At 44.7% G+C, this 72,089-nt stretch overlaps 2 protein-coding genes across 2 annotated transcripts in view; both read right to left on the bottom strand.

The window, feature by feature from the left end:
• The window catches only part of Mnt (MAX network transcriptional repressor), a 15,928-nt gene extending 5,373 nt beyond the window's left edge, over window positions 1-10,555 (bottom strand). Inside the window, exons 1-4 of the mRNA XM_027426775.2 lie at window positions 9,668-10,555; window positions 4,022-4,607; window positions 3,515-3,556; window positions 3,252-3,363 (exon numbers count right to left, since the gene is read on the bottom strand). Of these exons, the coding sequence (XP_027282576.1) occupies window positions 3,252-3,363; window positions 3,515-3,556; window positions 4,022-4,607; window positions 9,668-9,740 (813 nt within the window). The 5' untranslated portion in view covers window positions 9,741-10,555. The remainder of the gene's footprint in view (window positions 1-3,251; window positions 3,364-3,514; window positions 3,557-4,021; window positions 4,608-9,667) is intronic.
• Window positions 10,556-23,573: 13,018 nt separating this feature from the next.
• Mettl16 (methyltransferase like 16) lies at window positions 23,574-65,071 on the bottom strand. The gene is made up of 10 exons (XM_027426776.2): window positions 64,893-65,071; window positions 63,017-63,144; window positions 52,992-53,191; window positions 50,290-50,430; window positions 44,080-44,195; window positions 40,889-41,031; window positions 33,287-33,356; window positions 31,910-31,999; window positions 25,412-25,585; window positions 23,574-25,106 (listed from the first exon to the last, which is right to left on the bottom strand). Exons 2-10 carry the CDS (start codon window positions 63,142-63,144, stop codon window positions 24,507-24,509), a joined length of 1,662 nt encoding a protein of 553 aa, XP_027282577.1. The 5' UTR covers window positions 64,893-65,071; the 3' UTR covers window positions 23,574-24,506.
• Window positions 65,072-72,089: the final 7,018 nt, after the last annotated feature.

Genomic DNA, 72,089 nt, shown 5'->3' with positions numbered 1-72,089 from the left:
CTGGACCACGTGATAACTGTCTCACCACACATGGTCCCTGTCCAGTCTGTGAGGGATTATGAGGGCTGCTCTACAATCAGCTTCTAGCCTTGACAGTATCAGTGGCCAGGAGTATGCTTACTCTGGCCGCAAAGGATCTGTAAACCTGCCACTCTCCTATCGGGATGTCAGCCTCCACCCCATATCTCTCCTTTGTCAAAGGGAATCCAGCAGACCCACCCCTCCCATTTCTGTGACCCAGCAGCAGCTCGGCAGCTTCTGATGGGGTACAGCGACGCCTTCAACCCCCTTACCACTAGACCCCACTTCCCCACACTCCTCCAGTGGCACCAACCTTCAAACTATCGGTGCCTACAACACAGGGCCCAGAGCCATGCCATGCTGGCCTTGACATACGTGCCATTAATTTCATACCACAGTACCCCTCTACCACCCCGACTTCAATTTAACCTGCTTCTCCTCAGACTTCTGCTAGAAAACAGTAGGAAGGCCCTTGTCTTTACCCTAACACACAAACACACGTGGCACCTGTGTGTCCTCTCACCTGGCTCTGTCCCTGAGGGCTGCATATGACATCAGAGGAGGCCACATCAACCATGGGCCCTTGGTGACTCAGTCCTCACTTGAACCTTGGGGTTGTTGGCTGGAAGTGCCATCCTCACCTCTATCCACTGCTTGCAGGGAGGCTATATTTTGGGTCAGGGAGATAAAGCGTCAGGGGCCAAAACACACTCCCTTCCACACAGTTCAGCCCTGTAGAGCTAGAGACCCCTGTAGAGCTCCCCCAGAGTCAAAGGTTAGTCCACACTGCTTCATTTTGCTTTGTGGTGCTAGCAATTAAGGTCAAAGCTACAGTAATGCTAGACAAGTTCTCTTCTGAGCTGGAGTCCCCTGTCTACACGACTTTGCTTTACACCCATCCTACGTCAGGTGTCCATCTGGGTACATGTTCATTCTCGTCTCTGCCCACTTCACTGTGGCTTTCAAGTCCTTCAAGCAACTTTGGCCACCACCTGGGACCGACACCCTCCTGTAACACCCCCTGCCCTTAGACAAGACTAGGTTTTACTACACAAACCCAGCTGGTCTGGAACTCAGATCCACCTGCCTCTCCCTCCAGTCCTGAGATTAAAGGCAGGCAGCAACAGGACAGGCCTTCTTCCTACAGCCTTTCTCTTCTGGACACACTACCAAAGCCCTAAGTCTGGAAGGCCTCACTGCTCTCTCCAGAACCAACTTTCAACTCTCTCCTAGTGCCTGTTGCCTCTCTGCAAGACAAGTCACCCCTCTATCATCTTTTTATGTCTCCCTCCTGCTGAAGGAACAACCACTCTGTCCTCCACGTTGCCTTGTTCACCCAGACATATCTATCCTGCAGGCCTCTGCAAATGTCCTTTTGCCACCAATACTTTCCTAATGTCCCAAAAAGATCCTACTACCCCTCAAGGCAGTCATTGGATCCGCTGCAGGGCCCAATCTACCAGGACATAACCTACCCCTTTTTCTTTGGTCTCTGGTTTTCAGAAGCAAACCCATGACCAAAAACATTTGATGAAATAAATGAAAGGTGCCACACAGGGTTTCCAGAATTCTTTTGGTTTGGGGGGCCTTTTTTGTTTTTGTTTTCTGAGACAGGGTCTCTCCATGTAACAGCTCTGGCTGTCCTGGAACTCATTTTCTAGACCAAACTGGCCTGGAACTCACAACAATCGGTCCAGCTCTGCCTCTCAAGTGCACCACCCACCACCCTGCCCGGTTTCCAGAATCTTGTGACTTCTGTTTCTGTTACCAGCACCAAGCAAGCATTCTCATGGACAGCCTGGAGCCCCTCCCACTTCCTTGTCGGTTTAGGCCTGATCCTAGGGAGCTTCCTTGGGCTGCTTCTACCGCAGCTGAGATATTTTCAAATCCACACATTATGCAAAGCTCCGTTTCCCGAAGCACACATCTATAAAAAGGCACTTGCCTTGCTCCAGCTCCTACTTCGCTGTCACAATTCCTATTAATGTTTAGAGACCGCAAGATTTTTGCGTAAATGTCAATTCTTCTACCATCTCTATGGTACTATTTTTTTCTTAGCATCACCAAATGAGGAAACTGATACTCAAAAGAAAATGTCACCGCATAATGACAGAGTTGTGCTAAGAGACTGATTTGGTAAAGACAACCGATTTACGCCCAAACCTGAAGTCAGTAAGATTATCACGGAAATAAGCTACAGGACATTGCTCTGCCTCCGCCGGGCAGGGGCCCGCAAGCGAGGCCCCGCCCCTCCGGGGCACGCGCGCACCCACGCGGACCTGTCCGCTGCGTCACCGCGGACGGACGGCCCCGCCCCCAGCTGCCGGGAAGCTCTGGGAGGCGGGAGGAAAGGCGCGCGCATCGGCTGGCGGCTCGGAGGAGCGGCCTGGGGCCTCAAGCACCAGGTTCCGTCACCTCCCGGTTGTGACCCAGCTACAGAAGCCCTGGTGGAGCACGGGCACCCCTCCCACGGAAGCTGTGATGCAGCCTCGCTCCCGCGAGCATCACGGGTGGGTGGACGGAAACCCCGATGCTCGCCCTGCTCCCGCCCGCCCGCCCGCGCGAGCAAGCGCGCGCGCGCGCGCGTCGCTGGGAGCGCTACGTCCCTCCCAGTCCCCAACGGTTTGGTCTCCCGCGCCGCCCAGCCTGGCCGCTCCCATCCCCCCACCGCCTCCCGGGCACGCGGAACCCTACGCGGTTTCCAGGGCGACAACTTCGCATTGCTGCAGAGGGCCGCCAGTGCCCGCGGGGAGAGGAGACACCGTCAGCAGGGGCCCCTTCCCACCCTCGCGGGAAGGAAATAGTTAAGGCTCCATCACCCCAGCTGCCTCAGTGCCCCACCCCGACCGTAATCCTGTGCGCTGCCAGGTGAACACAGACACCACGTCCCTCCCGACCCATTTCCCCCCACTTGTGACCGTCCTTCCGGGTCTCGCCCGGGTACAGCAGGTAGGGAGGTGCTGGGCCCGCTTCGTGCCCTTGTTACCCGCGGGCTGAGCAGACGCGGGGCGTGGGGGAGGGGAAGACCGAAAAGTGCACTGCCTCCGCCGCCGCCCTCTCGCGCAGGCGCCCTCCTGCCCGCCCCTCCCGGGCTGGGAGCCCCGGTGACGTCAGCCAGGCCATGTGCTTAGCGCCCGCGTGGAGGCGGGCGGGGGAGCCTGCCGGCAGCAGGAGAAAACTGGCGCTGTGGCCGTCACGGCATCGCCCAGATCTGCCTCCCTCCCACATACCTGGATGTACCGCAGCGCTGTCCGCAGCACGCTCAGATTCGACGTCTTCTTGTCATCCACGTTGGGGATGTTGCGCTTCAGGGTCTCAAAACATTCCTTCAGATGGGCTCTCCTGGGGAAAGGGGGCCAAAGCTGGTCAGCCTGTGCACAGGAGCAGGAGGCAGGGACAAACACAACAGAAGCCTGAGGGGGAGGGGGACCAAGGGTGGGTGAGTCCGGGATGGGCGGGGCCCAGAGTCACACTCCCAAGCGTGCACACACACCTGTTTTTCTCCAGTTTGTTGTGGACTTCTCTGGTTCCGATCCTGAAACCCAGACAGAGAGGAGGCTCAGGGAGAAAGGTCCATATCCGGCCTTCCGGACCGTCTCCACCCATACTAACAACGACCAGGTGTCATAGGGGGTTTTTGCCCCTAACATTCTCTATAAATTGGAAATGTTGGCTCTGTGTTGGGCCCATCCACCCCTTGGGGTGGGCACCTCTATGCTTATAACCCGGGAACTCCCCATCCTACCACTGGTCCAACAAAGAAGGGATCCTAGAGGGGTTCTAGAATCTACTTTCTGCAAAAGCCTGGAAATGCCAGCTGTAATCTCCAGTGTTACTGCTTACAGAAAGCTAAGCACAATTAGAATTGCCTCTCATAATAAAGCACTAGCCTACTAAGTGGCATGGGACATTCCCCAAAGGGCTAACTGGCAAGGGTACCTTCTCTTCCACTCCCAGCCCACGATGGACAATTAGTCTCCCATCCTACCAGCCCACTTACCCCCCAGGCCTCTTCTTTTGTTCACTGGATTTGGCTTCTTCTGCTGGTGCCAACTTCAGGGTCCCAAGCGTGGGTGGGGGTGGTTGCTGGGGAGCCAGCTGAGGCTGGACTCCAGGGTGTGGTGCAATGGTCAGGATGGGTGTAGGGAGGGGCTGCAAAGGCTTGGGGCTGCCGGTGGGTGCAGCTGTGGTCTTCGTATCAGGCAGCAGGGGAGTGGGGGTGGGCACCTGTGGTCTGGTGGGCAGGGGGACTGGCTCCTTAATGCTGAGTCCAGGGGTGCTGACCAGGGCTGGCTGACGAGGTGCCAGGGGTAAAGGCTGGGCTGCTGGGGGTAGAGGTGGGGGCGGTGGGAGAGACTGTGGGGAGTTAGTCACCACGGGAATAGGAATGACGGTCAGTGGAGTAGGGGTGGCAAGGGGTGGGGGTGGTGCTGGGGGTGGTGCCGGTGGTGACAAGGGTAGTGCTGGAGCCTCGATGCGGGGTTCCTCCACAGGCAGGGCATGGGCCAACCTGGCCAGGCTACTTGCCCTCTTCTGCTCCTGCTCTCTCTCACGTTCCCTCTCCAGGCGAAGGCGCTCCTGCTCCTCTATGCAGAGAGAGCACACAGGGGTCTTAGCAGAGCTCATGGTCCTGGGCCCCTATTTAACCTGTCCCAGTCAGGACTCGGTGACATCCTGCTCTTCCTGAGACACCAGACACAGCCAAACATGTCCAGCCAAGGCAGCACTGAACAGACAAAGCACAAGCCTGGTCCCTGTCCCAGGGGACCTCACATCCTGGGACAGTGAGTGGGACAAAAAAGGAATAGGGTAGGAGGCTGGGTTAGGGGAAGGGTGAGCAACAGCAGTGAGGGGGTAGGATGTGGCAGCAACCTGGAGCTGCACGAACTAGACAGGTAACCAACGGCAGTGTCCAGAGGGACACAGGACTCAGGTGTGCACAGGGATGGATGAGGTCTGAGCTGGCAATAGGCCAGACCACGGGAGAACGGAGAAGCCTGCCTTCCACGGAATTTACTGAGCGCCCTGTTAGAGAGCAGGCAGGACCTCTGTTTCACAAACAGTGAGCAGAGAGACAAGATGATTTGCTGAGTTACAGAGCCAGTCTGACACCTAGCCAGTCTGACATCCACACCCCCATCTATCCTCACAAAAGCCCCAGCTTCCAGGGCAAACACATCACCTTTACTTCATGAGAAAATGGCCTGGGACATCTTACTTCTAGGCGAAGTCCACGGCCCCAGCTTTCCTCAGAGAGCAATGAACACAATTGTCCCTTCTCCCAACAGGTTAGGAGCCATTTCTCTCGGTCCAGGCCATGTCCCTTATACAGTACAGTAAGTACCATTTACAACAGAACAGCACAGTTTAGAAAGAAGGAGACAGGCAGAAGGGAAGGCCAGGTAAGTAAAGGCAGCAGAGGTTGAGCAGGACCACTAGACTTGGGCAACCTTTTTGGTCATGTCCTTCAGCCTCTCTACTGAAAGCCCAGCAGAAAAGTGAGACGTACTCAAGAGCTAGTCGAAAATGGGATTGGCCCCCTATCCAGGAACCAGTCTTCTCTCAGGCCTCCAATTAGGTTCCCTAGCTATGGCTTTTGTACAGGGCTGGGCCACCATCTCCCAGGTAAGGGAAGGAGCCCAAGCCCTTCTGCTTGTGACATTCAAAACTGTTGACAACAGAGGGTGGATACACCCCAAACAGGATCATGTGATGTGGGGCTGGGGCTAAATCCTCCCTAGGAAGGAGGGGCATGGTAGCCCCTCAGGTCTTCATAGCTCAAAGACCCCCTGGTCTTCTGGCATGGAACACTGAGTGGAGCAGGCCCACCTCCAGCCCCACCAGGCAAGGAAGGAGCTGAGGAGGAAGTAGGGAGGAAGTGTTTGGAAGGAATCATAAACTTTCCCGGCAGCCACAGTTCAGGGCTGCCATCGGTTGGCCTCTTCCCATTTCTCCTGCCCTTCAGGAAGGGGAGGGCAGGGCTGCTCCAATGAGGAGGCCTTGCTCACCCAGGCGTCTCCCTGTCAGCACTGACTTAGGTTACTGCAGCTTGCCACAAACCACAGTGGCAAAGAAGCCTGTGGAGTTCCAACTTCAGAGCCCTTCTCTGGCTGGGCCTGGAACATCTCTGGCCCACAGACTTTCAACTCAGGGCCTAAGAACAGCTCCTTTGACTGGTCCAGTTTATTGTTTTTAAATCTCTACTTTGTGCTAGTGTACTCATAGGTCAGAGGACCACTCTCAGGGGCTGTTTCTCTTCTCCCACCACAGGTTCCTAGGATGGAACTCAGTACGGCTTTCTCTGACAGTGCTTGATGGCTAAGCCATCTCAGTGGCCTGGGGACAAGTGTTTAAGTAGCCATGGTCAGAGGGGCCCAAGGCCAGGTACTGAACTGGTAGCAAAGCCTGTGCTTTAAAACTCTCCTGGGAGACAGAAAACACTTTTACTCCCTTCTCTTCCAGAGCTACCACAAAGACTTGCTTCCCAGAGACCAGGAAGGGCTCAATGAATGAGGCTCACTCACATCCAGCATTGTCAGCTCTAACAGGACAGCACAGGCTGCCCCATGACCACACCAGTCCACCAGAGCTTCCCGAGCCTGCCCTTAGCTCTGCCTCATTTCCTACTCACAGGGTACCCTAACCAGTGCCCTGGAGGGCCAAGCACACCAATAGTTCCGGGGCCTCCGGTACAGACAGTCCGTGTTTAGGCCATTTTAATGAATGTTCTGGCCCAAAGTTGGAATCCTCCTCTCACACCTTCTCCAGGTTCCACCCAGACACTGACCCCAATGAAGTTTGCAAGACCCTCTAGATTCATGCTGCCTACAACCTTCCTAAGCTACTGTAGTCTCGTGTACAGGATTTCTCCCCTTCTACGTGCGACCAGAGCTTGCCACATTAAGGCAGGCCCTGAGCAGGACAGCCAGCTCCCTCCAATCAAGGTAGGGGACCATTTCAAGTCACCCCCACAAATGCTGGCAAAGAGCAGCTAAGTCTGCCTCTGGGCACCAGTACCACCTTGTCCTTTCTCTCCTCTCATGCTTACAGTGCACCACATCCTCAGGGTTGTCATGTGAACAAACTGGTCTAGGCCAGGCTTGACCTTGTAGACGGAAATGGAAAGGATAATAGAATTCCTGCTCAGAGTCGGTTATCTGAAGTAAATTCCTCAGAATATGAGTTCTAGTCGGCTGGTTGGTGTCAACCTGCTGGCCTTCCCTTCTGCCTGCCTCCTCCTTTCTAAACTGCTGTTCTGCTGTAAATGGTACTGTATGGGGGGGGGGTGCTGTTCTTAGCCTGTGGGAACCAAATCTGGCCTTCACTGAACTTGAGTTCTTGGGGCAGATTGGTCTTCCTAGTCTAAGACTCAATGATCCAACATCGAGCACCTGGTACCTGGAGACTGAACTGCTTCTCCCCAGAGCTTGATACTTGGGGGAAGAGAAGGGCTGTGTAATTTCGTAAGAGGGCTTTTCCTAAGTTCTTAAGCAGAACCAATTCCACCAGCCCCTCCCACCATCTTACTGGGCAGCTCTGGGCTTAATTGAGCAGGTGTGAACACAGGCAGTAGAGGTCTTCTCCCCTTTTCTCTGTATACACCTAGAAAGTTTAATGTGAAATAAGAGTTCCCTAGAGGCAACAGTAGGGTCAATCCTGTTCACCTCTAGCAGACTGCCTGGGACTCTATGGGGATATAATTGGTACTCTTGAACTGCACTGTGTTGATGGTAGCAGCGGGTGACTCGTTCTCTCCAAACTCTTTAGTTCTCCCCCTCCCCACATCCGCCGCTGAAACCACACACTTGTCATTCTGGTTAACCACCAACTCTGTCCATTGCTTGACCCTGCTTCTGGGCCCAAAACACAAAGAGGAGGGGCATGAGGGTGGATACCCCAGACCATCTGTTCTGCAAAAGCTAAGCACTGGGGTCTTACACGCCTCCAGTGACTCCTGACCTTGAGAGGCTGGGCGGCCTGACTAGGCCCTCGGACCTGCAGCTCCTCCGCCCCTTGCCGGCTACCACTACTCCCGCCCTACCGCGGAACCAGCTGCAGGCGTGCGCGCGCCTTTGCGCGCGAGCACACACAACACACACTACTACCTCCTGCATGACTCATCATTGAAGCAACAATAGGCAGAAAGAAAGGAAAGGAGGGCGAAAAACTCTCTCCACCACAACGTTACCGCCTGAAGGGGGGGGGGGCACGGACGGACAGGAATCCCTGAGAACCGCACACATATCACTTCAGGCCCTTGCAAGCGTCCGGAAAGCTGAGATCTTTTCCTTCACTCTCTATTTCAGCAGTACAGGAAGACTAGAGACCACCGCCAAAAGAGGTGGGGGTTAGGATCATAAAACCCTCGCCTATCCTCTCTGAGGGCGTGCCAAAGTTTGCCCTTTCACGCTGACTTATTCCAATGTGGCCGGGGTGTTGCCAGAAGGGTCTAGGTACGCCGTTAGTGGGTCAGTGAGGAGATGTTAGCTGTAGATGTCACCCTGAGATTCTGAGGGTTTCCCTCACTACAGAATCAAAAACAGGAGGACCCGGCAAGAGCCAAGGTGAACGTAGCTCCTCCTACCCAGGGCAAAGGCTCTCCCTAGGAGATGGCCAGCAACCAGAGCCGGAGCCCAACCCGACTCAAGGCCCCCCGCCAGCCCCGCCCAGGCCCCGCCCCCGGGCAAGCGCGAGGCAGCGAGGAGGGGCCGGGCCGCGCAGTCCCCAGCGGGAGTGTCCCCCGTGCACGTGGTCGGGGGCGGGACCTGTCTACGTCACCACTCGGTGTAACCAACGGGCTTGGGACGCAGGCACACGCAACATTCCAGCCAAGAGCGGGTTTGAAACGCGCAGACACGCCACATTCCACACCGGCTAAAGCAGGGCAAAGCAGGGGGGCCCAGGGGCTGCCCCCAGCGACCCGCGGGACACTCACATGCACCCAATCAGCGCAGTTTTCAGCCAAACCTAGACATGCGACCCAGCCCAGCTCTGGGAGGCGGGGTCAGGCGGGGCTGGCCAAGATCATAAGACACGCGATGTCATTTCATTCTGCAAAGGCCGCCTCCGCCCCAAGCAGCGCGTAGATCTGCCGGGAGCGCTCCCCGCACCCTCCTGCCAGGGACAGGGAATCCAGAGAACTGCTCCGCGTAGAGTATTCCCCACCCCCACCCAGTTACGCACACGCCCCCTCGTGTGCTGTACAAACACCCGTGTACACGTCCGTTCATCCGCTCTCCCCCGGCTCCCATCACACATCTTGGTGCACACACGCACGCACACGCGGGTCTGCCACCCCCACACATCAACATCCCTGTCCCCATCCTCCGGTTCACACATCCTCAATGGTACCGAGAGCCGCCCGCCCACACCTAAGGAGCCCCCCACTGAAGGTGTGCCGGGGCTGCCAGCAGCTAGGGTGGCACCCGCAGAAGCTGGGTCCCTCTTTGCATGTTAATGAATTCATTATTTTCACTGCTAGCATTACTCCTCCGAGACGGCAGATCTTGCGGGGAGCCCGTGCTCTGCCCGGCTTTTTAGGTCGCGCCGTAGAGGGGCCTGCCTGCTATTTCCAGTGGGTTTGGGGATCGGGGTCACTGGCCTCCCCTTTTGCCCAATGCCCCAGGGGCCCAGCCGAGCCGCTCACCACGTGCTCTCTGTTGTTGCTGCGCTTGCCATTCCAGGAAGCGGGCCGCCTCCAGTAGCGTCTCTATGCTCATCGCGCCGAGAGCAGCCGGGGGCGCGCCGGGGCTGAGGCTGCGGCCCGCGAGCCAAGCACAGGTCAGGCTGGCGGGCCGGCAGGAGGGAGGGATCACCTCCGGGGGGCGACAGGGCTGGGCGGCGCAGCGCACTCCTCAGGAAAGAACGGGGGAGCACGGGAAGAAAAATCAATGTCTCCCAAAATATTTGCAAAATAGGAATTTGCAAATTGAAACAATTTTGATGCAAAAAATAAAAAAAAGGCGGTACTGCCTTCTTCCTTCCTTCTTCCTCTTCCTCCCTTCCGATGCCTCCCGCCCCGCAGCCCCGGGAGTCCCGCCGACAAGAAAGGGCTTTGCAACAAGATGGCGAGGAGGCACCGACACACACAACAAGGGAAGGAGCCGCGCTGCCCCCGGCCGCCGCCCCCGCTACTACACCGGGGCCGCAGCCAAAGCCCGGACCGGAGCCCCCGCCCGTAGGGCCGCGGCGTCTCACTGAGGGCGGGGTCGCGCCATGGATAGCCCCGCCTACCGCGCGCGCACACGTGGCTTGGGTGGGGGAAGAGAAGATGGAACCGGGCTTCCGTGCTGCTTCCGCTTTCCCGCCTTGCCCCTCCCTGCTCCGCGGGCAGCCACAAGTTGAATGGGGGGTTGCGTGTTTGGGGCATCCACAGCGAGATGTGTCTTGCTGGGAGAAAGGACGGGAAATCCGAGGCTTCGGTTAGCTGAGACAGCGGTAGTACAAGTCAAGGAAACCTACGACCTGACCCTTAGATCTCCACGCCCCACGAAGACACGACCTAAATCCCGCAGCCGTCCTGTCTGTCGCAATTCCCCTGGGATCCGCCCCTGGGCGGAGCCGACAGCAGCAAGCAGCTTCAGTACTGACAGAGGGACGGGACCGCTGATCCTGTTCCGGATTTTGCCTCCGTTCCTCCCCCCGCAGTGCGTTCGCATCCTATTAGACTACATCACCAGGCCGTCCGCCAATGGGCGAGCAGGACAACACGGCATGGAGCAGCTCCACATGGACACCCCGCACAGCCAGCCTTCTGTTTAAAGGGCCAGTGTCTGCAGGGTCGTTTCAGCGGGTGCGAGTAGGGCCACCGGGTGAAGGTAGGGTGAGACACCGACAGGGGAATTCCGCAGTCCTGCTCAGGCCCATCCCCTGCCTTACATCACCCTCCCATTCAAAACCAAGTATTCCTTCTCTTTCCCTAAATTCTTTGTCCACTCGTGTCCGCTATGGGCGGAGACTGAAAATGTGCCATTCCAAAGGACACACTTCGTTGTGGTGCCGGGACAGCAGTGGTCAAAAGGCAAAACGTCCACAGCCCAGGCCAAGGAGGCGTAGCCTAAACCAGGAACAACAACGTGGAGGGCGGAAGCTGCGCGTTACCCGGGCTGCCCGCTGGGCGCGGGGCGGGGTCGCTGCTTTGGTCTAGAACCGCGCTCTCTCCTAGGCTCGCCAGCTAGCCTTTATCCTGGCTCCAGGACTTAGGACCGTCCCTGGGTATCATCAGAAAGATCTTCGAAGTCAGCTTGCCCAAATCCTTGCACTTTGCAGATAAGAAAACTGAGGCCCAAGAAAAGGGACGGTTCCAACTGCTTCTTGTTCCGTGAGCAGCTAAGTCTTCGAAGTCAGGTCTGAGGCCAGACTTCTCTCACCACCACCTCATCCCGCACTCCACGCCCCGCAAAAAGTGAAGGAGTATCAAACTACTGTGCAGAGAGAGGTCTGAGCACTTACATACTATTGATTAGGACAGCAGAAATGTCCTATACCGAAAAGCCAACCTTACTGTTTGGCTTCTTTGGAGGAAGCCACACCATCTCCATTAACATAGAAAAGCACTGGACTATTATGAGCACCGTGGAGCCAGCCCAATTCTATTGTTCCAGTGCTAGGCACAGACCTGTTAACGCCGCCTCAAATTCTTTGGTTAACCAGTGCAGGGGGAGTGGAGACATACCAGTGCTTTCAGGATCTTGGGCTCCATCGCACAACCCCGAAAGCAAACCTTTGAGACCTTAGAGGCAGGCCACTTAGACAACCCAACCCATCCACACTGCCCTTAAGTACCTACTTCAAAGGCTGCCACAACATCCAGGGGACCAAAACAAATGAGGCGCTCTTTTCCTTAAGGCTGTCCTAGAAATAGACACCCTGCACAGCTGAATGGAGCTATGGTGTTGGTTGTAGCATGTGGAGCTGAGCATGAAGCGCCCTTAAACGTCTGGTGCCACTAACTTCATAAAACTGGAGCAAAGCAAACCATGACAGGCCAGTCACCTTTCCAGAAGACTATAGGGGTGCTAGCTCTAACCCATTTCCCTTCCTGGTGTCAGCTACCTGCTTTGGATGTGGTTGGCCCTGACCTACACCTTCTACAGAAAATGGAGATGATACAGATGCAGGAAGGAGGTGGAAGGCCTGGGTGGTACTACCATTCTTGCATGGAGCCAACATCACAGCCTTCACTCAGACTGCCACTTGTCCTGCCTTCAACTGGCCCACAGCACAACCCTGAAGTCTTTTCTACAGGCCAAAGCCCAGTGCTTCTACTCTTTGGGAAGGACCAATTTTGTGACTAGAAGTCACATTTCTGAACAGAATGTTGAGGCACCTCTCTTCTCTCAGGGGAGATGAACCCAAAGTGGGGTGAATAGCTTTTCCCTTACCCCCAATACCCCATCTGCTCCAGAGCTTAGTGGAGATGCTTGCTATTTAAAACAAACAGCCTTACAGGCTTCACATGATCGTGTTTATTTGGGTCACATGGGGACAGCAGCCAGGGGATGTTAGGCCAAAGCAAGGATTTAGAAAGGCTTTTGTTGGGCCTGTTGTTGCCTTTAGGAGCCTAAAAATGGCCACCAGAATTTCTCATCAACCAATGTTTCTGGAAGTTCAGGAGTGGTGGGAGACACCTAAAGGAGGCATGGCAGAGAGAAATGAATGGGAGGGCTGTTTCAACGTTTCAGTTTCCTGTTGCAATGGGTGGAGCCAGGGTGTAAGTTGGCCAACACATTCACTCAAGGGAAAGTCTTTTTGACGTTTCAGCAAAAGTTTAGCAGGTTTGGAGATTGATGCTAGAGCCAGCCATCTCCTAATACTTATTCAAATCCTGTTATGGCTCCTAGGTGCTGAGGATGTCGGGGTCAGGAGGGCAGCAGGTCTTCCAGCACTATGCACTTTCTCAGATTTCCAGCTTCTTCCTCTTGTCTTGTGCACCTCAATATCTTATCCACACCCCATAGCGTACCCTCCTTCCCTGTCTATACTGGCTGACTTCGATCCATCCCAACTGAGTCACACATTCACAGCTCCAACTGCTATATGAATCACTTCCCTGACCACTTCCAAACAATGAGATGTGGGAAAGAGTATACAGACATTCACACTGCAGCCAGGAGATGCCCCAACCTTTATCTGGTATCTTTTACTAGTGGTTTTCCGTAACTTTTCACCAGTCATAATTAAAACAAAACCAAACAGAAACAGCCAGGCATACTTTAGATGGACATCAATAGCTATGCTCAGGGACACACCAGGTAACATTCATTGCACAAGCACATGCCAGACAACTGGCTAAGTATATTTATAGGCAAGGACAGGTGATCTTTGGTAAGCAGAGTGGAGCAGGAAGCGAGAAGGTGGCATTGACTACTACATTCACACTGGGCAAGGTTCATTTTGCTTTTCATACTGGATACAGAAAGAGATGATAACTCAACTACACCAGCCTAAGATTAAATCAGGCTCCCAGATCTTATTTCTCCAAAAACATAAAAAGAAACCAGTAGCTAGTAGGTGATGGTGGGCACTTTTAATCCCAGCACTTGGAAGGCAGAGGCAGGTGGATCTCTGAGTTTGAGGCCAGTCTGGTCTACAAAGGAAGTTCCAGGACAGCCAGGGATACTCAGAAAACCACCGTCTCAAAAAAAACAAAGAAAAAAAAAAAAAAAAAAAAGAGAGAGAGAGCAGTCAGGTATGGTGGCCCACACTTATAATCTTAATGCCTGGGCTTAAGCAGAGGGATGGTTTCCCAGTTTCCCAGCCTGCTTGGGCTACAGAATGAGGCTCTGTCTCCAAAACATCAAAGAAATCAAGTGCATTTAGGTTTGGGCTACACTGAACCCAAGTCTTTGTTCTTTTGTTTTATCACCATGACAGATGTACCCTGCAAGGGCACTTGACCACTCATCAATGAAGTGGGTTCCCCAGGAGACTGTACTTAGGTACAATTGAGTTCCTCCTTGTGCCTAAAGTACTTCCCCTCAGCATTGCCTCACTGGATGCCACAACTGAGTAGTTGTGATTACAGGGTCTAAGATACCAAGAAAAGGTGTCTTATCAAAGGTCACCAGGCTGTCATGTCTGATCCTCTTCTCTGTCTGTGCCTGTCAAATCTGGGCAAGTACCATCTGTATGGGGTCCAGAGTCCCTGCAAGTCTCCCGGAAGCCAGTGAACAGGGGAAGAAAGCACATATGCATGCACACAAACCATTGCTAAAAACAGATAATCATTAACTTTGCTTAGTGCTACTCCAAACATAGGTTTAGTTCATGAGTGAGAATGCCTTGGGGGAGCCTCTAACTGGGCCTGGGAAAGCAACAGGGAGAAAGGGTAGACCTTCATCTAGGTACCCACCCTGGGTGTGAACACTGAGTAATAAAGAAATACAGTTCACAAACAAGAAAGGAGGAGCCTCATACTAATTGTTTCTCCTCTGAGGCCAGGGGTTAGAAGAAGCTGATCCACTGGAAAGGCATAGGAGAAGCATGAGGACGTCAGACACTCCTTTGAAGGAAAAAGGATGTGGCTTCCTGGGCGTCAATTAATTCAGGTCAAGGGAGTGGGACTGGGCAGAGTTATGAGTAAAGAGAGGTGGAGCAGTGCAATGTGAGTCAAGAGCCAGCTGGATCACCCGAGGGGTGGAAATGTGTTGGGAGATACGGACTCATCTCAAGGCAGAGGGCTGGACTGCAGTCAGCGCCTGTGAAAGGTCTACCATCCAGTTTATACCTAACAGGCGAGCTGTTGGATGAGTCTCCACTGGGCAGGGATAGAGACAATCTTCAGAGCTTAGTGGCCACAAGCTATCTTGAGTTTCTACTTCCAGGCTAGGGGTAGGGTAAGGGTAAGAGAATCTAGTATACATCTCTATGGTCTCTGCCTTGCTCCCCACCCCCATTGGTGATCTTAGATGGGGCTTTATTTGCCATTTCTGAAGCCAATATAAAATAACTGCATCTTTGTTAAGCAGATCCTTAAAATGGATAGCTATAATTGCTAAGTGTTAAACGAAAAATGAAAATAAGAAACTATACTGAAAAAAAGGCAAGGCAAACATTTTCTACTCCAGAGCAATAGAATTTTCTACTCACAAAAGCAAATAAAACAAATATAAAGGTACAATGTAATGGATTTATCTCTAGAAATTCCTGTGAAAATAAAATCATTGAAGGGGAGAAAATGACAAATGGAAGGAAGTCTTATTATAGGACTTTTCAATAGTTAAACACAAACCCAAAATTTTAAAGCAATACATGCATGAAATAACAGCACACATATAGCTGAAGAGACCTTGTCAATCTCATAATGAAATTCAAAGAATGGAACTTTTTTTCTCCTATCCCGTTGATAAAGAATTTTTTTTTAAAAAAACATAGCCCACTGGGGCTGGAGAGGTAACTCATGAGCTATGTGTGTTCAGAAGCTCACTCCACCTCTGGCTTCCTAGGGCACCAACACTTACTTGCACAGACTCAGACAGAACGACCAACAAACACAACTAGAAATAAAATGAATTAAAAAAAAAAAGGAAAAAACAGCTTCCGGAACTATCAAAGATATGGCAATAAACACCTATTCACGGAAATGTACATTAGCCCAGGCTTTTTTGTGGGCAAACTGGGGAGGCATATTCTCTGCCTCGGTAACTCCAGGCAAATTTATCCTACAAAAAGAGAACTACATTAAAACTCTTAGGCCAAGACATCTGGTAAAATGTTATTTACAGTAGTGAGAACCCTGCTCAGAACAATTATCTAAGGATCAAACTAGTAACAACCGGCTTGGCAGTGTGCTCACGGAAGCAGGTCAGCGACACAGAACCAGCAGTAGCTGCCTTCAGGAAGGGTGGCCACTGGCAATTCTTATTTTCACAACTTCCCTGAAACAGATCATTAGCCTTCTCATCAGAAAGAAAAATAAATAAATCACAATATACTGCTAAATAAAAGTGTAATTGACATAGAACGTGACTGACCCCACAGTTATTTAAAATGCATATATATGCATACAAAGACAAGTTGCAAAATTATTTCATGACTAGTGGAATTGCAGGTTATTATTTTCTAAATTTGTGTAAGAAAATTTATTACAGTTGTTGAAAGGCTGGAAATGTGGCAGCATGTCAAGGTTCTGGGCAGGAGGGGCAATGTCCCTGGAAGGGACAGGTTGCCTTTGCTCTGTTCAGGAAAGCCACCCTTTCTCTGGGATAACATGGTGTTTGATCCCCCCTGAACCAAGCCCTGGGGTACCGTTTTCCACTTACTTTCTTCTGAAAACTCCCCTGTACAGGTTTTTTTGTTTTGTTTTTTTTCCATTTTGTTGCACGCCAACTAAATCCACTCTTTCCAAATCCTCACTCTGACACTCTTCAGAGATCAAGATGATCAGAGGAGCCATGAGGGCAGTGTTGCCAGGGCTGGTGAGACTGGTGTGAAATCAGGGACTTCTGGAACTGACAGGGTTATCGAAATAACTTCATGCTAGTCAGTGAAGAAGCATGCGCACGTGCACAAGTGCTCCAGTGTGATGGGAGAGCACACAGTCAAACTGACATGTGTGTGTGCTTACGCACACGTGTACAAGTGCTCCAGTGTGATGGGAGAACACACACACAGATCGACACACCATCGCAGATACTAGGGACGCTGATAATGCAAATTCAGAACCATCTAGATTAGGGCATGATGGGTGTGAGTTAACTCACAGAAGTGGATGGCAGTAGCCCGAATAAAGAGAAGTACACATATGACTTATGGATACAATCCTTGGGGTTTCCCCCTTAAGGAGTAGGAAGGGCCCCATTAAGAGGGCAGGCAGCAACCAAACTTCAGAAGCCAAGTGAACAAGACTAGGAAAGGTGGAGGCAGAAATAACTGTTAGTTGGTAGAGGTCCCAGACTGACGCTTTACTAATTTTGTTTCTTTTAATAGTGAGTTACCAGGATTCACAATTAAGTATGATTCAAATAAATCTAGACTTCTAGCTTCCCTCAGAACACCCAACAACATGGCACCACTCATCAGCAGAAGATGAACTTCTTGCTAGTGAGGGCTGGAGTGCACCCCTTTTTTGCTAGACTCCTGTCTCATGGAGGAATAAGTCTCCTTGTAGATGAAGTTCCAATCTCACAAAGCCCAGCCACACACCCACCGTCAGCCTATAAGGCAGGAATCCTGATACACCTGTGTTACCCCAGGCTGACTCTCCCTCTACCAGTAAGAAACACCAGCCTCAGCCACGGTCCCTTGAGGATCCTGCTCTTGAGCAAGATGTTCTTTTTGAAGAGTTGGCAGAACAGGCTGCCATCTCTTCTGGGGGTCCACTAGCTACAGCATCCAGACAAATCCCCAGCTGGGAATCGCTGGCTTTCCTTCCAAGGCCATACTCCCTTTTGAGGTTCAGCCCCTGTGGTTCCCAAACCTGGTTTCTCTGGCCTACCTGTTGAAGAGAACTTGATGATTCATTTCCCTAGACAATCCTACCTTCTCCAGAAAGCTTACAAAGCACACGGGTTTTATGCAGTTCCATAAGTGAAACATTTGGAACTGTAGTGTTTAAAACAGAACAAAACCTCCCTTCTATTATTATACAATTATGTACTGTCAAAGAGTCATTACCTAATTATCAGTTATTTCACATTGATTCTGGTCCAACGGGCTTTCACCAGACACTTCATTTTGTGGTTTCATTAACTACTTAATTATCTACATTCCTGCCAAATACAAGATTCTGTGAAAATTTGGTGGCATAAATTAAGAACTAACTACTAACTGTAAGTAACTTCACTTACTGAATCTCACTCACTGATCATAGGCAAGAAGTGCTGAACTATGAGGGTAAAACATGTTTGCACTGGCTTCCTGTGTCATGTAACTAAAGTCTCCTCCTGCAGAGGTGAAGCAAAAGGGCCTGAAAGTACATTTTTACCTTAAGTATATTTATTATTTGTCAGAGAATTTCTAGATTTGGCACTAGAGCACAGCCTTAGCTTCTTGGACCCAAGTTCAAATCCTGCCTCTGTACCTTTGCTCAGTGAATAACATCAGGGCTAGTCACCTACACTGTTGAAGCTTCCATTGCCTTCAGCTGCCAAATAACACCACATCACCTAACAGGGCTACTAAATGAGACAATTTCCGTGAAAGATAGACTGCCAATGGTCAGTTCCTAATGTATCCATAACACAGAAGTTGGCTTTCACTTTTGGACAACAGGGAGTACTCTACCTGCCCCTACAGATTTAATCTCAATTGATTCCAATGGCAGGAGACTTTCTGACCAAAACTCTAACCCTCTCCACAAGTTGCAAGTGTCACTTTCTGAACTCCCCCAGGTCTTGAGTCCTCTCACTGGAATGGTGCTGTCACGTCTCACCAGTAGAGCAGGCAGTCCCCAGCTCTCTCAAGGCCAGCACAGACAGACTGGTGTCCTACACAAGGAGTGGAATAGCATTGTAGTCCCAGGGATGATGAGCCTCCAGGCCTGTGCTCTCCCACTGTTCACTGCCCTGGGCTAACCTCTTCTAAGCACTGGTTCCAAGCCACTTCTGTCAAATGTAGCTGTTATATCTGCCCTCTACCTTCTTCCCTTGTTCTGTTTCCCTGTTTCTAAGGAGCACCCATGATCCTCTACCTCCTAAGGAGAGCTTAGAGGCCCCGAGATTCTGTTTGGACAGGCAGATAGGCTACATCTCAAAGAGGTACAAGGTCTTCATTCAGTCACAACATAGTTTCCCGGAGTAAAAGCACAGACTCACAAAGGCAGCATTAGCTGTTCTAACCAGCAATTAAAGAAATGAACCGCTGTTTTAGTCATTTGAGTGAGTCACAGCAGATCTTTCCAGAACAGAATAGGATCTGAGGCATGTCTAAGTTCTACTGCTATGGGTGCCCCTAGCCAGGCGTTTTAACCGTGCACTGGTACTCACACAAGGCATATGGGATGATTAGCATCGTTCAAACCATTAATGCCCTCCTTCAAGAGGTAAAAGCTGACTGTTCTATCAGTGACCAACAGGATTTTACTGAGGTGATTTGTCATTCAGCAAATGAAATCACCTGAACAGCAAGTTTCCTAAAAACAATGAAGCCACATCCCTTTCCTTAGGACACCCCTGGATAGCACCTCTGAGGCTGTCTTTACTCAATGAACAGTAACTGAAGTTTTGCAAACAGAGTAGAAGTGTCACTGCAGACCCTGACCTTGTACCATGAAGTAAACAGAGAGCAATTCTCCTTGTGCCTAGAGCCATACAGGGCTAGTCATAAGCATGTTCTACTCTATACAGAAACATCCTTAAAAAATAAGACCCAAACCAGGCGTTGGTGGCACACACCTTTAATCCCAGCACTCAGGAGGCAGAGGCAGGCGGATCTCTGTAAGTTCAAGGTCAGCCTGGTCTCCAGGGCGAGTGCCAGGATAGGCTCCAAAGCTAAACAGAGAAACCCTGTCTCGAAAAACCAATATATATATATATATATATATATATATATATATATATATATATAATAAAACAGAGAACCCTCACAATTCTTCACATGAATAACTCATCACATGCATGCTAGTCTGCCAAGATCAAATGTAAAGCAAGATGAAAATGTACTTCTCTAGGAGATTTCTCTTACCAGCCCTGGAACAGAAAGCTTTTGACAAGTCACTACTGTAGCATAAATGATAAAAACCCAGAGACAGGTATCAGGGTTTAAGCTGAAGATCAGAGAAGCAAAGCAGCCAGCCAATAGCTTTTACCTCTAACTCAGACTGGGGGGTGATCCTGGCTCCACGAATCCTAAGTGTGGCTGGAGGCCGAATGCCTAAGACTGAATACTGAATGTCTTGCTCGTATCTTATAGACCTCTCTAGCGCTGGGATTAAAGGCGTGAGCTCTGTTTCCCTTTTAGACTGATCACTCTCATGTAGCCCTGGGATCCATCTGCCTCTGTCTCCTGAGTCCTGGGATTAAACGTGTGCATTACCACTGCCCAGCTTCTGTGGCTGTAGCTAGCTATGCATTCTGATTTTCAGTGGCTTTATTGGATCATAAACAATATATCACCACATACTAACATCCCCTTCTCTGTGATCCTCATTAACTCCATCCCTCCCCCCAAATCTAAAGGACAGGCCCAAAATGAGTATGTTCTAGAGTAGACAGACGTGAAGAAAATAAAAGCTGGTCAGTTGAGACTATAAAAACTATAGCCAAGTGGTAGTGGCGCACACCTTTAATCCCAGCACTTGGGAGGCAGAGGGATCTCTTTGAGGACAGCTTGGCCTATGGAGAGAGTTCCAGGACAGTCAAGACTCCCTTGTGTGTGTGTGTGTGTGTGGGGGGGTGTATACAATGTATAGGTAGGTGATTTGGTGATTTTTACAAAAAACTTTAAGTGAAAATATACCATCATAGTTATCTTGAGTACAACTGAGTATTTCTAGAAATTCCACTGACACAATTTCATCCATTCCCACAATGAAGTTCAGGACTGTTATTGAAGGGGTTGAAGGGTGCCCCCGTGTGGCTCCAGAAGAAAGTGCTGCAAGTTTAAAAAGACCAAGGGGCTCCCATAGCCTCTCTTCCCCCTTCTCCCTGGCCATGAACTCAGTGTAGGTAAGACCAACTCTGAACTCAGCCTAGGACTTTTGACCCTCCTCCAACTTTCCACCTCCCAAATGCTGAGATTACAGTTGGGGTCACCATACCAACAGCATTCACTTCCTTGTCTTCAAAGTGGGGGGAGAGAGAGCCCAGGGACTGCAGCTCTGTTGGTACTGTGCCTGCCTTGTACTAACAGAGCCCTGGGTTCAACTTCTAGCACCACATAAAACCTGGCTTGGAGGCAATGTCTGCAACCCCAGAAACTGGGAAAGTGGAAACAGGAACCAGGAGTAAGTTCATTATCAACCTTGGTTACCTTGAAAGTTCAAGCCCAGCCTGAGCTTCATGAATGTCACTCTGCCTCAAAAAATCAATCAATCAAAGTAAGCCAGGCATTGGTGGCTCACGCCTTTAATCCCAGCACTCAGGAGGCAGAGGCAGGTGGATCTCTGTGAGTTTGAGTCCAGTCTGGTCGACAAAGCAAGTGCCAGGACAGGCTCAAAAGAAACCCAATCTCGAAAAACAAACAAAGGCCTTAGATGGCTTCTGCATGGGATTTTTACATCTTTTCCACACCTGGCTGTTTGATTATTCCTGTCAGCATCAGAAGCTTTGATTTCCACCAGGAAAAAGAGGTTCTATTTCCTAAATATACCAATAGGCCAGAATCCTTATGGTTAGCTAAAACTCCTCCTAAGAGCTGCCAACTTGGACCCAGAGTCCAGCAAAGCCCTAGTGTGAGAACATACGAGCACAGGTAGGGTGGAGGAACCAAATCAACAAAACCGAAGCAGATTCTAAACAAAAGCACCTTAGTTCACACTGGAAAACAAGTTCTGCTTCTGTTCTCATTTCAGCTATCAGGGAATCAGAAGCCTAGCAGGGACCAGAATAGAATTTAAGATAATACCACAGAGATTTCATTTCCTATCACTGCACCAACACCAACACAAACTTGACCTCCAGACACTTAAGCAGAATGCCACTCAATACTGTGACACGTGAGCAACCAATTTCTTTAAAAAGCTTCTCTTCAAGCACATAATATGTCCCTTTAAGATGTTTTCAATGTCATCTCATTAAACAACAGCAAAAGTATTCATAACTCTAGTTCTTCCAAAGACCATGGACACCACTCTTTTCAAACATTTTTTTTTTCTTTCTAGGATGATTATTTTAACACCTATACAATTTTCTCCATAACAAGTTTCAACCTTAGGGTTGAAACACATAGACACAGATACAACTTTTGTATCTCTAGTAATGTTCTGTAAGAATCTCTAGGAACTAGACTTAAACAAAAGTCAACACTGTCCTGAAGGGCATTTTGAATGGGCAGGCACAGTGTGTTAACACACACACACACACACACACACACACACACACACACACACACACACACCAACCAAACCAAACCATGAAAAAACCTTTAAGTTAAACAAAAAGTACAACAGAAAGTCAAACTTCCAACATAAATACAATCCAAATTAACCACACACACATTTGTACCACCTACATGAAGACTGGAATAAAATACAAAAATGCTAATGACAGCTGTTAGAAGGCTAACACCCTAAGTAACCAGTGTGTTTGTTCTGTATTGCTAATGATCAAATTGGTTGTCTTGCGTATGCTGGGGGAGTGTTCTACCTGGGAGACACATTTCTAGCCAATTCTGTTTCAAGATCATTGAACATCTGCTAATTTATGAGAAAAATATCAATTGTTTATTGAGTATCTGCCAGGTATTCTGGCATTTAACTGCCATTGAACGCAGAGATCCTAAGATTTCATTAAGAAAACTAGATTTGCGGACTGAGGATACAGCTCAGTTGGTAGAGCATTTGTCTAGCATGAAGGGAGTCTTGGGCTCAATTCATCATTACCACATACAATCAGGCTTGTAATCCCAGCACCCAAGATAAAGATACTAGAGGATCGGATATTAAATCCATCCTCAGACACACACCAAGTCTGAGGACACATAAGACCATGACTCAAAGAACAAGAACAGGGATTGGGGAGATGGCTCAGAGGTTAAAAGCATGTACTGTTTTTGCAGAGGACCCAAGTTTGGTTCCCAGCACCCCATCAGGTAGCTCCAGGGGATCTGATGCCTCTGTAGGTACCTGCCCTCAAGTACACATATCCCGACACAGACATAATTACTGGATGTAGGCGATCTAGGGCTCTGGATTTCGATCTGGGCAGTTTTCGACCCTGAACATTGGTTTCTTCATGCTGTCAAATGAATGAATGGATTGGAACAGTGCTTCTTTTCCTTAGTTGGTTTCTGATCGATATATCATAGAACAGATCTCCAGCGGAGGGGGTGGAGAGGAGAAAATATGCTCCCAGGAGTCTCTGAAGACTATGGCTAAAATGTTCAGTCTGCTCATATAGAACTCCAGGCTGCTAGTCAAGAACCCAGCACACAGACTGTTTCTGAGACATGAAAAGAACAAAAATGAGACTCTTCCAGAAGTATCTGCAAAACCTCGGCCTTCCCATTACAAATGTGTTTCAGAAACTGATACCCAAGCCTCAGATAAACAGACAGAGAGAAAAGCCACCGAAAAAGTAGGATTGGGCCAACAAATCAGCTGGCAACATAGAAGACTCCACTTTACACGGTAAGAATACCAGGAGCTGGAAGGTGGTGGCTCATGCCTTTAATCCCAGTGCTTGGGAGACAGAGGCAGGCAGATCAAGGCCAGCCTAGTCTACAGAGCAAGTCCCAGGACAGTTGGGTAAAACAGAGAAATGCTGCCTCGGAAAAAAAATACAAACAACCGCCCCCTCAAAAATCAATCCAGGGCCTTACCACTGACACACCATTATATCCTACCTAGTACACATAGAAACTTAGTTTCTCATTTGTCACATCAACCATTTCCCCAACTCAAATACAAGAAAATACTTCCCCAATTCCAGGATTCAAACAGGACCAATGTTTTCAATTCTGAAGTCTTATATTAAAAACAAAACATATTCCATTTCACATGTTAATAAAGCAGCACAACTGCTACACAATACTGCCAGTGGGCTGGAGGGGGATGGGTACATTTTGTTGTGCCTCAGCTCAGATTTTGCTTCCTCAATTCTGCTTCTGATACAGGTGACGTCAGAACAGCAGCAATTAAGGAATGTGTTGCTTCCCGTGTGTTTAAAGACTGGCCCTCTCCTTGAGGTCCTGGCCACCAGGCTAGCTCCTTTCTGAGGGCTGGCTCAATCAACTCTGGGTACCTGAGAAAGCAGGAGAACACTAATACCCTCTTCACCAAGCAACCCTTAGCAATAGACATGTTGTAGGCTGCACTGACCCAGACCAGACGACACAAACAGTACCTCTGGCCTCAGGGAATCAGTGCCAGGCTGAGATAAACTGCTGGAGTAGAATGTAAGTTCCTCCTAAGTTTATCTGCCGTTGCAATAGTTGTAATTCCTCCTGAGCCACTGCACTATACATACAACTCCAGATAACTTTAAGAGGGGAAGGATTAAAAATGGATTCATTTCTTTCCTTTTTCCTTCGTTTTATTTAACAAGTGTCTTTCTCTGTATCACAGGCTGACTTTAAACTCACACCAATCATCCTGCCTCAGCCTCCAAACATTGGGATTATAAGTGTTAGAGATCACATTCAACTAAATTTCTGCTTTGTAACATGATTCCACATGGTGTCACTAATGGACCAGTGGTGAAATTCTTCTGATTTCCCAAAAGGCTCCACCTCCAAAGCTATGTTATAGATTTTTTTTTTTTTTTGAATTGATGCTAGATGTTAAGGACTCAACCCAGGGTGCCTTCTGCATACTAAGCACACACAGTCATTGCACCATACCCCCAGCCATATACAGACGCTTTTCTAACTGTAGAAGAAATTAAGAATTAACTAGCAACAAGCCTCAAAATTTGGTTACGTATGTAGGTGCAGAGCTGGTTCATCAAATCCCTGTTCTGGCCCTCGACCCAATGCATTTCAACTAAGGCGCCATCTACTTCCTTCTTAATGTTGATCAGGCACTTAAACAGGTAACGTCCAGCGGCTCCATCCAGGCGGTCTCCCTTCTCAGAAGCCTCTCCGTCCTGGGCTCCATTGCTAGAGCCCTTACAACTTTCCATGACCTCCGTTCCTTCCCTTTCCTCACTCCTTTCATCTTCCATGGCTTCTGGAGTTTCCTCCTGGCAAAATGACTCCTGGCTGAGGCAATGGCCACCAACAGTGGCAGACTCGCCTTCTGGTACAGCAAGGCCACACAAGGCACTCTCCTGGGAGCATGGGACCACATCTTGGCTACCACTCAACTCTTTGGGCGTGGACTTTCTCTCCTCCAAGGCTAGGATAACATCCTCAGGTGCTCGGGGCACCTCCCTTAGTTGTCTCACTCGTTCTCTCCTCCTCCGCCTTAAATGAATCCAAGAGTTTTCTATTGCTGTCACGAAAATACTAACTTCTTCTTTTCCACACGGAATTCGTTTATGGTGGACCTAGGTGGAGGAAAAACCACAATTTTATAGGAAATCATCAGTCACTATCAAGCTCCTTCAATTAAAACAAAAACTCATGGGCTGGAGAGATGGCTCAGTGGCTAAGAGCACTGGCACCTCTTCCAGAGGTCCTGGGTTCAATTCCCTACACCCACATGGCAGCTCACACCTGTCTGAAAAACTCTAGTTCCAGGGGATCTAATACTTTCACACCAATCCACAAAAATTAAAGTTAAATAAATTATTTTTTTAAAAAATGAAGGTCATTATGGATTAGTACTTCATCAATATGCTTAGCCACACACCTTCAGATCAGTGAGAATTCTTTCTATCCACGTTGTCACAACTCCTATGCCTTCCACCGTCTCAGAGCCCAAAGATGAGGCTTTGAGGGATAATTCTTTCATAACAGACTCCAACACCACAAATGTAATGGGTTTCCTTGGCTTTTCTAATTTTCTTCGTTTACTTGGAGGTGACTGAAAGAAAAAAGAAAAAGTTGTTCCAACAATTAAATACAGTGTACTATAATGGACACAAATATGGACATTTGCAGGGTTTCTGCTCCCCACTCCAGACCTTTGTACATGTTCTTTCCAGTGCTGAAGACAGCTCTGGAGAAAGCTCCACCACTTCCTTCACTGAAGAAAACTGAGACAAAGGCTGTGTCATTATAGCTCAGAGTCACACCATTAGTAATACAAAATTGAGATTCAAACTTCAAAAACAAACTCTTTTAAGCGCTATTACCTTGCTCTACTCTAGCTACCATTACAGACACGCTCTAAGCACTAAACCACCTTTTCTATCTGCGGTGCCCCAAGCAGGCTCACAGTGAAATGCACACAGGCAGGGGATGATAAAGTTTATAAAGTGCTTGTCATACAATCCTGTGCACCTGATTCCAAGAATCCACATTAAAAACAAACAACAAACAACAACAACAAAAAAGCATAGTGGCATACTTGTAATCCCCCAATGGGGGACTATTCCTGGGGCTCACCAGCCAGTCAACCTCACTCAACTGGTGAGCCACAGGCCTATGAGAAGCCCTATCTCATAAAGCAAGGTGGCTGGCTGCTTAAGAACAACAGCTGAGGTAGTCTTCTGGCCTCCACTACTACTACCACTATTACTATTGTACAGTAAGGCTGATTAGAGATGTAGTTCAGTGGCAAAGCACATGCCTAACATAAAATCTAGTTTGAGTTTAAATATGCTAAATGGTCAGCAGTAGTGCAGTGGCAGTGGTGGCCCATGCCTTTAATCTCAGCACCTGAGAGGCAAAGGCAGCCAGATCTCAGAGGCTGAAGCCAGCCTAATCTACACAGCAAGTTTCAGGCCAGACAAGAATACAAAGGGAGACCATAACCAAACAAAACACTTGCTAAGACTTGAAATACAGCAGCTTACAAAAAAATCACAGGCCAGGAAGGATCAGGGCCAGAGAATCTCATGAGTAGAAGAAGTTGGGCCTAGACTATATAGTGCCTATCAACAGGGCATGATGGATACCAGTACCAATGAGAACACTACACTTGAAAGCTAGGGCCATGGGAATCCAATCACCATCAAACGTTCTACCCAGGACTCAGGCAGGTTACACTCCACCCACTAGAGGGACTAACGTTCCACCTAAAACACCAAAAGTAACACTACAGTAATTAAGTTATTTCTTTAAAGTTAAAACATTCTACATGGTACTCTTTAAAGAGATACATTTAGCTGGGCTGTGGCATCACAGGCCTTCAATCCCAGCATGTGAGAGGCAGAGGCAGAGTTCCAAGGCAGCCTTGTCTACAGAGTGAGTTTCAGGACAGCCAGGACTGTTACACAGAGAAACACTGTCATGAACAACAGAAAACAAACAAAAAAGAAACTGATAGTTAAATCCAACCCCATTGTTCCCTAGCACTAGGACAATTTTATGACTTATTACAGATACTAATACAGAAAAGCTATTTTCCACATCTGAAATGATTTTGTTGTTGCTGTCTGAGGCAGGAACTCACATAGCCCAGGCTGGCCTCCAAATTCTCAAGGCTAACCTGGAATCCTCAATTTTCCTGCCTACCATATTAGACAATACCAATCAAGTAAGGGCCCATGGAGTATATGCTTAAAAAAACAAAAACAAACAAACAAACAAAAAACACTCAAAAAATTTGTGGATACAGGCAACCACTATGAGAAAGAATTTTGGTGAGTGGGACAGTACAAAGACGCTGAGATAGAGACAAACTGCTTCTCTCACTTAAAAAAAAAAAAAAAGAAAAAAGGTTTACTCTTCTCTACTACTTAATATATTAACTTCCAATACAACAAATAGAAATTATTCTACATCTACTCTAGAAACACTGTATATATACTCTGTATTTTGTATCTATAGAAATTATTGCTATTGTTATTTTGTGATATGAGTGATGGAACCTAAGACTGTGCATGCTAGAAAAACACACTATCACTGAGCTACATGCCCAGAACTCAGATAGGAACTCTGATCAGAATGGTAGACTTCGGGAAACTCTAACTTTCCCAGATAAGATGTTGGGATGATTCCTAAACAAGATATTTCATTAAAGACTGCACATGGAGGTTATGGTGGCCAGGCTCAGGAAAAGACAAGAGACTGGATAAGCAGAATGAGTATCAAAATGCTTAACATTTAGGTTAGAAAACCAGACATGGGTTTGACTTCCTGCAGCCTCCAGGGGCTAGTGTTGCTGTTCATACAACTGTTTCCTGTTTGATGGGAAGGAAATGGTATGTGCATTCAAATAACAACAACAACTATATTCAGTACAAAGTTTCTAAAACCTATTGATGCCCTACTCACAGGGCTGTGGCTCAGTGTAAAGTCCTAAGCTATTCCTTTAAACATTCCACAAATCCTGCCTCAGGACAAACAGCCAAGGAAACAAACAGCTCAATCTTGGTCCCGAAGGTCATATCTGACTAGATTAGCCCCAATTACTTCTTTTTCTGAAATGTTCTTGTCCCTATCATTCATCTCAGCACTTATGCATGTACAATTTGTATATACATTGTTTCTGCTGTGGTTTCCTTTGCTACAAAAACACATAAGAACCTGAAGTTTCTGATTTCTTTGCTATTACCACAGCAAGGCTCAAAGCCCAGTCCCTAATCACCACATCTGTTTGGCAGCCTAATTTATATCTGGTAGAGTTCTGGTTCACGAACCATTTAGGCGTGTGCCTATGTGAGTTTATGTGCATCACATGCATGCTGGTGTCTAGGAGGTCAAAGGACATCAGATCGTTTGAAAATAGAATTTTAAGACAGTTGTGAGCCACCTCATGTGGGTGCTAGGAACCAAACCCAGGTCCTTGGAAAGAGCAATAGTGGTCTTAACTGCTGAGCCATCTCCCCAATCTCAATAAAGAGAATATTTTAGTACGAAAGAAAATCTAAACCCAACATGGTGATGAATGCCTTTAACGCTGTCACTCAGGAAGCGAGGTCAGCCTGATCAACACAGTGACCTTCAGGGCGGCCAAGGCCACATAGTGACACTCTCTGTCAATTGGGAGAGGGGGAGGGGAGAGAGGAGAGCGAAGAGGGGAGAGGGGAGAGAGAGAAAATCTAGGGCTGGAGAAATGATTTAGAAGTTAAAAGCAGGTACCCTTCTTTCTGAGGACTGGAGTTCAATCCCCTACCTCAGGAAGCTCATGGCTGCCTATAACTCCAGCTCCTGGGTATCTAACCCTCCAGGCCTTTGTGGACACATTCCCTTATGTAAAACACCCTCTCTCTCTCACACACACATAATTAAAAATAAAAATAAATCTTAAACAAATCTGTGGAATGTAGCCAGAAAACACACAACGCCCACAAATTTTTATTTTGAGCCCCTCCCCATCCAGCCCCCCAAAAGCCTTCTGTTAGTAAGCTAGACAGAGAAGCCCAGGCTAAGAGAAATCCCTTGAACAGTGGGGACTGCTTTTAAATAATTTTATTTTTAAGTCTATGTTTAGCCTGCATGTGTGGATGTGCCCCCTTGTGCATGCCTTGTGCCCACAGAGACCAAAAGAAGGTATGGGATTCCCTGGAATTAGACTTGCAGGTGGTTTCTGAGCGTTCCCATGGGTACTGGCAACCAAATTGGAAATCCTCTGAGAGAACAACAAGCAAGTGCAACCACTGAGCCATCTCTTCAGCCCTGAGGGTGCTCACACCAAGGCTACACAATTGACTAGAGCTATGTGTCATCCTCTACCCTTCAATCAACATCAACTCCCTAAAAGCAAAATGACATGAAGCACCACCTTGCAGACTGGGGAAAGGGTCTAAAAGTAACTTGTCAGCATCCTGGAGACCTTACGTACCCCATGTCCCAATCAGTCAGAAACTACGCCTCAAAATTTCTACCAACATTAGGGAGATTGTCTTTTTGTTGCTAAAATAAGTCCAGACAACAGCAGTGGGTTCAGTGTAGGCACTATAATTGTTTGAATTAGAATCTTCAGCTTTCAGCACCAACAGAAACAAGTCAGTAGGCCTGACATAATAAGCGAAAACCCAAGTTGCCATAGGAAAGTGCACATCCTGATAAATGGCAGGGTGGGGGTGGGAGTGGGGAAGTCGGTCAATATTTGTGCTTAACCAGCTCTATTCATTGTCTTCCTTTCCTTGACTGAAACAGCATTCTCCTCCTGCCAGGTCCCCACAAGGAGCAAGAAAGGATCATCAGATGAGCTTTCCAAAAAAAAAAAAAAAACCAAAAAAACGGTGACTGGGGGAGTCTAACTAGAAGGTAAGGGGAACCAAGGGGAAGGTCAATCCAAAATCTCCAGAGTAACCTGGATCTACCCACAGGGAAAGCAGTAGTTGATCAAGGGCACCAGTGCTAAGAAACTGTTGCTGGGTTACTACAAATCAAAAGCTGGGGGGGGCCTCCCCCACCCCAGCAGATTAAGTGCATCTAATGGAACACTGGGGAATGCTTTATTAGTAGCTTAGGGATAACTGCAGTGGTGGAGAGGGAAAAATACTCTGTAGCATGGAAGGAATCTCAGGCCCTTAGCAAGAGTCATTCCTTGATGGCTGGAAACTACACAGGGCTGTAAGATACCCTAAAAAGGAGAGAGGGAGGCTCAGAGACTCCTTTTCTACGTAAGCAGATTTTGAAAAAAATAAAAATAAACTGATTTGCACAGACACTCTCCTTTAACACTAGTATCTGTGATAACTCCCTCACCCGAGCAAAAGAGAATGTCTCTGGGCTGCTGTGGGGGTGTCAGAGCCCATTATCAACTTCCCAGCTGTGTCAAAAACTGTGGGCAGCAGGCTAAGACGACACTCTTGGAAGCAGGTGCTGCTCCAATTTCCCACAGCTGTTTGTGTCTGCACAGGGATAGCTAAGGGCACTGCTAATGATATTAACCATCTGCTATGTAGGGCCTAGTAGTCTAGAAAACAATAGGATAATATTTGCAGGAGTGAGCTACGGCAAGCAGAGGCATCTTTTTAACTAGTGGTCAAATTACCCACTAACCTCTGGGTACTCAATTGTACAGTCCAGAAGCAAGTCTAGGCTTCCATGGAAAGGACACAGTATAGGGGCAATTTCAATCCTTCAGTGCATCTAGTTGTGGAGGAAGAATTAGTTCAGCTTCAAATCTAGAACTGCCCTTTTTGGTTTTTTTTGGTTGTTTGAGATAGGGTTTCTCTGTGCCTGTGGAGGCTGTCCTGGAACTTGCTCTTGGAGACCAGACTAGTCTGGAACTCACAGAGATCCTCCTGCCTCTGCCTCCTAAGTGCTGAGATTAAAGGCATGCGCCACCACTGCAGTTCCAGCTCTTTTTTTTTAAAATACATTTTTATTTAAGGTTTATTTATTATGTATATAGTATTCTGCCTGCATGCCTGCAGGCCAGAAGAGGGCACCAGATCTCATTACAGATCTGGTTGTAAGCCACCATGTGGTCGCTGGGAATTGAACACAGGACCTCTGGAAGCACAGTCAGTGAGTGCTTCTAACCCCTGAGCTATCTCTCTAGCCCCAGTTCCAGCTCTTTTTGAGGCATTCTCCTGCCTCCACTTTCCATGTTCTGGGACTGGCACATGCTAACCACACCCATTTTCTAGTGGTCATCATAAAAGTCGAGCCAGAGCTTTTCCCTGAGACCTGCACAAGCCTGGTGGTGGTGGTGGTGGCGCACACCTTTGATCCCAGCACTAGGGAGGCAGAGATAGCTCAACAGTAAGAGCATTGTCAGCTCTCCCAGAGGTCCTGAGTTCAATTCCCAGCAACCACACAGTGGCTCACAGCCATCTATAGTGGGATCTGCTGTCCTCTTCTGGCCTGCAGGTGTACATGCCGATAGAGCACCACATACATAAAATAAATAAATCTTAATAAATTATTAAAAAAAAATAACCAGCACAATCCTTAGGTGTTACACACTCAAAAGGATACAGCCACAGAGCTAGGAGTATAATTTGGGGTACATTTGCCTATTGTGCAATGAGAAATCAGGACAGGAGAAAGAAAAGTAATCGTAACGACAATGGAACACAGGAGTGGGCAAGCAGAGAAACAGACTGAAGCAAGTCTCCTGGAAGTTACACTGCCTAGGTGTTCCTATAGGCTATGCTACCTACACTTCTAACTTCTAAACAATGATGGCATTGGATCTTGTTTACAAACACCTTCCATTTTGGCATAAACATTTGGAGAAAACTTGAGGAAAACAGGACAGTACAGATTTAGTTTATTTATGATCTGTGGAAACTTATCACTTGATAGGCATTTAAAGAAGCCAAATTAAGTCTTTACTTACTGGTACTGTGACATCATCATAAAAACTCCAAGCTAAGGCCCATCTCATTGTCCGGCCTTGACAGAACTCTGTGAAGGTGACTTTAGGAACCTGAAACAAGTAAACACAGTATCTCACATGGAAGTTTTGCTTGATATACAAGAAGGTCAAGGTTAGCTAGGGGTGACCTTGAATTACTGATCCTCCTGCCACCATGCCCACCTTCAAACTAAAGTCTTTCTGGTAATACTTCTAGCTGCTAACTCCCATTGTTGTTTTTTATTAGTTAACAAACAATATTTTCAAACAATAAGAAACAATAAGATATATACTGCTGTCTGATAATCAAAAAATAAATTATCTCTATACAGAATTTTTACCTCTCATAAAATATTAGAATTTATAGATGTCTCAAAGATCAAACTACAAACACGTAAAACATTTCTCTGGAGTCATGTGAAATGGTTTAAGTAGTTTTTCTTCATTTCTTTGACAGAGGACTTAGCTACCTGGGCCAAATTGGCCTCCAACTTGCAATCCTCTTGCTTCTACCCACCCAGGGGATAGAATTACAGATGTGGACAGCCCTAGCAGTGCTGGAGTTGAATGCAGAGCCTCAAGCATGCCATGCAAGCACTCACCACTCCTAAGCTTGTGTATATTGTTTTGAGCAGGGTCTCGTCTCACTATGTAGCCCCAGCTTACATGGAACCTGCTATGGAGACCAGGCTGGCCTCAAACTCAAACGACCTGCTTCTGTTTTCTGAGTGTGGGGATTAAAGTCATACATCACAACACTAGCCTTTGTTTACTTCTTTAAAGACAACAGCCAACCAAAGTATGGCCATAAGCAGCTATGTAATCTCCCTTTCATGCATCAGATTTCAAAAAAGAAAAAGGAACTACTTTGTAGTTTTAGTATCTTTAACAAGAAATATTGGGCTGGAGGGATAGCTCAGTAATTAGGAACAATTTTCACTGTTTTTTTTTTTTTTTTTTTTTTTTTGAGACAGGGTTTCTCTGTGTAACAGCCCTAGCTGTCTTGGAACTAGCTCTGTAGACCAGGCAGCCTGGCCTTGAACTCACAGATCTGTCTGCCTCTGCCTCCTAAGTGCTGGGATTAAAGGCATGCACCACCACCACAGGGCTACAATTTTCACTCCTGCAAAAGACACAGCTTGGTTCCCAGAACCCATAAACTACAACCATCCACAACTCCAGAAGAGGATCTGGCCTGAAGCTTCTGACCTTTGTGGGCACACACACACCTGCAGATAAAATATTAATACACACAACACAAATACATGCAAATATAAAATTTACCTGGTATAAAGAAAGCTGCCCTACTACAAACTACATCCTAAGAGGATACACATGAATGACAACATCAAAGCTTACCCCTTGGATTCTGAGCTCTTCCTTCAGTGGCGCCAGACTGCACTTCTTCCCCAGCATACAGCTGTACCACCTTGGAAAAACATCAGACAAATGAAGAGTAACTGTAAGCATCACTCATGAGAACAGCAATAAACAAATAATGAGTTAAGTTACAAGTAACAGTAACAAAAAACTGCATAAAGTAGACATGTACTGAATCACATTATTAAAAGAAAGAAAGAAAGAAAGAAAGAAAGAAAGAAAGAAAGAAAGAAAGAAGCCCCAAGGCAACCTAAAAAAAAAATCTTGGCTGGCAAAATGGACCAGTAAATGAATGCTAGAGTTCAATAACTGAAGCCCATGTTGGAAAGAAAACAGCTATTCTCTAACTTCCATACACTCACCATGTCAACACACACGTGCACACAAAGTAATTAAAAAAAAAAATTTAATTAAAAAAAAAAAAGAAAGAAAGAAATCTGCCAGGGAGCACTCAGGAGGCAGAGGTAGGAAGATGTCTGTGAGTTCAAGAACAACCTGGTCTATAAATTAAGTTCCAGGCCAGCCAGTGCTGCATAGTGACACCTAGTCATTACTTCAAATAATAAATAAATAAATAAGAAGAATAAGTACATAAATCAATAAACCACTTAGTTTTCTAATGCTTAAAATTATATGTTTGGAAAGAGATGGAAGACAAGCACCCACCTATCATACACAGAACGAAAGCCATTTAGTTTTAGGGCAGACATTAGTCAACAACATAAAGGTAGGGCCTGCAGAGATGGATTTAGAGCACTTGCTGGTCTTGTAGAGTACCCAGGTTCAAATCCCTAGCTCCCAAATGGTAGCTTATAACCACCCATAAATCCTAATTCCAATGGATCTGACTCCTTCAGTCATCCACAGGCACTGCACACACATGGTGTACATACATACAAACAAGAAAAAACTCAAAAATAAATACATCTTTGAAAATACTCTCAGCACCACATTAAGAAAACAAAGAATCCTGCCTGACCTTATGCTTTGAAGTGCTCCATGCCAGGCAGTGGTGACCCACGCCTTTAATCCCAGCACCCAGGAGGCAGAGGCACGTGCATCTCTGTGAGTTCAAGGCCAGCCTGGTCTACATAAAGACCTGCTCTGAAGGAGTGAAGAGAAAATGAGGTGAACTGGTTGAAGGTTAAAAGTGATGTAAATAGTTTCTTCTGATTATTCAAATTAACACTAATATAGCCTAAATATAGGGCTGTGATTCAGCCCATCACAGATTAGTTAACATGGGAACTACAAAGTGATGAAACTGTCTAAAAGAAAGAAGAATGAAAGAAAGTGCAGAAAGCAAGCCCTGGGGCTGTCAGAGTGCACTGCTCTAAGCGTCTTTCCAGCTTCAGGACAGGGACAGGAAGCCCAGACAGCACAGCAATCCTGAAGAGTTGATAGGACTGAGGTGAGAATGAGGAGACGATGAAACAGGATCTGCAGAGCAAACTAAGGAAAATAAAACTCAAAAAGAAAGGAAATAATTAAGGTTAGATTAAAAACAAAGAAACAATGAAAAAGACAAAATATCAGGCTTGAAAGAAGTAACAACATCACAGAACCTGCAAACATGGAAGGGGCCACAGAAAGGAGGAAGAGGGAGAGGAGTTGGGTGGGAAGACAGACTGAGACTCTAGGTTCAGGCTAGTCTCCAACTTTCTCTGTAGCCTAGGCTGACCTCGAACTTCTGAACTTCCTGCCTCCAGCTCCCTCCTCACCCCTAATGCTAGGATTATAAGCACTTACCACAGCCATAGCAACCGAAACAACTCTCACTATACAAACTCACAACTAGATGAAACAATTCCTTCAAAGACACAAACTATCACACTTACCCTAGAGGTATGAACTCAAAAGGTTCTTGTATTAAGAAACCAAAATCTGCCAGGTAGTGGTGGTACATCCCCTTAATCCCAGCATTCAGGAGGCAGAGGCAGGTGGATCTCTCTACAAAGTGACAGGACACTAAGGCTTTACAGAGAAACCCTGTTTTGAGATACCCCCCCCCCAAAAAAAATGATTTCAAAACTCCTCTCGATCCAAGTACTTCTGTTGTTAAGTACATTTAAAGATGTACTGGCTGGGTCTGGTAATGCAAACCTATAACCCCAGCACTTAGGAAGGGAACATCAGAGTCAAGTCAGTCTCAAACCCATAGATGGACTACCTGAGACTATCTCAAAAAAAGGAGACGGGGGCGGGGGTGAGGGTGGGGTTTCTTGCCTAGAATGCACAACACCCTGAACAAAAGGGTGCATACCTTTGTGAGGTAGAGGTAGAAGGCTCAGAAATTAAAAAGAATCCTACATTAAACGGTGATTTTAAAGGCTGGCCTGATGCATGAAAACCGTCTCAATGACAAATACAACCACCCCACCTTGTTTCTAGCTTCCTATGCTCATGTGACTAACTGATAAATGCTGGCTGCAATCTCAAGAGATACCCTGTGACAACTAATCAAAATGCAAGTAGAACAAAAAGGAACAAAGGAAGATCTAGTTACCCAAGAGACTGTGAACCCATTACAGTATTTTAATCATGAAAGTGGTAATCTACTCATTACAGCATTTCAAAATTCCTCTGAGATGCTAATTTCAAGAATTTTTTTTGAAATAATTTCTAGCCTGTAAGACTTGCAAGATTAATACAAATGACTCTCCTATACCCTTCACCCAGATTTACCAATTAACAAGTTCCCCCATGTTTTCTAAACTATTTGGAAGGTAGTCATGAAACTTCCTGAACCCTAATATTTTGGCACGGACACTTTACAATCAAGAATCTTCCTTTTAGCTGGGCGGTGGTAACACATGTCTTTAATCTCAGTATCCAGAAGACAGAGGCAGGTAGTTCTCTATGAGTTTGAGACCAGCCTGGTCTACAGAGCAAATTCCAGGACAGCTAGGGCTGTTACACAGAGAAATCCTGCCTGGAAAAACTAATAAATAAACAAATAAACAAAACAAAGAACGTTCCTTTTGGCAACAACACTGAACTATTACCAAAATTGGAGAAAATGTAACTTTCACACGGTATTATGATCTCTAATGGAATACAGTCCATACTTACTTTCACAACTATCCTAATTTCCCCTGGATATACACTCCAGTGTGGGGTTGTTCATTTCAGTTATCTGTCATGTCTCTTTAGTTTCCTCAGTCTGGAACTGTTCCTTGATCATCTTTTACCTTCATGTTAGGATGTGAGTTAGACTCTGAGAACCTATTTTTGTTGTGAAGGACACAGAGGTTCTCCTATGTCCTTCTAGAACAGGAGCTCATGGGGTGGGAGCAGTCCTCCTGGCTTCTCCACTTAAAATTTTCCACAGTCCCCTCTGAATGCAGAGATACTCTGAAACTATGCAAATACCCTGTGTTTTACTGTTTTTCAATGCTTGAGATCAAAGCCAGAGTACAAATATACTGCCCCCACACTGTATCACTGAGCTGCAGCCCAGCCAATATCCAGTTCTTCAAATTTCCCTCCGCTGATTTTTCCCACAAATCAATTATTACTATGACAACTACAAAATGATGCTCTTTCTAATGTCCCTAGTTTACGGACTTAAGTCATTAGAACTCTACTTTGTAAGAAACAATTTTTATTTGAATTGCCCCAAAGTAGGCTTGAACTAGGTCGAATGCCCTAATATATGTCATTTGGGACATGCATTCTCGAAAAACGAGGTATCATAGCCTCATGTTTATTCTGACCCAGCTCAGCAATCAATTATTTGAAAGATCACCAATTACATTGTCATTATAAAGACTGACCCATGGAAAATTCAACAATAACAAATTTGAGGAACTTTGTCTCATTTCAGTGGGAAAAGGTTAATTTAGAAATTTCTTTAAGCCAATTTTTAAATTTAAGTTATAATGCAGAAAAGCAAGTTACAAGGAGCGGCTTGGGGTGAAAATGGCTACGAGCCCAACACCTTACTGCCTATAAATAGACTGCTAGAACAAAGACCTCCAGTCACCAAGGCTGCAGCAGAACAGTCCGCTTCATCTCAAAACATTCATCATTTCAACTGACAAATCCTAAACTGTCATGGCTAAAAATACACTTTTACAATATCCCCCTGCAATCTCATGTAGCACAGGATGGTTACACAGTGCAATTGTGATCTATTTAGAAATGTAACTGCAGCATAGGCCAATGAGATAGTGGAAGTGTGAAATTACACTTTTAAATCAAAGAATCTGCCTTAAAGTGAAACCAAATTGTACAATTTTGCCCTTGAAGTTCCTCACCTAACCAAAATACAGCAGCAGTGAACTACACTGTTACTAAGCCTTGCGAGTTTCTGTGCAAAACATAAATAAATCAATTAAATTTTTAAAAGATCTCTTAGGTTCATGAGTGTTTTGAATGCATGTATGTTAATGCACGTCATGTGCATGCCTGATGCCTTCTGAGGTCAGAAGAGGCCGTTGGGACTCCTGAAATTGAAGTTACAGATGGTTATGAGCCACCAGGTGGGTGTTAGGAACTGATCCTGAATCCTCTAAAAGAGGGAAAAGTGCTTTAACCACTAAACCATTTCTCCAATCCAAGAAAAAAATAAAAACAGATAATGGTATGGATGATTGGAGATAGTTGGTTTTTCTTTTTTCTTCCTTCCTTTCGTTTTTGAGACAGAATCTCATGTAGCCAAGGCTGGCCTTGAACCCCTGATCCTCTTGTCTCTAATTCCCAAATGCTGGGATTACAAGGCATGTAACCAAACCTAGCTAAAATACTGGGGCTTTTTGTTTTTTGAGACAGGGTTTCTCTGTATTGCTTTGGAGGTTGTCCTGGAACTTGCTCTGTAGACCAGGCTGGCCTCAAACTCACACATATCTTCCTGCCCCCCCTCCCTTGGGATTAAAGGTGTGTGCCACCAACACTTGGTTTAAAAGACTGGTTTTTCATCTGAGCAAGGCATTGGTGGCACACGCCTTTAATCCCAGCATTCTGTAATCTTTAACTTTTCTGAGAGACAGACCTCAATAATCAAGCTATTTTCCTCTTTTTTGTTTGGTTTTTTAAGATTTATTTGTATATGTATTTATGTGAGTTGGGGGGGGTTCTTATCTACATATGAAGAAGCCAGAAGAGAGTACCAGGTGTCCCCTATCATATTCCACCTATTGCTTTGAAGCAGGCTCTCTCCCTGAACATGGGGGGGGGGGGGCAGCGGGAGGAGGCAGTATTTTCTTGCTAGGCTATAATCCCACAACCCACTGTGACTCTTCTGTCTCTCTGTGCCCCTCTTAGCTGGAGTTGCAGGTGTGGTCTAGATGTCCAGTTCGTTATGTGGGCTCTGGGACAAGAGCTCTGGCCCTCATTACTACACAGCTAAGTCCTCTTAATCGTTAAAACATCTATCTACAGACTCCTCAAACTGCTTTCCATAGCACTTATATAAGGTCACACCACCAAATCAGAATACTTGCTGATTTGGAATTTGCTAAACTAAGCATCATGTTTAAAGACAAAATCTGTCATATAGACCAGTCTGGCCTTGACCCACAACCCTCCTGCCTGCCTGCCTATGTAAGTGCTATGATATCAGGTATAGCTTTGTACCTGGCTAAATTAAGCAGCTTTAGACACAGATACAAAGGGAAAAAAATTATTTCCTACCTAGTAACTCCACCTCTGGATAAATAACCAACAGAATTTAAAACAGGATCTTGAAAAAGTATTTGTACACCCATACTCATACTGCCTCACTCAAGTGCCAAAGGATTTTTAAAAGTTACCATGAGATAATTGAATAAATAAAATGCGGGTTATACATATAATAGGATATTAAATCAGTTATGGTGATTCACACCTATAATCCTAGGAAGCAGAAACAGAAAGAATACCACATGTCAGGCCAGCCTGAGCTACACAGAAAGTACCAGTCGGGATCTATATCAAGACCTTGTCGCAAACAAACAGAACACAACAACAACAACAACAACAACAAAAAACCCAAAACAGAAAAATATTTGCTTTTTCACAAAAGGAAGAGAACTATAACACATGTTACAACATAGATGAAGCATGAAATATTCTAAATGAAGACAGACAATTACAAAATCACAACTAATGTATAGCTTCACATAGATTCAGTATTCATAGAAGTCAAATCCCAAAGTCAGAAGATAGTGGCTGCAAGACAGAAAAGTAACAGGGAGCTGTTTTAACAACTGCCACTTTGGAAAACCAAGGGTTCTGGCCCTGCATGGTGGCATGTGACTTTGACCACAGCATTTGGGTGGCAGAGGCAGCTGTATCTCTGTGAGTTTGACTGATGCTGGGCTGATCTACAGAATAAGTTCTAGGATACCCAGGGCTATATAGAGAGACCCTGTTTCAAAACAAACAAAATGAAAAACAAAAACAGTAAGAGGTCTGGAGAGTAGTTGCACAGCAATACGAATGTCCATAAAACTCTTTAACTATAGACTTTAAAATTTGTTAATCTGGCTGGGCGGTAGTGGCGCTCACCTTTAATCCCAGCGCTTGGGAGGCAGAGGCAGGCAGATCTCTGTGAGATCAAGACCAGCCTGGTCTACAACAGCCTGTTCCAGGACAGCTTCCAAAGCCATGGAGAAACCCTGTCTCAAAAAACCAAAAACCAAAAACCAAAACAAAACTTGTTAATCTGATGGTACAGTGTTTGACCACACTGGCTGCTCTTCCAGAGAACTAGGGTTTGATTCCCAGAACCCACATGAAGTCTCACAACCATTTATAACTCTACTCCAAGGGAATCCAACATCCTCTTCTAGCCCCCTCAGGCACCACACACTCACATGTTACACATACATACATGTGCAGGTAAAACACCCCTATACATTAAAAAAAAAAAGAGGATGAGATGTATCTTAGTGTTGTGTGTGCCTGTCAAGCTGAGGCCTTGAGTTCACTCTCTCCACATGCCCTCTTCCCTCAATAAACCTTCCAAAATATTGGGTAGTAAATTTTATTATGTTTTTCCCACACACAAAAATAAAGAAATGAATAAAAATAAACACTTTCTCATTTCACAAATCCTTGGACAAGGAGCTCCTTTCAGCATTTAACTCCCACATAATCCACCATATCAACAACATGTGGCAGGGTGCAAAGCGACAGGAGACAAGCCACTCTATCTGAGTGCCCGACACTGCTTAACGACAGGTGTGTTGTCCAAAATAATTAGCTTTTAAAACAGAACAGCCCTAACCCATCTCTGGAGATGGTTGGTAATCTGTTTCTCTTCATTAAATTCCTGACAGCTCAATGTCCTCACATCTGTCACTGTTTAGGAAACTGAGTCCAAGAACCTCAATTGCTTCAAGGACTAGGCAACAAATTGATTCTGGACCACGGTACAGATTTGAACCCATCTGTTTTCTAATCAAAAGCCATATTTGAGTCAGTTTTGTTCCATCACAAGACCATACTAATGGGAGCAATACAATCATCTGGGATTTACCTCCCTTTATCTGTGCGGTCTTTTGGATATTACCTAGTTATTTTTCAGTCCCAGTGTTTATTTTTCCTTAAAGTGACATAGTTTCTTTAGGATAACATAAAGCAAATATTTCTACCTACCTTAATCTTTTTTTAAGTTGTAAACTGTCATGGATTATCCTTTTGACAAATTCTAGTTCACCTCCTTCTGCCATGATTTCTGTGATGCCTCCTGTATTTACGGAACTAGGTGGAGGTCTTCGAGAATTCCGAGAGTTTACACCCTGAACAACAACAACAAAAGCCATGGTATTTGAATGCAATTTAGCTATTATTGTGCTACAGAGAAGATTTATAAGGTCACACAGCCAGCTGGGGCTGTAGTTTGGTGATAAAGCACTTGCCTAGCATGCACAAGGCCCTGGGGATTAAATATAAAAACATTTACCTTTCATATAGCCCAATCTGTTGCTTTTCCTTTATGCTTTGTCTTGATACCATGGCCAGGAAATCTACCCAAAGATTAAATTAATATTTACTTATGTTTTCTTCTAATACTTTTATGGTTCTGTTTTTCATATTTAAGTATTTAATCCATCCTTACCTCATTTCATATGAAAAAATTAACTTAAATGCATCAATGACATAAAATGTAAGATCTAAAACTATAAACTCCCAAGAAGAAAACATAAAAGTAAATTTTCATTAACTTGGATTAGCCAATGGTTTCTTAGATACAACACCAAAAAGCATAAGAACAACACAAAATACATAAATTGTATTATATCAAAACTAAAAGCAGCTTCACTGTAAAGGATACCATCAAAAACGGAAGACAAACCAGGTGGTGGTGGTGGTGGTGGTGCACGCCTTTAATCCCAGCACTCAGGAGGCAGAGGCAGGCAGATCACTGAGTTCAAGGCCAGCCTAGGCTACATAGAAAAACAAGCATACAAAAATAAATAAATTGAAGACAAATGACAGAACATGAAAAATGTTTGCAAATCATTGTAATTCAAGAGACTTGTATCTAGGATGTTTAAAGAAAACTTAATAGAAAGAAAATAACCTAATTTTAAAACGTACAAAGAGAAGGGTGGGGGCATAAGCTTAGTGGCACAATGGTTGCCCAGTATGTGCACGGCCCTAGTTTCAAAAGCCATTTTGTTGCAAAACAAACAAAAGTGGACAAAGAGTACAGGGTTACTAATCAGGTCAGTGTAGAGAGTTTAGCAAGAGCTGTGAATGTCTAATTAGAGACCCTCCACTTTGGAAGGGAGTAGGGAAGAGGTATCTGAATGGCATTATTCCATGAAGATGAGCACATGAAAAGATGCTCAGCACAGCTAGCCATCAGGGGGACACCACTCCACACCCATTAGGGTGGCATTCAAAAGCTGCAAATGTCAAGAAGTGCTGAGGGATCGCACACTGTGGCTGGAACATGAGCAGCTGTCAATGTAGAAAATTGTCTGGCAGGCCAGAGGGGCAACTTATTAACACCGGCCTCAAATTTAAGAAGACAGTAGACTAAGAAGACATTTAGGGGCTGAAAACGTGGTTCAGCAGGTAAGAATCATCAGCTGCTCTCAGTACTGTGTCATCAATTCTTCCTAAAGCTCTTATCTATATATTCTTTGAATGTAGAGAAACAACACTTTTAATAAATCTTATTACAGGGTATGGTTACCTTTCTTCAAAAACTTACAGAAAAGCTAAATTTTTAATTATTTCAAATGTACTTCACTTTATTTTCTAACTAGGAAATGTTAGTATTTCTAATAAATTTTTGCTCAAATTTTCTCCACTTTGTCAAAAAATTATTCTTGAGAATGCATTCATTTTTGAGCTGAGCATGACAGTGTACACCTTTAAGACCAGTATTTCAGAGGAAGAAGCTGCTGTGAGTTCCAGACCAGCCTACATGCTGAGACCCTGTCTACAATAACAACAACAATAACTTAAAATTTTATGTGCATGAGTGTTTGCATGCATATATATACTACTGGTCCCCAAGAAGTCCAGAAGGTGACAGATTCCCTGGAACTGAAGTTACAAATAGGTTGTGAGCTGCCTGTGGGTGCTAGGAACCAAACCAAGGTCCTCCAAAAGCACAGTAAGTGCTCTGAACTGCTAAGCCAACTCACAATGCCCTGTATTGAAATTTTTTGTTTGTTTTGAGACAAGGTTTCTCTGTGTAGCTCTGGTTGTCCTGGAACTCATTCTGTAGACCAGGCTGGCCTTGAACTCACAGAGATCCACCTGCCTCTGCTGGGATTTAAAGGTGTGCGCCACCACAGCCAGGCTGAATTTTTCAACACATTATGTTTTGGCTGTTATAGTGCTAATATTTGAAATTAGGGCCTTTCACATACTAAGCTAACACTATCACAGATATATTCCTAACCCTCTTTCTTAAATTTTGAGATAGGGTCTCACTAAATTGCTTCAGACAGTTTTAAATTTACTCCAAGTTCAGTCTAGTCTGAAACTTGGCAATCCTCTTTCCTCACTCTCCCATGTACTAGGAACTATACAGGCCTCCATACATCAGTTGGTTTTATCCAATTTTGTTCAATATCTAAAAGCAAATACATTTTTTTCACCATGTAGCCATTTATTTACTACCAAATGACCAAAAAGAAAAAAAAAAAAAAGGTGTTTTTTTTTCTTTCTTTTTTTCTTTTGTCCCTAGACTGATAAACTCAGTCCAGCAAAAACTGGAACCTACCTTGGCTCAATTTTAAAAATTCAAGGTATGAGATGGCTCATTGTTTGAGAACACTGGATGCTCTTCCAGAAGACTTGTACTCCAACTCCAATCCCAGCACCTACATGGTGGCTCACAACCATACGATCCTGGGACTAGCCTCTGAAGGCATGAGGCACACATGTGGTGCACAAACAAAAAAGAAAAAAACTCATACACATAAAATAAATAATAAACTAACATTTAAAAATGGTTTTAAGTTCAAGGTTTAGGGAAGAAAGTGCTCTCTCTTCACCCTCTCTTCTCCCCCTAAGTACTGTTTAACCACAACCAAACGAGCCTAAGAAAAGACAGCAGAGGGCCAGCCAGAGACAAGAGCAAGGAAGAAACAAAAGCTTCAGCCTTTATGATACTATGAACTCACTTATCAAACTCTTCCTAAAGTCTCAGCTACATAAATTACCTTTTTTAACTGTCAAGTCCATCTGTACTAGGTTCATAAATATCTCAAACCAAACAGCATTATAAATTATACTGACTCTAAAGAAAAACTGCCTTTTGCTTTTATCTCTGAAAATGAGGTAAAATTACTAGCTGTTCTATGATTTTAAAGGTGCTTTACCTGGGCTTCCAATTGATTAGCAAAAAAGGGAGGGTTGCACATGCAGAAGTCATAGATTATCTCAGACTCTTCTTTAAGCGCATCCATTAGGAGTGTCTTCTGTGGCACTTTTACCACTAGGGGAGAAAATACGGACTGTTAGTTACTATTTATTTTGTAATGACTTTAAAAATAAGTGCACAAAATACACAACTGAGGAAGAAAATGAAGACGGGCATGTGCATATAAATTCCTTCACACCACTCCCAGTAAGGGACAGAATTGCAGAAATGGAGAATTAAGCAGCACACTGATCCTATCAACATTCCCCTTTACAACAGGTGTTAACACTAGTAGGAAAAGTGCTATTTCTTTTATACAAAGAGGCATAGTAAAATGTGCTTAATAAAACAAAAAGTTTCTCCCCTGGAACAAACCCCACCCTTTTGAGAATTCCTACTTCTCTGTAATAAACTGATGTTCATATTGCTAAAACTAAATTAATTATAATTTTAAAATTGATAATAAGGAGCTGGAGGGTGGTTAACAACACTCTTCTCTTCCAGGACACATGTTCAGTTCCCTGCATCCACATGGTGGTTCATGATCACCCAGAACTCCAGTTCCAAAGGAGCCAACACCCTCTTCTGACATCTGAAGGCACCAGGTATGCATGTGGTACACAGACATACATGTAGGCATTAACACCTATTCACATAAAATAAATCTTCAGGGACAGGAGATAGAGCTCAGGTTAGGCGCACTGGGCTGCTCTTCCAGGTGTCCCCCCCCCCCAAAAAAAGAGTTCAATTCCCAGCAACCACATGGTGGGCTCACAACCATCTATCATGAGATCTGGTGCCCTCTTCTGGTGTGCAGGCAAATATGCAGACAGAACACTGTATATGTAATAACACTAAGTAAATAAATTTTAAAAATAAATAAATAATCTTCAAAAAATTTAAAGCTTTGTCATTATATAATGGTCAGAAAATGTAAATGATCACAAGGTGGAGTTGGGCTAGTTCTAGCAAATATCTACATACCAAAATAAAGGTAATTTAACAGGGAGTCATGGCAGGCAGAAGCAGGGTAGACAAATCAAGGACAGCCTGGATTATATATTGCAACCCTTTTTTTGTTTTGGTTTGGTTTTTGATTTTTAGGATTTTGTTGTTGGTGGTGGTGGTGGTGGGTTTTTGTTTGTTTGTTTGTTTTTTGAGACAGTCTCACTATGTAGACTAGCTGGCCTAGAACTCAGAGATCCCATTATCTCTGCCTCCCTAGTGCTGGAATTAAAGGATTACATTATCACCACCCAACTAATCCTATATATTTTAAAAATAGCAGCACAGTTTAATTAAGAATAGAATGGTGCTCCCCCATAAAAATATCAGTACCTGGGATTTGGGAGATGGTTCAGTCAGTAAAGTGCCTGCCACACAAACATTTGGACTTGAATTTAACCCTTAACACCCACATAAAAGTTGGGCCAAGGCAGTACGCCCCTGTAACTTCAAAGATAGGGAGACAGAGATAGAGGATCCCTGGGCTTGCAGGCCAGGCAGCCTAAATGAATGAATCATTGAGCTCCAGGTTCAGTGTAAGACTCTGTCTCAAAAAATATGATAAAGGAACTAGATAGATAGCTAAATGGTTAAGAGCATTAGCTGCTCTTCCAGAGAACCTGGTTTGTATTGTGATCACCCACATGGCAGCTAACACCACCAGTAAACTTCAGTCCCAGGGGAATCTGACACCTTCTGGCCCTAAAGGTACTGCACACATACTGTGATATACACAGAGACAAAGGAAGAGACAACATCTACACACATAAAAGATTTTTAAATTTTTTTAAATAATAAAGTAGAAAGTGATTGACGAATACCCTAATGCAGACTTTGAGAGGCTTCCAAAGACACATGTAACTGCTCACACACAATGAAATTAGAGACTAATTTGGCAGAAGGACAAGCTGCAGCCCGGATGTAAGCTAAGTAAATAAATAAATGTCAGTAAATTAATGCCCTTTTTTGTTATTCATGGTAGCTACAGTCTATGAAGTTGCCATGAACACTGAACTAGCAAATACAAACTCCTTTGGGAAGTACAGTACTAGAACAGTCTCTGAAAACTTGATATACACAACCTCATATTCAGGGTGTTTTAACTTGAACATAATTCACTTAATACACACTGCTGGTCAGGTGTGGTAGCACAAGCCCTTAATCCCAGCACTCAGGAGGCAGAGTAAGGCAGATATCTATGAGTTTGAAATTAGCCTGGTCTACAGAGTGATTTCCAGGCCAGCTAGGGCTATCCGGTGAAACACTGTCTCAAAAAAGGAGTGTAGGGCAGGGGTGGGAGGGAACGACTAGAAAAATAGCTCAGTAATTAAAAGCACTACTGTCTTTAACTCCAGTTTCAGGAAATCTGACCCCATCTTTTGGCCTCCTTGGGCACTAGGCATACATGTGGTGCAAAGACAGACATGTGGTTAAATAACCATATACAGACAACATTCTAAATAAAAATTTAAAAATATATATTGCTGACTCACCATAACTCATCTAAGTAAAATGTATTTTCTTTCTGGCACATACAAACACACTTCAGCACTGTTTAGGGGTAATTTGAAATAGTGAAGTCTCTAAGAAACAACATAAAAATGCACTTAACAGGGCTGGAGAGATGGCTCAGAGGTTAAGAGCACCGACTGCTCTTCAGAGGTCCTGAGTTCAATTCCCAGCAACCACATGGTGGCTCACAACCATCTACAATAAGATCTGGTGCCCTCTTCTGGTGTGCAGATATATATATATATATATGGAAGCAGAATGTTGTATACATAATAAATAAAATCTTTAAAAAAAAATGCACTTAACAAATGAAGCACTAGAAAGCAAAAGCGATACTTGTTCAAAACAAAAACACCATGAGGGCAGACTACAGCCCTGTTAACCCAGCTGGAAGCACAAACTGGGGACTCACCCATCCCTACAGTGAAAAGAGAGGACCCACTCCCAAAAGTAGTTCTTTGACCTCTTCACACATGCAGTTTCAGCTGTGTCCCCACCCTTCCTAACACACAAATGAACCATGAATGAAAAAATAAGACAAAAACAAACAAACACGACTTTCAAATTTTGGCTATTAACAAACTGAGCCTAAAGTTTAGGTAGCATTCATGGCTGCAATCCCTACTCAGAAGCCTGAGGCAGGACTGAGATAGAAATATGAGACAAGTGCTGTGCCAATGAAATAAATCCCCAGCCCTTTTTGAAATTTTTTATTTGGGGGCAGATTCTCACCGAGTGTACAGACTGGTCTTGAACTTGCTTTATAGACCAGGTGAACCTTCAGTTTTAGATTCTCTCAGTCTCCCGAGGAGCTAAGATAACCTGTGCTACCAAGTCTACCTTAAATTTACATTGTAAGTACTCCTCCTGATGTTCCTTTTGCAGCAAATGACCAAAGAGGCCAGGACTCTCCCTAGCTGCTCTGAGCAAAAGAACTTAGCACCAATCATCCCAACACTGTTCCACAGATGCATTAAGAAACTATAAAACTAGCGCTGGTCGTTGGTGGCGCACGCCTTTAATCCCAACACTCGGGAGGCAGAGGCAGGTGGATCTCTGTGAGTGAGTTTGAGACCAGCCTGGTCTACAAGAGCTAGTTCCAGGACAGCCTCCAAAGCCAAAGAGAAACCCTGTCTCGAAAAACAAAAAACAAAACAAAACAAAACAAAAACAATAAAAAGAAACTATAAAACTATCAGAAGAGGCAGTGGTGGCGCACACCTTTAATCCCAGCACTCAGAAAGCAGAAACAGGAGGCCAGTCTGGTCTACAAAGCTACACAGAGAAAATCTGTCTCAAAAAAAAAAAAAAACAAAACAAACAACAAAAAAAAAAACTATCATAAGTAGTTGCCTCAGCTCTGAAGGCACAGCCATAGACAGAGCTGTTGCTGTTTGAAAAAGTCATATGAAACTTGCCCAGTGTCATCACTAGCCTTGATGAAACCTAAACCAGAGGGTCTTTAGTACTCACAACCCCCTTTGCCTGAGATTTCTTTTGTTTTGTTGTTTTTTTTTTTAAAAAAATATTTATTTATTTATATGTATACAGTCTTCTGCCTGCATGCCAGCAGAGGACACCAGATTTCATTCAAGGTGGTTGTGAGCCTCCATGTGGTTGCTGGGAATTGAACTCAGGACCTCTGGAAGAACAGTCAGTGCTCTTAACTACTGAGCCATCTCTCCAGCCCCTGTTTTGTTGGTTTTTCAAGACAGGGATTCTTTCTCTGTGCAACAGCCCTGGCTTTCCTGGAACTAGCTCTATAGACCAGGCTGGCCTTGAACTCAAGAGATCCGCCTGCCTCTGCCTCCCAATTGCTGGGATTAAAGGTGTGAGCCACCATTGCCCAGCACCTGAGAAATTTTTATGTGATTCCAGGTATACAGGTCTATAAAACAAGTATGTAAGTAGACATGATAGTCCAAGTCCATAATTCTGGAGTTTCAGGTCATCTTCAGCCACACAATGAGTTTAAGGCCAGACTGGAATACAAAGACACCCTGTCTCAAAAAAGGGAAAAAAATTAAATGGTAGTGGAAGTGTAGCTCAGTTCGTAGAGATTGCTTAGCACGCAGTAAGCCCTAGTATCAATCCCCAATCCCAGCATTTGGAAAGTAGAGGCAAGATCAACAAGTTAAAGGTCATGCTAGGCTACACAGAGTTTAAGACCAGCCAGCCTACAAAAGCCCCTATATGAAATAAACAAGTCACAGGCACAAAAATCAAACAAGCATAAAGCAACTATTTGGCATAAATATAATTTTTCCATTCACTGATGGTGAAAAGAAATTTGCAGTAGAAATGGATATGCTATGCTTATTCATTTTTACATAAAAACCTTGGATGAGTATGTGATACTGTGGGTCCTAAAACATCTCCAATGCTTTTTAGAGGTGATCAATATTTTGATCTCATAACTATCAATCTGAGAATGCTCCTTTGCAAAAATACATGTTTAGGTGTATGTATGCACACCATGAACACGCCTGTTGCCCTCAGAAGCCAGACACATCAGATCCCCAGAAATTAAGAGTAACTACCATCTGAGTGCTAGAAAGAGTAAGCACTCTCAAGCCCTAAGCCATCTCTCCAGCCTCAACATAGCAAATGTTTTTGTTTTGTTTTGTTTGTTTTTAAAGACAAGGCTTCTTTGTGTAGTTCTGGCTGTCCTGGAACTCCCTCTGGAGACCAGGCTGGTCTCTGACTTAAGAGTTCCACCTGCCTCTGCCTCTGCCTCCTGAATGTTGGGGTTAAAAGTATGTGCCACCATTGCCCAGCATCAACATAACACATTTCAAGAATTATCCACTGGGGGAAGAAAAGAATTTACTTAACTAAATAAGAAGGTGTGATATTTTGAATGGGAATGGCCTCCCACACACACAAGAATTAAGAGATGTGGCCTTGGAGAAGGTGGGGTGTGCTTTGAGGTTTCAAAAGACTTAAACCAACCATTGCAGATGTTTTGGCTCCAGTACCATGCCTACCTGCCACCATGAAGGTTGTGAAGTCCAAGTCCAACCTTCTTCTTCTTCTTCTTTTTTTTTTTTTTTTTTGGTTTTTTCGAGGCAGAGTTTCTCTGTGGCTTTGGAGGCTGTCCTGGACCTAGTTCTTGTAGACCAGGCTGGTTTCACACCTGACTCTGCCTCCCAAGTGCTGGGATTAAAGAAGTGTACCACCACTGTCCGGCTAAGTCTAACCTTCTGAAACTGTACATCCAAATAAATTCTTCATTCCATAAGCTGCCTTGGTCATCATGTCATCACAGCAATAGAACAGGAACCAAGACAGAAGACAAATCCACAAAACAGAAATGAGGATCAACTATACTTATTATATTCCTTCTGAGTTAAATCTGGCATCAAAACCAATTACAACACACCAGATTATTTAAATTGTAGAGTCTATACATTTAAGAAAAGAAGACAAGCATGGTGGTACTCATCTTTAATCACAGCACTCAGTAGGAAGAGGTAGTAGGATCTCTGAGTTCGAGGTCAACCTGGTCTACAAAGTGATTTCCAGAGCAACCAGAGCTAAAGGGAGATACTCTATCTCAAAACAAAAAACCCACAGAAGGCAATAAGACATTTTAAATTAGAGAAGTTTTAATAAACAAAGCTTGAGGTACTGCTTATTCAGAAAAACCAACCTTTAATGAGATCAGATAGGTTATTCTGTTCCACATTTTTCTTGGCATAATTGAAGCACATATCATCCACTTCTGTTGCCAGGAAATACCAGCCATTTAAGGTTGCTCCAAGTAAGGGATAGATGCAGGACGCCCCAGTACCTATTAAATAAAAATACAAGCACACCCTACGTATGAGAGGTGAAGGTGAGAACACTAAAACCCTTTTCTTCCTAAGAATTCTTTCAAGTCTCCACAGTTTAACTACAAGTGAGGATATCCTGCGGCTCCTTGGCTTGCTCCTTTTCACTTGTGAGTCTTACCTTCTAAGCACAAACTTCCTGGAGGGCAGAAACCTTCCTGCCCTACTCTTATATGCTGTGTGTAAAATGAAGAGTGGACAACTGGAAGCCCAGGAAAACACAGTTTATTAACCTAAAGTGGCCAAAATATTATATAAAATTTTAATTTGCTTATAAAAGTCTTTATGTCCCATACAAAACTCAATTTCCTCAATGAAAAGTATTTGTAAAACACAACAGTAGCATCTTAAAAGAAACCAAAGTAAGCTGAGCATTGTGGCACACACCTGTATGGGGGATGTGAAGCAGAGGCAAGAGTTTGAGACTATCTCAAAGAAAAGGGAGGAAAACAAAGAGAATATGCAAATAAACACATAGTTCATTCTTGAAAAGCAGAGGAATGGTGTGTGTGTGTGTGTGTGTGTGTGTGTGTGTGTGTGTGTGTGTGTGTGTGTGTGTGTGTGTGTGTAATTCCCATGGCATCACATGATCTGGCTCCCTGTGGTTATACAGAATGTCAGTCATGTCAGTCATTGACCAGTCCTAGCACAGGCTCAATAGACATAATGAGAAACCAATGCTTCACAGAAAAGAAAAAAAAAAAAAAATCAGCTTCAGCTGCCAGTATTTGTTCATAAATTTACATATAGAGCCCCTAAGCCTGGACTTTTCTACTTCCTCCCCCAAATGCTGCTTTTACAACCACTGACAAGCCTTGATCAATTAGATGACATTGAATATCCCAAATGGAAGGAAAGCTAGATTTCCCCCAATGGCTACAGCCTGTTTTCCCCTGACCACAAACTGATTCCATTGTAGCTCTACAGGATCTAGAGGTGCTCCTAACCCAGAGAAGCCCACTCACCGATCACTTCCTCATAGCCTATTCTCAACAGACTGGGAAACAGATCAAATTAATGGCTGCAATCCTTAACCTCTTTGCCAGCCACAGTTACTGTCTTCCTGGCCCTGGAGCTGTCAGGCAAATACCTTCTTGGGGATTGAGGAGGTAGAAAAAGGGAAGAGGATACCCAGCTCCCCAAGAGTCAATTGTTTAGGCCTGGGCATTATGGAGAATTGGAAAACATTTAGAATGTTTTCACCTCTCAAGTGGGAAAAAAAAGGGGGGATCTTTTAAATTTTTTCTCAAAGGGGAAAAAAATGCAAGTAAAGATCTATCCCTTTACCCTCCTAAAATTGTCCTTCAATCCTCAAGACCAAACACTTGCATCCTAACATTTTGATATCCTCAGACACCAAACGACATTTTAAGTGGGTAATAATCTTTATAATGATAAATAAAAATGGAAAGAATAGTCATAAAATTAGATCAAACTGATGGAGTCTGGGGGAAGAATTTATATAGAACCCTAATTAGAAAGAATCCATTAACCTCGTGTATCCCCAAGTGCTACTTCAGAAGGTTTGGGGCATAATTGAAATGCAATTAGCACCAAATAGGCTAAAGTCCCTTTTTTCCACTTCCTCCCTACTTATGGACTCACTGCATGATCCAGACAAGTACTGGCCTGGAACTCCTGTCCTGCCACTGTCGCAACCCAGGTGGTGAGATCACAAATACCTGCCACCACACTTTCCAAGCCAAGCTTTTAGCTTCCCAGGACCCATCAGCCATCTTGTACCATGAACACAAAAGGCAAGAGCTTTAAGTGAACTCCATCAGGCCTCCAGTGCTTAGCTCACATGAAATACCTAGAATTTGAACGTTAAAAGAATACCTTTATCCAACAACTTCACTAGACCTTGGGAGTATAACTAGTTTGCAGTCTAGTAGCAAATAAAAATATTAGCCAAACATAACCAAGAAAGTAACTTTTCATAGGTTGCAAGGTCAGAGAAAGCTTTTACAGAAAAAGCAGGCTTGAGTTGACAAGTATAGTATAAATGGAGACAAACAGGATAAAGATGGGAGAAGTTTGAGGCACAGCAAATAACATAACAAATTCCTGAGGGTCTAAAAGACAGTGTGGAAAACAAAGAAAAAAGGCTCATGCCTCTAATCCCAGCACTCAGGAAGCAGAGGCAGGAGGATCTCTGAGTTTGAAGCCAACCTGGTCTATACAGCTAGTTCCAGGACAACCAGAGTGACACAGAGAAGCCCTGCTGAAAAAATAAATAAAATAATACTAAAGAATTGTTTAGTAACAGAGTAGGCAATCCCAACAAACAAAGACATTAAGGTAGAAATTTGAAAGCTAAGTAGACACACTTCTCTTACCCCCTTGCTCCTTAACTGACATGGGCATCCCTCCTGAAGAGAAACCAAAGACAGAAATGTCCATGTGCAGCAAATACAAGCTGCTTTCACAACAATTACTAGAAGAGCTTAGAAAGAGTCTGACAATGCAAAAACCTATGAAACTTACTTTTAGCCCCCAAAAGTAAGAAACCTAAACTTACCTATGTCAATTCCTCTTCGGAGAGTACTTTTGTCAGAAGCCTGGTGACCAATCAGATCTTCTACCCAATGAATATAGTTGAGTCTCAAGGGAACTGTGGGAATTAGTCTCTCTAAAGGAATATCAATAGAAAGTCCAAAGTCTTCTCTTAGGAGCGTACAAGTCAGAGCTCTGACTGCTTCAGGGTCTTTGAAATTAAGACTGAGGAGTAGAGAAAAAGACAGACTGATTAGCGTGGACCACTGTGCTGTACTGCTCCTTTGCCATATCAAGCAGGGACCCAATGTCTATTTGAATTTCCTAACATTCAACATTCGCACAATAGGGGACACACAGGGGTGCTTAACACCTGCAGAGTCTATGGATAGCAGTAGAGTTATCCACCAGAATTGCGGCATCCACACATGCAGCACAGCACGGCACAGCACAGGGGTAAAGAGTGCCTCTGTTTCAATTCCTCTCCTGCCATGTGACAGTCTCTGAAAGAACACAGCTCTTGATACTAAATGTATCAAGAGCTGGCAGGTTTTTTTTTACCATCACCAACATCACTGACCCTAACACAATTCTTTAACACCTCACTCAAATATTGGGGGGAGGGGGGAAGCCAGCATAAAAATGTAGCCAGGAGGTGGTGGCGCATGCCTTTAGTCCCAGCACTCAGGAGGCAGAGGCAGGCACATCTCTGTGCCTGGTCTACAGGGCTACACAGAGAAACGCTGTCTTGAACCCCCCCCCCAAAAAAACTCAGTAATTGCCAGGTGTGGTGGTACACACCTTTATAATCTCCCCACTTGGGAAGCAGAAGCAGGCAGTTCTGTTTGGTTTGAGGACAGCCTGGTCTACATACAGGGTTCCAGAGCACAGCCAGAGTACATAAAAATAAAATCAACCCCCCCCAAAAAAAACACTAATACTAAACGAAATATTGTATTTTACTCCTGTGGAACCAATCAAGTTTATTAAAAGGGTGGGCTAACCCCATCTTCTTCAGTGGCAGATTGTCACTGAAGAGAGGAACTAGTTTCTGTCATCAACTCAGAAACCTCGGTAGGGTTTCTCTGTGCAGCTTTTGAGCCTGTCCTAGAACTAGCTCTTGTAGACCAGGCTAGTCTCGAACTCACAGAGATCTGCCTGCCTCTGCCTCCCAAGTGCTAGGATTAAAAGCATGCACCACCACCGCCCAGCATAAAAGTCAGTCTTACACATTGAAGAAATCCATACTCAAGTAAGACACTAAATATTTTTATCCTATTCCAATACACTGGCTGACCTAATATCCCAACATACTAACCTAATATCCCAACATACTACATGTAAATCTTACATTTTCAAATGTAAAATTGTCAAAATTAAAAAAAATCTAATAACCTAGAAACACTTTCTAAAACAAAATTTGAAAGTGTTTTCTCAAGTGAGGAGCCATAACTTAATTGCTGCCCTACAACTTCTCAATGTTATTCTGCCATGTAGCTGTGAAAATCCAGGGAATTTACTAGGAACAGCTTTCAAAATAACAATTCAGGGAAAGAAATATGAACTAAACAAATGACACAAGGTGTTTATACCTGTGGACAGTAACAAATCATTCACAACTCAGCAGCCATTCAGGGACCATGTTCTGATGAAAGAGCATTTGCCAGATGGCCACCACTCTTCCAGGTTGGCCCTGAACCTAGAGTTCAAACCCCAGGGAATCCTCCTCCCTGCTTTTCAGGCAGGGGGATTATAGGAATACACCACTGCACCAGGCATTTAGGGAACAAACTGAGGTCACTATGGTGGTTTGAAAGGAAATGGCCCCCAAAGGGAGTGGCAATATTAGGAGCTTTGATGGAGTAAGTGTGGCCTTGTTTGAAGAAGTGTGTCACTGTGGGGGTGGGCTTTGAGGCTTCCTTTGCCCAAGCTTTGCTCAGACCACTTTCTGCTGCCTGTAAGATGTAGGACTCTCAGCTACTTCTCCAGCATCACGTTTGCCTGCATGCTACTGTATTCCACCATGAGGACAATGGACGGAACCTATGAACTGTTAAGTGAGCCCCAACTAAATGTTTTCCTTTATATCAGTTGCAATGGTCATGGTTTCTCTTCACAGCAATAGAAATCCTAACTAAAACAGTCATCATGCTTTCATAGCAAGTATTTTACTTACAGATCATCTTCCCAACTTTTCTCTTTTATACATGCAATAGTGCCATTACATTATCTAAGAATGATGCATATCTGTAATTTTTTTTCATTAAGTGGTCTAGAAGGTGTATTTAATCCCAGCAATCGGGAGACAGTGGCAGCCATCTCTGAGAGTTCAAGGCCAACCTGGTCTGTAGAGCCAGTTCTAGGACAGTCAGGAAGGGTTACAGCAAAACCCTGTCTCAAAAAAAACAAAAACAAAAACAAAAACAAATGCTAGGCACAACATAGTGGTGTGTGCCTTTAATCCCAGCACTCAGGAGGCAGAGACAAGCAGATATCTGTGAGTTTGAGGTCAGCCTGGTATACAATGTGAGTTCCAGGACAGACACTGACACACACACACACCAACACCAACACCACTACCATCACCAATAGTAACAATTAGAGAAAGAAATCAGGTGGGCAGCAGCAGTGCACACCTTTAATCCCAGAACTCGGGAGGCAGAAACAGGAGGATCTCTGTGAGTTCGAGGCCAGCCTGGTCTACAAAGTGAGTTCTACGACAGGATCCAAAGCTACACAGAGAAACTCTGTCTCGAGAAAAAGAAAGAGAGAGAGAGAGAGAGAGAGAGAGAGAGAGAGAGAGAGAGAGAGAGAGAGCGAGCGCATGAATTTGAGAGCAAGGGGTGCATAGGAGAGGGAAATGAGTCGAAATGAGATGTGATATAATTATACATAATTTCAAAAATTTTCAAGTTATTGAAAAGCGCCTCTCTGTCTCTCTATAAAAAAACACCCCCACTACAAATATGCAGGGTTAGGAATATAGCTCAGTGGTACAGTGTTTACCTAGTGTGCACAGGAACCCTGGGTTTGACCCTCAGTTGTACAAAAATAAAGTCTGTGGTCAGGCATGGAAGCATATATCTGCTATCTCAACAATTAAGAGGCAGAAGGAGAAAGATCTTTCCAAGTTCAGGGCCATCCATGTCTACACAGTGCATACCAAGCAGCCAGAGTACATATAGATCAAGACTATCTAAAACAAGACCCCTGGACACACAGACATACTCTCTCATTCTAATAACTATAGCACATGACTTATTAAAGAGGAACTATAGTCACCAAAAAAACATTGCATATGAAGCAGGGAGAAGACCAACGAAGGAAATAAACAGAAACCTATGAAAACTGATTCTTAGATTCTATTAACAAAACCGACTTTCATTTTTCAGTCCTAAGGCAGACATTTTAGTCCAAGTATTGGAAATCCTTTGTAGGGCAAAGTCTAGTCACCCAACTTCACTACTTAAACATCTAGGTCACATTAGCACCCTGGGACACTAAAAATCCTGAACACAGGCAAGATCTTTTTTATTCTCGTTTCTAGAAACTAAAATTAGCTCTCACATGAACATTAGCATTTCTTCATCCCATCGGTCCTTGTTTGTTTATTAACACAGGCAGCTTCACAAAACAACCTATTGTGAACAGACTTCTTACTTCCCCAGAATGACTACCACTCTGCTGCAAATAATACTTTATTTGAATCATCACTAGAGATGAGTTTTAGAATACACACTTCCACTGTTCAAGGATGACCTAACAATTATTCTAATACTGCAGAAGCTGAACCTCAAGTGTGTCAACAATCACCAAAGCCTGTCAGCCTTGTTGCAACACTGGCCCGTGTCACCGGCTCATCAATGAGATGCTAACCATACTAGTCACCGAGTACAACCAACCTTCAGTGTTGGTCTTTGATTAAAAAACACCAGTTAAAAATGTAACACTGTGTTTAAGATCAACGAACAGAGCTCACACAAACAGCAGGCTGTTGCTATGGAGTTGGGTACTATGAAAAAGCAAAACCTAAAATTAAATTATAATCGTCTGATACAAAGCAGTGACAGGCACAGGAAAGAACAGAGACTTAATCACACCCTGAATACTGGTCATCTCAGCCTTATCAGACTTTGTAACAGGGATATCTAAATCAGATGTTTATAATCATTATGTATACATTATCACTAACCTTTAAGATAGCCATGCAAAACTATATCCTTTTACCCCCTTTTAGATGAGGAGACTCAGTATCTATAAAACTAGAAAATTACCTAAAACCTTGGTTGTCAAGCGCCACCTTTAAGACTGCTACTTGGACCTGAAGAGATGGCTCAGCCACTAAGTGCACTTGCTGTTCTTCCAAAGGACCTGGGTTCAATTCTCAGCACCCACATGATAGATCACAACCACCTACAATCCCAGTTCCAAGGTACCCAACACCCTCTTCTGGCTTCCACAGAAACTGCATGCACAGGGTAAACAGACACAGGTAGGCAAAACACCTTACACATAATATAAATTAAATCTTTTCTTTAACAATGCCAGGTGGTGAAACCTTTAATCCCAGCACTCAGAGGTAGAGGTAGGTGGTTCCCTGTGAGTTCAATACCAATATGGTCTACAGAATGAGTTCTAGGACAGTCAAGGTTACAGAGAAACCCTGACTCCAAAACCCAAAATAAATTGACACTATTAAAATGAAGTGCCTGCACCAGGTGTGAAACCAGCCTGTAACCCAAGCACTCAGAAGACTGAGGTAGGAGGATCTCAGTGAATCTAAGGCCCTATGGGGCTAGAATGAGTTTCAGATCACTCTGAGCTACAGAGTGAGATCTTGCCTCAAGAAAATCAAATGCAAGTATGTAGCTCAATGGTAGAACACTGCCTAGAATGCAAGAGGCCCTAAGTTTGATCCCTAGGACTGCAAAAATAAATGAACTAATCAGTGAACAAGTAAGTGAATTAAAAAAAAAAACAAAAAAACAAAAAAAAACCAAAAACAAAAACAAAAACTCGAGTCTAAGAAGGAAGAGATCAGATTGGGCTGTACAGCAAGATCCTGCCTCCAAAGAGGGAGCAAGAGAGCAGGCAAGCAAACAAATTTGGGGAGTGGAGAAATGGCTCAATTAAGTGTGCACTGCTCTTCCAGAAGCTGATTCAGTCCCAGCATCCATACAGGTTGGTTAACAAGCACCTCTAACTCCACCTCCAAATCTGGTATCTTCTGGCCTCCTCAAGGATTACATTAATGTACACAAATCCACAGATACACACACATAACAAAAAATAAAATAATGGGGTGGTGGCCCATGCCTTTAATTCTAGCACTCAGGAGGCAAAGGCAGGCAGATCTCTGTGGTTTGAGGTCAGCCTGCTCTACAGAGCTAGTTCCAGGTCAGCCAAGGCTAAGCAAAGAAACCCTGTCCTGAAAAACCAAAATAAATAGAATCATGAAAAAAGAAAAGGAACATTTTATCAATACAGGGAATCATGAATTCTGACCTAATCAGGCAGGAAAGTAGTAGTCCTGCTAGAAGTAGCTAGGTCTCTAACACAGGAGAGCTGATCTTCCATCTGATATATATGTATCAGATCCCTTCTACATATGCCATGCTGTAGTCTGATAGAGCTATGCATGAAGCACAATAAACTTTGTGTTCTTTTTCCTGTAAAAATAAATATACAGTCCAGCAAGATAGCTCCGCAGAGAAAATTGTCTGTCACACAAGCCTGATGACCTCAGTTCAATCCTCCACAACTAATGATGGGAGTAGAGAAGCAACTAATGATGGGAGAGATGGCTCAGTAGTTCTCTTTTTCCAGAAGACCTGAGTTTGATTCCCAAAAAACAAACAAACAAAAAGTTAGTAGACATTAAAAAACAAACAAACAGGACATGACTTGGTCAGTCTGTTTAAAGTATGTATCCATCCACTCTCATTTTGTGCCACCCACCTTAGCCTGAGCTCCCCAACACAGGAAATAGGGTAAAAGCAACAGCCATACAAGCCTGGTGATCTGAACCAATCCCTGGATGCCACAGTGAGAAGATCAATCCCCAAAAGTTGTTCTCTGACCTCCACATATGCAACACAGCACACAAACACACATTCACATATAAATAAAGGAAAATGCTATCAATGGCCATGCCTTTTTTTTAGGCATATTTGCTTTCCTCTGTGAAAGTTTTTTTTAATTTTTTTTTTTTTACTATGCCCCAGGCATGAAACAGCTTTGGCCACCAAGTCAGGTATGAAGCTAGGATAAAAAAAGGACTGCCACCTGCTTTGCCCCTGGGTATAGAAGAAGATTACCACCAAAAAGTGTCTCTTTGCCCATTGCCAGGGGGAAATCCTTTATATCTATTATAAAATAGACACTTTGAAGGGCCCGCAAGATGGCTCAGTGCATAAAGCCAGGTGCTACCAAGCCTGACAATTTGAATTTGAACCCCAGAATCCACATGCTAGAAAGACAAGATTCCCACAAGTTCTCTGATCTCCACACATGCTGGGGCACATGACTACACTCACACACAGGCACACACACACAGATAAATATAATAAAAATGTTTAATTTATAAAAATTATTTTTGTTTTTTGTGTATGGATGTTTTGTATGCATGCATGCATGCATGACTGTTTACCACATGTGTACAGTGCCCTCAGAGCCCAGAAGAAGGCATCAGGTTATCTGGAATTGGAATCAGACTGTTGTTAGCCACCAAGTGACTGCTGGGAACCAAGCCTAAGTCCTCTGTAAGAGCAGTCAGTGCTCCTCACCACTAAATAATGTCTCCAGTGCCATAAATAAAATTAAAAACAAAAAGCTATCTTGGCAGGCTGGTCGTGGTGTCAGGCCAGCCTGGTCTGCATAGTGAGTTCCAGGACATCCAAAGCTAGAGAGAAACCACCTCAAAAATAAATTCAATTTAAAGTGTAAGATGAATGCACATATTTTTATGTGAGAATATAAAAACACTCAGTCAGTATCCCACATTACAATGACTTTTAAGAAGCTGCAGCCTAGCCAGGCATTGGTGGTGTACACCTTTAATCCCAGCACTCAGGAGGCAGAGGCAGGCAGATCTCTGTGAATTCAAAGCCAGCCTGGTCTACAGAGAGAGATTCAGGACACCCTCCAAAGCAATACAGAGAAACCCTGTCTCAAAAAACCAAAAAAAGGCTGGGCCTTTAATCCCAGCACTCGGGAGACAGAGGCAGGTGGATCTCTGTGAGTTTGAGATCAGCCTGGTGTACAAGAGCTAGTTCCAGGACAGCCTCCAAAGCCACAGAGAAACCCTGTCTCAAAAACAACAACGAAGAAGAAGAAGAAGAAGAAGAAGAAGAAGAAGAAGAAGAAGAAGAAGAAGAAGAAGAAGAAGAAGAAGAAGAAGAAGAAGCTGCTGCTAGAAGCTGCTGCAGTCTGACACAAAAATGCACGCCTTTAATCCTGGAACCCTGCCTCAAAAAAAACAAAAAGAACACTTGCTGCTCTTTTTTTGTTTGTTTTTTGAAACAGGTTTTCTATGTAGCTTTGGAGGCTGTCCTGGAACTCATCCTGTAGAGCAGGCTGGCCTTGAACTCACATAGATCCACCTGCCTCTGCCTCCCAAGTGCTGGGAGTAAGGGCGTGCACCACCAACACCCAGCCATTTGCTGCTATCAACAAAGGATCTGGGTTCAGTTTCCAGCACCTACATGACAGTTCACAACCACGTATTAACTCCCTCTTCTGATTTTTGCAGGCTCTACAGGCAAATGGACATTTACCTACATGAAGGGAAAACACTCAAACACATAAAATAAATCTCTCTCTCATACAAATTACTTACCCAGGATGGGGGCATAACTCAGTGCAGAATGCTTGCTTCGCAAGCAGGAAATCCTATATTAAGGCCCTGCATCACAAATTAACCAATCCTCTTCAGGCTCAATATGAAGAATTACATATGAATTATTAGAATGCTATATAATGCTTTCAAATTTTTATTTATTAAGTGCATGTGTGTGCATGTGCCACGCTGTGCCTGTAGAGGTCAAAAGATAACCCGTGGGAGTTGATTCTCTCCTTACACTATGTGGAATCCTGGGAAATGAAACTCAGATCTTCAGGCTTGGGAGTCAGGTCCTTTTATACCAGTCAACTCTCTGGCCCCTGTATGTTCTTTGTTTTCTTTCCTTTCTTCCTTTCTGTTACACCCTACTCTCATATATCCACATCTGCACACAGTTCTCCAAACCAACTGCATCTATTTCCCATACACTGAATTCTTACTTTACTTCTCTTTAACCTTCAGCAAACAGCCATCCCACCATCATCCTGCATCTTTCTTTGCACTTATTTCCCATTGCCTATGACATACTCTATTCAAGTATTCCCAAGTCCTCAGATCTAATATGCCCAACTAAAAATATCCACCTAAAATCAGCTCACCCTGTGCTCTGTACTCTTGTAAATGCTATCACTACCTTCTCTCTGACAAAAGGAGGACCTTGGCTTTTCTCTTCCTAATTTCCACCATGTATTGCTAATTGTGCCTGGGAAGTTCTCTGAATTTTACTTATTGCCTTCACCTAGATAGGTGACTAATATACTTAATCTGGGATACTAAAAGCTTTTCCTAGTTACCTTAATTCTCTCTGCAATCCATTCTCTACAATGTTCTTAGAATGTTCTGCTTATGAGATGGAAAGATGGCTCAGCAGTTAAGAGTACTAGCTGTCCTTGCAGAGAACCCAGGTTCAGGTCCCAGCACCCACATGATTGCTCATCACAATTTGTAACTCACCCCAGTTTCATGGACTCCAATACCCCTTTCTGACCTTGGGAGGCTCCTATATGCACACAGTGCACATACACACTAAACTCAAGCACACACACATACACATAAAACAAATCAGAATGTATCTGTTTAAACATAGTCCTGAACATATAATTCGCCTGTCTTAAAATACCTAAGTTAAACTGGACATGATAGCACATGACATTAATCCCACCACTTAGGAGGCAGAGGCAGGTCCCTGTGAATTTGAGACCAGTCAGGACTAAAACAAACAAATAAATAAAAAGACACACATGTAATTTCAGCATTCAGGACACAATGGGGCAGAATAGTTCAAGACTAGCCTGGGCTACATTAGCAAGTTTAAGCACCCCTTCTCCCTTTCCCCATACAGAGTGAAAAAGAGAATTATGGAATAAAGAAGACTGTTCAACAAGAAGTGGAGCGAGCGATCTCTCTCTCTCTCTCTCTCTCTCTCTCTCTCTCTCTCTCTCTCACACACACACACACACACACACACACACACACACAGACACACACAGACACACACCCCTATTGATGCAAACAGTAAGGTACTCTGCTTAATTTGGAGGGAGTTTATCCAAGTCTACAAAAGGGATTATATGCAAAAACATGTTGCCAAACTCACTGCAAGTTAAGAACTATATTATAAGGGCAAAATTAAAAAAAATGTAAAGAGAATTCTTTTCAAAAAATGTTAAGCTACAACTCAAATTCAATTGTAAAAACTAGTTATGTGGGAGCATATTTAGTACAAAAAGAATTAAAGCCATTTACAGTAGTTGACTCACATATAAAACTATGAAACAGAAGACTGAAGAACAACTTTTTTGTTGTTGTTTTTCAAGACAGGGTTTCTCTGTGTAGCCTTGGCTGGAACTCCATCTGTAGACCAGGCTGGCCTCAAACTCAGAGAGATCCGCCTGCCTCTTCATCCCAAGTGCTGGGATTAAAGGTGTATACCACCACGGCCCAACTGTAACAAAACATTTTGCCATTTTCTGAGCACGGCATCAAACAGAGACCAATCCTAGTCTAGGTTACTTTGGCATCTCTGTTGCACTAAGCTGGCCGAGACTTTCCAGTGGATAATCAATTTGTCCAAAGTCATATGAGACATTCCATGAAATGCACATGGTTGACACTCAGGTCTTCTGTTGGTCCAGCTTGCTTCTCATCACATCAAGTCCACTCAGATCACACTAGAGTGATGCATATTAATAACTTCATGTGTTACCTACCTTACTCTCCCACTCAGATTTATCTGAATATGCTGCTTAAAATCTGGATATTTGGATGCCAGATATGCAAAGTCCGGTGGCTTGTCCTTGTATCTATTTCTTGCATGCATCGACTTGCTTAGAGCCATCTTTAAAGAAAGAGGGAAGAGGGGATATGAGAGAGATATAGAAGATATCAGCATATTTAGTTTCAAAATCATTGGTGGGGACAGGAGTGAACACATGCCTATAATACCAGTACTTGAGAGGCAGAGGCAGGAGGATTAGAGTAAACTTGAGACCACTCTGGGCTACAATGTGAAACCCTACCTCTAAAACAAACATACACAGAAATAATAAAACAAGCCGGGCAGTGGTGGTGCACGCTTTTAATCCCAGCACTCGGGAGGCAGAGGCAGGAGGATCTCTGTGAGTTCAAGACCAGCCTGGAATACAAGAGCTAGTTCCAGGACAGCCTCCAAAGCCACAGAGAAACTCTGTCTCAAAAAACCAAATAATAATAATAAAAATAAATAAAACAAGTTTTAAGTCCAGCTACAACAGAGCCCTCAATAAACCTGCTCCCCTCCCCCACTGGGGGATACAGTGTGTATCATTTGAGCAGGGGCACAGCACACTGAAGGCCTTGAGTTCAGTCTACAGAATCACACACAATAGCAGAAACTCCTACACAGCTAGTCATGAATCCCTTATCCTCCTAAGTGCTGTGATTCCAGGGTGCACCACCACACTGAACTTGCTGCTACCCAATTGTCGTGGATTGCTCTCCACCTGGAATGTACATACACTGAACATATCCCCACCTTGTTAGGTGTTTGGTCAAATGTCACCTCACTAATATCTTTCCTGAGCTCCTCACTAAAACATTCGGTGACCAGAACACATACTTCACCATCTTTAGAATTTACTCACTTGACATTCTACACATGCTTGCTTCAACTGTTAATATTTTCCCTGCAAATAAAGTCCAAAAGGGAAAACATTTGTTCACTGAGGTACTCCAATCCTTAAAACAGGATCTGTAAGAATGGGTACTCAACTATGTATTGGCTGGGAGGAATATGAAGTCGCCTGGAGATGTAGAACACTTGCCTAGCACGTGCAAGGCACTGCGTTCAGCCATCAACACCATGAAGGGAATGACTATGAAATACTTTCCACCGTAAAAGCCACTGGTTTATAACACTCTCTGAATGGGCAGCCCAGTTGAGTTTCAACAACAAAAAAGGCTCATCTGAGTGAATCCAAAAAAAAAAAAACCCAAAGACCCTGAGGGCAGCCTCCTTTCCTCTAGCACTCCATGCTTCCTTGGTTCCCCTGGACCTTTATTTCTTCAGACACCATTTCTTCTAATGCCTGTAACAGCTCTGGGGGCTGTGGGTTCCCAGCACCCACACGGCGGCTCACAGTAACTCAGTCCCACGGCAGCCGACGCTGTGCACGTGGCGCGCACAAACGTGCAGGCAAAACACCCATACACATAAAGTAAAAAAGGAAACTTGTTTTGAAAAAAAAAACAACAGCAGGTTCGACAGATGCGTCCCACCACGACCCCCGCACCTTCGTGTTCTCTCCACGCCCCCCGTTACAAATCCGACTTTTCCTCTAGTGACGCCACTCGTCTGGCTCATCCACGCCTTCTTCCCGCCCGGGTTTCCGCGCTCTCTGAACCTGGGCCTGGGCGCCTGACGGGGATCTCGCCTCCCACCCCTCCCACCCACCGACCGCCAGCATCGGCGCACACACCTGCCCCGGGGCCCGCTTCAAAACCCACAGCAAGCCCCGAGGAGCCGAGGGCCGGAGTGTAACGCCGGTGAGCCACTGGTGAAGCGACTCGCGAGCGCAACCTGAGGGGAGAGGTTCTTGAGGCACGTACCTCGTGAGCCTACGCCGCTGCCGGACGGTGTGTGTGTGCGTGTGTGTGTGCGCGTGTGTGGGTGTCTGTGTGTGGCTGGGGCCTGCACACGCCCGGGATCCCCACGCACACAGCCGGGCTCCTAGAAACGCAGATGCTACGCGCCCAGCGCGCCGCCATCTTGTGAGGCCACTCTGCGCCGTGATTGGACAAGCCTCTCTCGCGAGGCCTATCATCTAGCACGAAGACAAAAAGGAATTGTCGCGATACCTGGAGTTTGGGGGCGGGTTCTCACCAGAATTTGGGGGCGTGGCCGCAAGCGCAGTGGTTTTCGGTGACCCGCTGGGGAGGCTCGCGCAGCGGACGTCGAGGCTGCTTCTTGTTGTTTGGCTGGTGGTTCCTCGTTTGGTTTTGGTTGAGACAGAGCTCCACTGTAGCCCAGGCTGGCTATATAATCCAGACTGAACTCGGTCGGGGCCATCCTCCTGCCTTGGCCTTCCTGTCTCGGTGCTGGGATTACAGGTGTGAGCTACCCCACCAAACTGGAAACTTCTTTTCTAAATAGCTTTCTTCCTGGGGGGCGGGGGATGGAGAGAAGCCTCAGCCGTTTAAGACCACTGGCTGCTCTTACAGAGGACCCAGGTTCAATTCCTAGCCCCCACATGGCAGCTAACTCCAATTCCAGGGGATCTAACACTTTTACGCCAATGCACATAAAATAAAGTTAAATTATTAAGAAGAAAAGGAGAAGTAGCTTCTTTTTCAGATCGCTCCAGGTTTACTATATCATACTCTCTAGGCTTGGGCGAGGAAAAAGCTGGAAAAGTAGAATTTGGGTTTGGTGGCAATACGTTTTTTAATATACAGCAAGTCTCTATGTGATGGAACATCTAGTAATTACAAATAAACCTGTGAGATGGGCAAAAGCATCTTAATAATAACTGGCACTTAGAAACTGCTTTGGGGTGGGGTGGGGCCCGGATAGATGGCCCTGCAGTTAAGAACACTGCCTGGTCTAACAAAAAACCCTGGTTCGATTCCCAGCACCCACATGGTTACTCAAAACCAAAACCAGCTGTAATTCAAGTCCCTAGTGCCCTCTGAAGGCTTGAGGCATGGACATGATGCACAAACATGCGGGCAAGCATACCCATAAGAGTAAACCGTGTTTTTTTGTTTTTGTTTTTTAGCTGGGCGTTGGTGGCGCACACCTTTAATCCCAGCACTCGGGAGGCAGAGGCAGGCGGATCTCTGTGAGTTCGAGGCCAGCCTGGTCTCCAGAGCGAGTGCCAGGATAGGCTCCAAAGCTACACAGAGAAACACTGTCTCGGAAAAAAAAAAAAAAGAGTAAACCGTTTTTTAAATTTTTAAGAAGGGAACTGCTTTGGCTAAAAAGCATTGAGTTCTCATTTGGACTCAAAAGTCCTGGCATCTTGCCTTCATTATGTATCTATCTCCTATAGATAAAAACTATCAACTTTTTAATTTGTTTGTTTGTTTTTGAGACAGGGGTTCTCTGTGTAACAGCCCTGGCTGTCCTGGAACTAACTCTGTAGACCAGGCTGGCCTCGAACTCACTGAGATCCACCTGCCTCTGCCTCCCAAGTGCTGGGATCAAAGGCGTGCGCCACCACCATCCAGCATTAATTGTCAACTTTTACAATATTCTGTTCCAGATTACCCAAAAGGTGTTTCGGATGTGTCATAAAACGTCAGTTTATTCCTGGAACAACAGGATTGACCAATAAGTACTTTTATGAAGCAATGCTTAGCCTCAAGGGACAAGAATCTCTCCTCTACACATACTGAGGACAATTACCTGAGTAGATGAAGCTGTATGTTGCACAGGAATCATTGTCTTAAGGGAATCCAATTGCTTACCTCAAGCAATAAGGGCTTTGAGCCACCTTGCAGAATCAAACAGATCACACCAAGTAGACAACTTTGACCTTGACTTAATTAGCTATTCTCCCTTTATCTAACCTGAGAATGGTGTCATAGGCCTGTAAATTCAAATCGAGATGTTGAAGCTGGAAAATGAGTTCATCCCCCTGTACTGCATATCAAGTTCAAGGCCAGCCTGGTCTACAAGAGAAGCTACTCAAAAAGCCAGAGCAACAGTATACCATAGATCGGTGATAGAGTACAAAAGCCTGTGCACCGGGATATGACTATAAACTGTGGGCTGGAGAGATGGCTCAGCACTTAACACTTGATGCACAATCATGAAGTCCAGAGTTTGAACCCTACCATCCACATAACAAGCAAGGGATCCCTGGGGTTTGCTTGCTTCCAGCCTAAAGAAAACATGAGCCTCAAGTTCAGAGAGAGACTTTGCCTTATAGGAATAGGGAGACAGTGATAGAGGACAACCAATGGCCTGTTCAAGTTTCCACACGTGTACACACACACACACACACACACACACACACACACACACACACACACACGAATATACCATATACTTACACACGTTTTTTTTTTTCCTTTTGGTTTTTGTTTTGTTTTGAGTTTTTGTTTGTTTTTTGAGACAGTTTTTCTGTGTAACAGCCCTGGCTGTCCTAGAACTTTCTTTGTAGACCAGGCTGGCCTTGAACTCACAGAGACCCACCTGCTTCTGCATCCCCGAATGCTGGGGTTAAAGGATTGCACCATCATGCCCAGCCACAAGTTGATTTTTTTTAAACATAAAACATTTTCATTATTGAAGATTTTAGAACAGTTTTATTGATAGATTTGTGGGTGAGGGTAGGTGCTCCCAACAGCCTGTAACTCAAGCTCCAAGGTATCTGACACCCTCTTGCCTCCTCAGACACTATACTCATGCATGTTCCAGAACACAGAAACACATACATGAAATTAAAAATAAAATACATCTTTTAGAAGATGGAGCTGGAGAGATGGCTCAGCAGTTAAGAGCACTGTCTGCTCTTCCAAAGGACCCAGGTTCAATTCCCAGCATCCACAGGACAGCTCACTCCAGTTCCAGGGGATCCAATGTCTCTAGCACCTCCACAGACACTAAAGTGGCACAAAGAAATACATGCAGCTAGCCAAGAGAGTAATGGCCAGGACTGTTACACAGAGAAACCCTATCTCAAAATAATGCATGCAGCCAAAACACCCATACCCATAAAACAAAAACAAGAAAGATAACTCTTTTTTTGGTATGTGCGTGCAGGTTTCAAGACAGGGTAATCCTGGAACTTTGTAGACCTGGCTGGCCTCAGGGTTAAGGGTTCAAGGCATGTGCCACCACACCTTGCAGTAAGATAACTTTAAAAAATTTTTTTGAGCACTTTTTTTTTTTTGTATATATGAGTATTTTGCTTGCATTTGTCTGTGAACCACATGCATGTAATGTCCATAGAAGTCAGAAGAGGGTGTCAGATCCCCTTGGAACTGGCATTAGAGACAGTTGTGAACTGTCATGTGGGTGCTGAAAATTAAACCTGGATCCTTTAAGAAAGCAACCAGTGCTCCTAACTACTGAATCTCTCCAGCCCCTAAAATAATTTTTTTTTTTTTTTTTTTTTTTTTGGTTTTCCGAGACAGGGTTTCTCTGTGTAGCTTTGGAGCCTATCCTGGCACTCACTCTGGAGACCAGGCTGGCCTCGAACTCACAGAGATCCACCTGCCTCTGCCTCCTGAGTGCTGGGATTAAAGGTGTGCGCCACCAACGCCCATCAAAATATTTTTTTATAAAGAAAAATACTATTCCATTGGAAAACTATACCACTCTGTAGCTGACCAGGCCTCTATTGGCAGGCAGCTATTCTCAGTCTCTCTTCTCCTCACTGGTCTATGAGAGGCAGCAGAAGTGGGGGAAAGATCAGAAGAAAATGAAGGTTGTCACATCCTTCTTGGAAGAGCTGTTGGGAGGGTGGTTGAAGATGCCTGGAGATGACCTTGGCCTCACCTCTGTTCTAGCAGTCCCCAGAGTAGCAGCTCCCAAATCGAAATGTGCATGTCACCTGGGGAACTCATTATGCAGAAAGCAACCGAACGAAGAGAAACCCTAAGAATCTGAGTCTGTGTCAGAGGGTCTGAGGACGTACTTTGTCGGCAGAACCCTATGGAATTCTGACAGAGGTACATTCTCTGATGTAACTGATTCTGCCATATGGACTACATTTCAAGAAACACTGAGAGTAGAGGCAACTGTGTTCACCTGAGAAGCAGGAAAGGCTATTGTGGGGTGGGGGGATGGGAAAATGAGTTAGGGATCTCAGTCACTGCAGGAGACACAGGTGCACTTTGAGGTGGAGCACAAGAAAGAGATGCCCAGAAGACCCTGTGGTTCTGATGGACACATGAAAAGCCCCCCTGACGCATTTCCTTCCCTCCCTGGTGTTCAGAGTGTTCCACTAGGGCTACAGGGGTACAGAAGAACTCCTCTGCAGGGCCACTGGAGCATGTAAAAGGGCATGGCTCTGGCTGAGAAAGAGGAAAGAGAGGTTCCCTATGGCCACCAGCAGAGAGACCCCAAATCAGGAATGCTGATGGAGGGTGGGAGAACATCAAGAATTCAGGAGCATATGTTGTTGGTGGGGGGCATAAATTCATCCCCCAGCTCTGAAAAGTAACTGGACCATAATTCCATTCTAGTGTATGTATACCAGAGAAACAATTCTTATCTATGGGCTTCAAAAAAAGAAAAAAGAAAAATAACCTAAAGACACAGGATGTTCTTAGCAATATTGATCAAACTAAAAACCTATAACTAACACCCTTGGACAGGTAGATAAATTGTGGTACAATAACACAATTTATGCCATGCATGTGTCAAATGGATGAACTATTACATACTACATGGACAAAGCATAGTAAGTTATACTTAGAAACATAATAAATTATAGAATAAATGCATTTGTGTTAATTTACAAAATGAGCAAAGTAGAAAACGTTATTGTTTGTGGATCTGTGCAAAAAATATAGAGAAAAAAAGAAAAACTCTAAAAAAAAAGCAAAAGTTAATGGAACAATTCAGAATGGTGATTACCCTGCATAGGGCAAGGAACAAGCTCGCTAGAGCACTAGTCATGTTCATGGTCTTCAGTGTTAGCTTCATAGGTGTCTGTTTTAGTCAACCTATGATCTATGTATACATACCATGTATCCTTTGGGCTACATATTTCAATATTTAAAAAAGCAGAACCAGTGTTGGTGGCACATGCCTTTAATCCCAGCACTCAAGAGCCAGAGATGGAGGATCTTTGTGAGTTCAAAGCCACTCACCTTCAAGCCCTAAAGAGAGCATTAAACCTCTGAGGTTTGGAGTTACAGATGGTTGTAACTCACCTTTGTGTGTGATTGGAATCAAATCTGGATCCCCAGGAAGAGCAGCCACTGAGACATCTATCTAGCCCAGCAGTTCTCAACCTGTGGATTATGACTCCATTGGGGGGGTCAAAGGATCCTCTCACAGGGGTTGCATATCAGATACAATTCATAATAGTAGCAAAACTACAGTTATGAAGTAGCAACAAAAATGACTTTATGTGTGCCAGGCCGTGTTGGCGCATGCTTTTAATCCCAGCACTCAGGAGACAGAGGCAGGCAGATCTCTGTGAGTCTGAGGCCAGCCTGGTCTACAGAGTGAGTTCCAGGACAGCCAGAGTTGTTACACAGAGAAACCCTGTCTCAAAAAACCATAATAATAATAATAATAAAATAATAATAACAACAATAATAATAACTTTATGGTCGGGGTTATCATAACATGAACTGCATTAAAAGGTCAAAGCATTAGGAAGGTTGGGACCTACTGATCTAGCCTCTGTTTTTGTTGTTCTTAAAACAGTCTCACTAAGTAGCCCTTGCTAATCCAGAACTCACAGAGATCTGCCTGCCTCTGTCTCCCCAGTGCTAGGATTAAAGGAATATGCCACCATATACAGCTTTGAGCTTTTTAAAAAGATTTATTTATTCATTTTGTGTATGTGTATATGATGTGTATATGATGTGTGTGTATATATATGAACCTTGATGGAACACATGTGGAGGTCAGATGCCAATTTACAGGGGTCAGCTCTCTCGCTCTGTCTCCCATGTGAGTTCTGGAGAGCTGAACCAGGGTGTTAAGTTTAGCAACAAGCACCTTCCATGTGCTAAATCATTTTGATGCCCTCAACTTTGAATATCTGATCTTTCTGTCTCCACTTCCCAAGTAGTAGGAGTACAAATATGTAACCAAAAGCCCAGCTTCTGAGGTGCTATGGGTCCAACCCCAGGCTTCATACATGCCAAGCAAGCACTCTACTAACTGAGCTGTATATACATCCAGTCTGTATTCAAAGATTGTGTTATATATTTATTTTAATTGATTTACTGATTTTTTTGTGCATATAGGTGCTTTTGCCTGTGTGTACGTCTACAATGTACTTTTATGTTTGCTACCATTAGACACCAGAAGAAGGCATCTGATCCCCTAAAACTGGAGTTACACATGATTGTGAGTCACCACGTGGATGCTGTGAATTGAACCTGGGTCCTCTAGAAGAGCAGCCAGTACTCAACTGCTGAGCCATCTCTTCAGTATCTAGATTTATTTAGTGTGTGTGTGTGTGTGTGTGTGTGTGTGTGTGTGTGTGTGTGTGTGCCTACAGAAGTACTAGAAATGTAATGTGTTGGAGGATATTCGTTCACTAACCATGAACCCCGAGTTAGCATTTGTGTTAATTAAATAAAATTGACCTAGGGTCAGGAACCTGAGTTAGCAATTATTTGACAGAAATAATCATGGAGCACCAGAGGCTATCTAGAAGAGATAGAAAGACAAACCGGAAGTACTAGGCAGGGATTTTTTGAGTTGTGCGGCTTTTTTTGTTTTGGCGAAGCAGAAGGAAGGACAGTTTGGGAGATGCCAATAGGAGAGAAGGTTAGCTAGTTCCTACTCAGACTCTCTGAGCTAACAGGTTTTCAGTCTTTGAATCTCGAGTCTTATATATAAATAGAACGATAGAGATTTAGTTAGAGCTACCTTTAGTGGCAGCTACAGAGCTGGTGCCTGCGGGAGCAGAATTCCCACCAGGCTGCAGTCTGAGCATTCAAAAAGCTGCCAGAGAAACAGGCAGTTAAGTGGGGAGTCACAATTGCGGGCTGAAACAGCAGTAGATTAAGGCACGGCCACTGAGCGAGATAAAACAACAGAATGAAGCTCAGGTCTTTGTTTTTCGAGACAGCGTTTCTCTCGGTAACAGCCCTGTCTGTACTGGA

This window comes from Cricetulus griseus, chromosome 7, assembly GCF_003668045.3.
Source record: "Cricetulus griseus strain 17A/GY chromosome 7, alternate assembly CriGri-PICRH-1.0, whole genome shotgun sequence".
Lineage (NCBI taxonomy): Eukaryota > Metazoa > Chordata > Mammalia > Rodentia > Cricetidae > Cricetulus > Cricetulus griseus.
Note: the sequence above shows the minus strand (reverse complement) of the source record. Positions and strands in the feature narration are given on the sequence as shown.

Bases quoted from the DNA above. Each gene is read 5' to 3' on its own strand.
- Mettl16 (XM_027426776.2), bottom strand. From the start codon at position 63,144: ATGGCTCTAAGCAAGTCGATGCATGCAAGAAATAGATACAAGGACAAG. The intron at 53,192-63,016 runs GTAGGTAACACA...TCTACTCCTCAG, and splicing joins AATCTGAGTGGGAGAGTAAG to TCTTAATTTCAAAGACCCTG. The intron at 25,586-31,909 runs GTAAGTAAAGAC...TTTTTCTTTCAG, and splicing joins ATGATGATGTCACAGTACCA to TCACCTCCAAGTAAACGAAG.